Raw genomic sequence first — 60,948 nt, forward strand, 5'->3', positions numbered from 1 at the left:
GCTCTGAAGCAAAGTCCTTGGACAGTGAAGTGTGTGGTGCTCCAACGCAGCCTGGTCTGGACCTGGAGTCATCGCTATCGCTGGAGCCAACTCGGGCCCCTCCTCAACCTGGCCCCACCATGGAGAGGGTTGACATGATCAACCCACTCCCGTCACGCAGAGAAGAATGCAGGCAGTCGGCTGCCTCAGCGTCGGGTGGAGCCGCGATGGAAGGGCAAGCTTTTGGAGCAGTTAGCCGGACAGCAAATGGAGAAAGTGCTGTATTTGAAATTGGACTCAATATCGTCTCTACAACCTGAAACGGATGTAATAAATGTTAATCTTGTAAAACCTTCACAAATAACTCTAGAAAATATATGGGAAGCAATTACTAATCTTACAAGTCAGCTTGCACGTTTTGTTTCCCCAACAACAAGAGTTAACTGGTCAAGTTAATGTCATAAAATCTCAAGTTCTGGAAATAAAAGTTCAAAACGAGGCCCACAAGATTAAGGAAATAAAAATGCAAAAACCTGTGGATACAATTGTAACGGGTCATTCATATTTACAGAACAAATTGGAAAATTTGGAAAACAGCATATGTTGCTGTAATCTTAGGATTTTGAACTTTCCTAAGAAAAAGTTTGTATCACCAACAGAGATGCTTCGCAAATATTTCCTTGAAATACTTTTAATAAAAGAAGAAATGATACCACCTATCTCCAAAGCCTATTATCTATCGATTAAGTCTTTCGTACAATTGAATATAAGGCCGGTAGTATCTCCTATAACAGATACCTCACATTTATCTTCATTTCTGGACACTTCAATGGAAGAAGTAGAGAAAACTTCAACTTTGATTGTATCACTAGCTCTGGACTCTGATAGAAAGTTCGTTCTTAAAATGTTTTTCAGGAAAAGAGACGAACTATTTCTAGGGAAAAAAATCCGTATATTTCCAGATGTTGCTAAATCAACACAAGCCAAAAGAAAGCGTTTCCTAATGATGCGTCCAGCTGTTCTAGGACTGGGTGCTTCTTTTTGGTTGTATTTCCCGTGCAAGTGTGGGGTTAAATATGTTTTCTTTGACCCCTTACAGTTAAATCCCTTCTTGAATAGCAAAGTCAATCCAGATTCTTCTGTTGCTAGAACAAGCTCTGAGAAATGTGTTCCAACTATAGAAAAGAAATAGAACACTAGCTATTTGTGGTTTATTTACTTTGTATTGATAGACATTTGCAATTGGATATCCCCCAATAATGTGGTCTGTCAGGATAATACAGAGAATTAATGTTAGAGATATTCATTTTGATTAGTATTTACTAGATTAATATGTAAGAGGTTTCCATCTCTGTTTATCATTTCTTCTCACGTTTATGCTTGTTAACTGAATATAAAAGCTTATAAATAAAGATGGAAAAAAAAAAAGAAAGGTGGAAGGAAGGCAAATCGATTATTGGCATGGTTAAAAGGTGATGTGAAAGAGATCCTTTTAGTCAAAAGATCTTCATTCAAAAATTGGAAGAAGGATCCATCATAAGAAAATAGGATAAAGCATCAGAGTTGGCAAGTTAAATGTAAGAGACTGATAAGACAGGCTAAAAGAGAATTTGAAAAGAAGTTGGCCGTAGAGGCAAAAATTCACAGTAAAAACATTTTAAAATATATCCGAAGCAGAAAGCCTGCGAGGGAGTCAGTTGGACCGTTAGATGATCGATGTGTTAAAGGGGCACCTAGAGAAGATAAGGCCATCGCGGAAAGATTAAATGATTTCTTTGCTTTGGTGTTTACTGAAGAGGATGTTGGGGAGATACCCGTTCTGGAGAAGGTTTTCATGGGTAATGATTCAGATGGACTGAGCAAATCAGGGTGAACCTAGAAGATGTGGTAGGCCTGATTGATAAACTGAAGAGTAGTAAATCACATGGACCAGATGGTATACACCCCAGGGTTCTGAAGGAATTCTAAAATGAAATTTCAGATCTATTAGTTAAAATTTGTAACATATCATTAAAATTATCCATTGTACTTGACGACTGGAGGATAGCTAATTTAACCCCAATATTTAAAAAGGGCTCCAGGGGCGATCCCGGAAACTACAGACCAGTTAGCCTGACTTCAGTGCCAGGAAAAATAGTGGAAAGTGTTCTAAATATCAAAATCACAGAACATATAGAAAGACATGGTTTAATGGAAGAAAGTCAGCATGGCTTTACCCAAGGCAAGTCTTGCCTCACAAATCTGCTTCACTTTTTTGAAGGGGTTAATACATTTGAAGATAAAGATGAACTGGTAGATGTAGTGTATTTGGATTTTCAGAAGGCATTTGACAAAGTTCCTCATGAGAGGCTTCTATCATGGATTACAAACTGGTTAAAAGACAGAATAGGATTAAATGGAGAATTTTCTCAGGGCAGGGGGGTGGGCAGTGGAGTGCCTCAGGGATCTGTACTGGGACCTGTGCTTTTCAATATATTTATAAATGATCTGGAAAGAAATACGAGGAGTGAGGTTAACAAATTTGCAGATGATACAAAATTATTCAGAGTAGTTAAATCACAAGCAGATTGTGATAAATTGCAGGAGGACCTTGTGAGACTGGAAAATTGGGCATCCAAATGGCAGATGAAATTTAATGTAGATAAGTGCAAGGTGATGCTATGGTTACATAATGTTAGGTTCCATATTAGGAGCTACCACACAGGAAAGAGATCTAGAAGTCATAGTGGATAACATTAAAATCATTGGTTCAGTGTTCTGTGGCAGTCAAAAAAGGAAACAGAATGTTAGCAAGTAGCACATTTAAGACTAATTGGAGAAAATTCTTTTTCACTCAACGCACAATAAAACTCTGGAAACAGGATTCTGGGCTTGATGGTCTGACCCAGCATGGCAATTTCTTATGTTCTTATTAGGAAGGGAATGGTAAATAAAAACAGAATATGTCATAATGCCTCTATATCGCTCCATGGTGAGACTGCACCTTTGAATACTGTGTACAATTCTGGTCGCCGCATCTCAAAAAAAGATATAGTCACGATGGAGAAGGTACAGAGAAGGGCGACCAAAATAATAAAAGGGATGGAACAGCTCCCCTATGAGGAGAAATTAAAGAGGTTAGGACTGTTCAGCTTGGAGAAGAGACGGTTGAGGTGGGAAATGATAGAGGTGTTTAAAATGATGAGAGGTCTAGAACGGATAAATGTGAATCGATTATTTACCCTCTCGGAAAACAGGACTAGGGGGCACTCCATAAAGTTAGCATGTAGCACATTTAAAACTAATCAAAGAAAATTATTTTTCACTCAATGCACAGGGGATGTGGTTAATGCAGTTAGTAAAGTGGGTTTAAAAAAGGTTTGGATAAGTTCTTGGAGGAGAAGTCCATTAGATTAGATATAGATTTATTAAGTTTTATATACCGCCACTAGGGACCCATCATAACGGTTCACAACAAAAATAAAACATGCAGCTAAATATTAAAATACATTATTAAACCTAAAAACATTATTAAACCTAAAATACCTGCTATTAATCAAGCTGACTTAGAAAATAGCCAGCATCAGTAGCATATGATATACTTAGTTTTTGGGTACTTGCCAGGTACTTGTATTTTGGATTGGCCACTGTTGGAAACAGGATGCTGGGCTTGATGGACCCTCGATCTGACCCAGTATGGAATTTCTTATGCTCAATTCTGTGTCCTCTAGTACATCCTCATGCTTTCTTCCTTCTGCCCTCTCATAATCGCTCATTTCTCTCCTTCCTGCTCTCTCCTTGCCCCTTCACTTTCTACCCTACTTTCCTGAATTTCTCCCATTTTCCTCCTATGCATTCTGTCATCTCCTCTACCATAGTTCTATCCTTCTTACCCTTTTCTCTCCCTCCTCTTTCAACCTCATATACTCACCCTTCTACACATCTCCTATACCTGCATGATCTTTTCATATTCCTCTCTATCTTTTAGCCCTTTCTTCTTTTCTCTGTAACTTTATCATTCCCAGTTTGATGTCTTCTCTCTTTCAATCCCACCCTCTTGTTTTCTCTCTTTCTGGTCATGTTGTCATTCATTCCTCTCTCTCTCAAGCTTTTGCACTGGAAAATATCACAGAAAAAACCTTGTTTGTAGCAAACTGCAATAACAAAGGCTTTCACTCAGATTACAACCAAATAATATTCTGTTCTTCCTACTCCTCAATATACTTTTCTGGAAAAAAAAAAGTCTTACCTAGTGAGCTCAGCATCTGATAATTTTCCTTCATCACATCCATGTAAAGCTCCTTTTGCCATTTTTCTAAATACTCCCATTCCTCCTGGGAAAAATAGATGGTGATGTCCTCAAAGGTTACTGGGACCTGAAGCACAAAGCATATAATTCCCAGTCACATAATGCACAGTCCCAGAGTAGCATCATATTTTAGACCTCACAGTGCTGGGGTTTAGCAGGGAAGGAGGAGAGTTTGCTGTGTGTATATAATTCACTCATAACACACAGTCCCAAAGCAGGATTATATAAACTGAAAACCAGTTACACACAGAATCTAGGACACAAAGTCTCACTTTGTGCGATTCTTGATCTTTCTCCTTTCACTCAGGAGGATTCCAAAGTGCCTTGCCTGCATCCCAGTTCTGCTAGGGGTCCTATCAAAGTGAGGGCTGACTGCAGTGTCCCAGATTAGAAAGCTGCAGCAGGTTTTGTAGAGTGCGAGCAGGAAGTTGTGGAGGGGCAATCTCCTACCTGAGCAGAAGCTCCTGCAGGCATTTTCCTCTTTTTTTTGCTGCTTTCAGGTTTAGGACTGAATTGGAGGCTCTTTCTCGAGCTGGGGAAGAGCGGAGTGTTTGCCTCTTGCAGTGCAGCTCGGAGGTTGTTGCAGAAGAGCAGAAGCTGAGATTTGGGGTTGAAGGTTTCCGGCTTGCAGCTGTGAATCTGCAAATTTAAGAAAAGACTCTTTGTGAGTCTCTGTCTTCAGTACAAGGTACTTCCGCTTTCTGCTGGGCATTGACTGATGACGTCACAAGAGGAGAAGCTGTATATTGTGGTAACAGAGTGATGACATCAAACAGAGGGCGGAGCTTCACACAGCACTGGCACTGCAGGATCCTTGCTGCAATGACCAGACTTAGAACAGTGGGAGAGTTTATTAAAATAGAGGGAATCGGTCTTGATAGTTAGAAATCAAAAAGCTCCTGAGGCCAGGTTCCCAGCACTGATTACTGACCGAGCTGGAAAAGGTACTAGGTTAAAAAAAATATATATATCTGGGTGGAGCAAGTTCTGATAACTTGTAAATTGGCAAATAGGGTTTGTAGAAGCTTAAGAGATAGGATAAGGATATTTCTTAATTTGGTACTTGGGAAATAGTTTAATACTGCAGTTTTATACCTGGCTATCCATTTAAAATATGTAAAGGAAGAGCCCATGGAATCATGAGGAGTGTCAACAGTCCAGGGATGGCCCGCAGGGGGTAGAGAAAGCCCAAGAGGGGGCTTTAAAAAAATGGTCACATTTTGTTTTGTTTTTTATATGGCAGTGACATCAAATGAAACAAGAATTCATTCATTTTTCTTTCTAAAATTAAATAGGAAATGTCATTTCAAATTAGAGAGAGAGAGTGAGAGACTAACCATAATACTTTTATGCTAGATAGGTATTTATATCTCTATGGGAGGCCATCCTAGTAACTCGAGGTGAGGTTTAGGTATTAGTGTAGGGGGTTAGGGGCCACTTTGACATTCAAAGTGAGATGTACGAACAGAACAGTGCTCTCTTGTGAAGATTTGATGACCTTTGGAGCAAGGAAGCTCACCCACAGATGATATTTATGCAATGTTCTCTCAATCTAGCTTGATGGTACACAGGTAGAGAGTCCATATGCAGGTATCGTAAAGGAACTGGTGGAAATTGTTGTTTTTGGTAGGCTAGGGACATTTTATAACTTTTTGGTGAGTACACTAGGAAATTATTGGTGTTTCTGGTAATTACAGACATTATACAACCATTTTTTTATTATAGAAATGGTTAGGTAAGGGGTCCTTTTGGGAGGTTTGGAGCGCATTAGGTATTTCCATTATTTCCTATGGAAAAAATAGTCTTGATTTACAACCAGCCCTCTGGAACCAATTGAGTTCGTATGTTTAGGGACCACTGTGTATATTAGTAGCTGCTACAGATGCCCTGATATAAGAACATAAACATTTATTTATTTATGCCGTACTGAATCTTGCCAAAGGTCCATCAAGCCCAGTATCCTGTTTCCAACAGTGGCCAATCCAGGTCATAAGTACCTTGCAAGATCCCAAACAGCAAATCGATCCCACAGTGACAAGTAGAGATGATTCCCTAAGTCTTACTTGGTTAATAATAGTTTACGAACTTCTCTTCCAGAAACAAATTACAAAATTATTCAAAGTTGTTAAATCACAAGAGGACTGTGAGAAATTGCCAGAGGACCTTGCGAAATAGGGAGACTGGGCATCCAAATGGCAGATAGTATTTAACGTGGACAAGTGCAAAGTAATTCGCATAGGGAAGAGGAACCCAAATTATAGCTACATAATGTAAGGTTCCAGACTAGCAGTCACCACTTAGGAAAAAGATCTATAATGTCATTGGCTGCCCAGTCTGCAGCAGTGGCCAAGAAAGCAAATAGAATGCTATGAATTATTAGAAAAGGAATGGAGAATAAAACAGAGAATATCATAATGCCCCTGAATCACTCCATGGTACGACTGCACCTTGAAAAATGTGTGCAGTTCTGGTCTGCATCTCAAAAAAAGACCTAGCAGAATTAGAAAAAGTACAGAGAAGAGCAACCAAAATAATAAAGTGGATAGAATGATTCTAAGAAGAAAGGCTAAAAAGGCTACGGCTATTTAGCTTGGAGAAGAATCAACTGATGGGAGATATGATAAAGGTCTATAAAATAATGAGTGGACTGGAATGGGTAAACGTGAAAGTACAAAGACTAGAGGACGTGCAGTGAAGTTACATTCAGGCCGATACAGTACAGTGTGCTCTGACGGAGCGCACTGTTAATCCGCGTTTGGATGCACATTTTCGACGCACTAGCTTTACTCCTTATTCAGTAAGGTGTAAAAGCGTGTCAAAAAACGCGCAGCCAACCCCCCGAAACTAATAGCGCCCGCAACATGCACATGCACGTTGATTGGTCTATTAGTTATTCCCGCATGATTCACTAAGTAAAATGTGCAGCCAAGCCGCACATTTTACATCTGACTTAATATCATGGCGATATTAAGTCAGATGTCCCAAAAGTTAAAAATAATCAAAAATAAAATTTAAAAATTGGCCCGCGGGTTGAAAACCGGACGCTCAATTTTGCCGGCGTCCGGTTTCCAAACCCGTGGCTGTCAACGGGTTTGAGAACAGACGCCGGCAAAATTGAGCGTCGGCTGTCAAACCCGCTGACAGCCCCGCTCCTGTCCAAAAAGAGGCACTAGGGACGCTCTAGTTTCCCTAGCGCCTCTTTTTACCGTGGGCCCTAATTTGAATAATTTTTTTTCTGAATCGCGCGCACAGGAGAGCAGGCACTCGCCCGCTCTCCTGCGATTTTTACTGTATCGGCCTGTAAGTGATACTGTGATAACTTGAGCGATAGCAGTTTGGGAAACAGCCAGGATGAAAAAAGAGGCAGATTCTGGCTGTTTCTTTTATGAGCAATTTATTTACACTGCAAGACAAATCAAAAATACAGCTCACCATAGGTTCAGGTAGTATACACAAACACAGGAGGTTTTAGCGTAGGCTCGCTTCTTCCCTGCTCCCTGGGACCTCTCTAACCCTTCTAGGCCCTGAGTTCTTATATACTGGTGAGGAGCTCCTCCCTTCACCCAGGATTCTTGTGGGTCTGGATCTTAAGGAAGACCGGGCGAGTCAGCTGTGCCCTGTCCCTTAAGGTCATCTGAGTGAGTTTCCTATAGACTCCCTCACATACTCTCTCCCTCAACTCTCACTTATTCAGGTGAGCATCTACCTGTACCAGGGACACCTCTCGGGACAGGAAATCTGCATTGGTTTTTTCCTTTCCTGCCCTATGTTGTATTTTGTAATTGAAGGGCTGTGGGGCCAGGAACCATCTCATCACCCTCGCATTGGATTCCTTATTTCTGTTTATCCAAAGGAGTGATTGGTGGTCCATTATGAGCGTGAACTGCCTTCCCAGCAGGTAGTAGTGCAAGGCCTCTAAGGCCCACTTGACTGCTAAGGCTTCCTTCTCGGCTGTTGAAGAATGCCTTTCACACGGCATCAGTTTTTGGCTAATGTATGCCACAGGATGTTCTTAGCCATCCTTCTCTTGGACTAAGACTGTTCCCAGGTCTACTTCTGAGCCATCGATCTGCACAATGAAGGGTTTAGTAAAGTTCTGACTTATCAGGAACCCGTTCGGAGCATAATGCCTCTTTCAGAGGCGGAAGGCCTCCTCTGCTTCAGCTGACCACTGGACTTTCTCCAGTGCTTTTTTCACTAACAGCCTTGTGAGAGGCTCCGCCTTCTTTGAATAATTGGGGATAAATCTTCTATAGTACCCTGGAATGCCTAGAAATGCGCTCACTTTCACTTCTGTTTGTGGACTGGCACCCAGGTGTGATCACCTTGATCTTCCGGGTTTGCGGATGAACCTTCCCCTTCCCCTTCCCCAGGGTGTAGCCAAGATATTGGACTTTTTGCCCCCTTAGAAAGCACTTCTTAGGGTTGGTTATCAGTTCTGCTTTTCTCAGACTGGTTAGCAAGGCTTGGAGTTAGCTTAGGTGTGTCTTCCAATTTGGGCGCTATACCAAGATGTCATCCAAATAGGTGGCTGCATAACCTTGATGTGAGCACAGTAAGCGGTTGACCAAGTGCTGAAACATTGCAGGGGCACCATGGAGTCCAAAAGGGAGGATAGTGAACTGGAAAAGTCCCCTAGGCATCAAGAATGCAGTCTTCTTCTTCGTGACTGACTTAAGAGGCACCTACCAATACACTTTTGTAAGGTCCAGGTTACAGATGAACTGGGCTGATCCCAGATGCTCAGTCAGCTCATCCACTCAAGGCATCGGATATACGTCAGTGACTTTTTTTTAAAGTAAATGCAGAACTTTATGCTGCCATCTGGCTTTGGCACCAATCCTATGGGCAAGGACCATAAGAACATAAGAAATTGCCATACTGGGTCAGACCAAGGGGCCATCAAGCCCAGCATCCTGTTTCCACCAGTGGCCAAACCAGCCAAACCAGGCCACAAGAACTTGGCAATTACCCAAACAATAAGAAGATCCCATGCTACTGATGCAATTGATAGCAGTGGCTATTCCCTAAGTAAACTTGATTAATAGCCGTTAATGGACTTCTCCTCCAAGAACTTATCCAAACCTTTTTTGAACCCAGCTACATTAACTGCACTAACCACATCCTCTGGCAACAAATTCCAAGCTGTATTGTGCGTTGAGTGAAAAAGAATTTTCTCCGATTAGTCTTAAATGTGCTACTTGCTAACTTCATGGAATGCCCCCTAGACCTTCTATTATTCGAAAGTGTAAATAACAAAGTCACATCTACTCGTTCAAGACCTCTCATGATCTTAAAGACCTCTATCATATCCCCCCTCAGCCGTCTCTTCTCCAAGCTGAACAGCCCTAACCTCTTCAGCCTTTCCTCATAGGGGAGCTGTTCTATCCTCTTTACCATTTTGGTTGCCCTTCTCTGTACCTTCTCCATCGCAACTATATCTTTTTTGAGATGCGGCGACCAGAATTGTACATAGTATTCAAGGTGCGGTCTCACCATGGAGGGATGTAGAGGCATTATGACATTTTCCGTTTTATTAACCATTCCCTCCCTAATAATTCCTAACATTCTGTTTGCTTTTTTGACTGCTGCAGCACACTGAGTCGACGATTTTAAAGTATTATCCACTAGGATGCCTAGATCTTTTTCCTGGGTGGTAGCTCCTAATATGGAACCTAACATCGTGTAACTCCAGCAATGGTTATTTTTCCCTATATGCAACACCTTGCACTTGTCCACATTTAATTTCATCTGCCATTTGGATGCCCAATCTTCCAGTCTTGCAAGGTCTTCCTGTAATGTATCACAATTCGCTTGTGATTTAACTACTCTGAATAATTTTGTATCATCTGCAAATTTGATAACCTCACTCGTCATATTCCTTTCCAGATCATTTATATATATATTGAAAAGCACCGGTCCAAGTACAGATCCCTGAGGCACTCCACTGTTCACCCTTTTCCACTGAGAAAATTGACCATTTAATCCTACTCTCTGTTTCCTGTCTTTTAACCAGTTTGTAATCCACGAAAGGGCATCCCCTCCTATCCCATGACTTTTTAGTTTTCGTAGAAGCCTCTCATGAGGGACTTTGTCAAACGCCTTCTGAAAATCCAAATAACCTTTATCCACATGTTTATTAACCCCTTCAAAAAAATGAAGCAGATTTGTTAGGCAAGACTTCCCTTGGGTAAATCCATGTTGACTGTGTTCCATTAAACCATGTCTTTCTATACGCTCTACGATTTTGATCTTGAGAATAGTTTCCACTATTTTTCCTGGCACTGAAGTCAGGCTCACTGGTCTATAGTTACCCAGATCGCCCCTGGAGGCTTTTTTAAATATTGGGGTTACATTGGCCACCCTCCAGTCTTCAGGTACAATGTATGATTTTAATGTTAGGTTACACATTTTAATTAATAGATCAGAAATTTCATTTTTTAGTTCCTTCAGTACCCTAGGATGCATACCATCCAGTCCAGGTGATTTGCTACTCTTTAGTTTGTCAATCCAGCCTACTACATCTTCCAGGTTCACAGTGATTTCATTCAGTTCGTCTGACTCATCACGCCTGAAAACCATCTCTGGAACTGGTATCTCCCCCAACATCCTCATTAGTAAACACCAAAGCAAAGAATGAATTTAGTCTTTCTGCAATGGCCTTATCTTCCCTAAGAGCCCCTTTAACCCCTCTGTCATCTAATGGTCCAACCAACTCCCTCACAGGTTTCTTGCTTCGGATATATTTTAAAAGTTTTTATTGTGAGTTTTTGCCTCTATGGCCAACTTGATGTTTTACACTTAACTTGACAATGCTTATGTTTTATCCTATTTTCTTCATATGGTTCCTTCTTCCAATTTTTGAAGGATTTTTTTTGGCTAAAATAGCCTCTTTCACCTCACCTTTTAACCATGACGGTAATTGTTTTGCCTTCCTTCCACCTTTCTTAATGTGTGGAATACATATGGACTGCGCCTCTAGGATTGTATTTTTAAACAATGTCCATGCCTGTTGAACACTTTTAACCTTTGCAGCTGCACCTTTAAGTTTTTTTCTATTTTCCTCATTTTATTAAAGTTTCCCTTTTGAAAGTTTAGTTTTAGAGCTGCAGATTTACTTATTGTCCCCCTTCCAGTTATTAGTTTAAATATGATCATGGTATGATCACTGTTGCCAAGTGGCCCCACCACCATTACCTCTCTCACCAAATCCTGCGTTCCACTAAGAATTAAATCTAAAATAGCTCCCTCTCTCATCGGTTCCTGAACCAATTGCTCCATGAAGCAGTCATTTATTACATCCAGGAACTTTATGTCTCTAGCAAGTCCTGATGTTACATTTACCCAGTCAATATTGGGGTAATTGAAATCTAAACTTTGGTGTCAGCAAACCTGACGTTGTGTGACTTCAAATCAAGACACCAACCGGTCTTCTAATCATTCACCTTCATCATTTTTTAATGCTTCAAAAATATTTTTTATGCAATTTTTATAGTTTTTCTAAAAATAGTCCTCCATCCTCAAAGAATATTAGTTCCTTCAGTTCCTCCTTCGTTTCCATGATGAGATGGTCGAGACGTAATGACCTCTTTAAAGAGTAGCCTTACTACTTCAAGATAAATATACTTTCATCTTCTTTTTGATTGAATGTTTCTAAGAATATTATTGTTATTTTTAGGTTAAAGATACTCTTCGCATGCCCCTGAGGCCGTGTTAGGCTGTTTAATGATTACATCTACAGAGTCTACCTTCTAATATAATATTCTTTGAGGATGGAGGACTATTTTTAGAAAAACTATAACAATTGCATAAAAAATATTTTAACAGCAACTCCCAATTTAGGAGTTGATTTTAAAAGAAGCGAGCGTGTCCATGTACGTTCGGTTCCCAGCGTGCGAACATGGATGCGGCAATTTATAACATATGCGCGTCAACGGGCACGTTATAAAATCCGGTTCCCGCGAGCACGGGCTTGCCAGATTTTAATATCCAAGTGCGCATGTGTGGGTGGGTATCCTCTAACACGCGCAACGTGGGGGGGGGGGGAATTTTCGAAAGCAATGTGCGGCAACGCAACAGGGCCTTCCCCAGTTCCCTCCCAATTAAGGAGCAGACTGGGAGCTTTCCTATACCCCTACCTGCCCTTACTCCCTTTTCCCCTCTCCTCCACGACCCCTAAACTAACCCTACCTAATCCACAAATTTTTGTTTTTATACTTACTGTTTCTTTGGAGCAGAAGTAACTTCCACGCGCCGTCCAGCTGCCGGCGCATGCTTCCCTGGGACAGGGCCTAATGGCCGCTGACTCGGTGTGCCCCCCTCCCCCCCACCTTTTCGATGGCCCGGCACTTCGGGGGATACCCGCGTGGCCGGGAAATTTCTAAAATGCGCTGGGTGTGCGCAAGGCCCGGCCACGCCCGTAACCCCCGGATTTTATGTGCGCAGGCCACTGAAAATTCGGGCGGTACTGATCTACAGCAGGTCTGCTTGAGTAAAAGCTCCAACTTATTACTCCTGGGGGAATTCTGTGTAAATTCTGCATTCCGCAGTAGCGCAGAATTCTCCCAGGACTAAACTTATGTAAGGGTTTTTGAGGCACCTGCCAACTAGTTTTACAGGTTTGTACAATATCAATGATAATCCTTCTCCCGAGGACAGTTTTGTAGGTCTCCCAGCTTAGTCACAAATTATCATCACTCCTAGGCATGGGTCACATAGTCTTACCGATTATGTTTCTCTGCTCATCAGACCATGTTTCTATGACCACATCTGCAGATGTTCTCCTATGTGTTCTGACTTATGGCTGTTGTTGCTGTCCTCTGCAGAGTGCATTGCAGCAGATGGAAACGCAATCAGGTAATGTGAAGTTTCAGCCATTTACCTCAGAGGTGACCCCTGATTTTAACAGAATTCACTCAGTTGTTTTTAAGACGGTATAATTTAAATACCTATTTTTGAGTTTCCAATTTAGGATCTTAAATTAGCATCAGGCATGGAGGACTGAGAATGAGAGAAACCAGGATTCAAATCCCACATTTTTCCTAAACACAAAATGGTATAAACCTTTTAGTAAATGACTCCCTCAGATACTAAGACCTTATGGGCGGGGACCTACCTCCTATGCCTGAATTTGTAGCTTGCTTTGAGGTCGGAGTTGGAAAGGTAAGTAATTATATTCATAATTTAAACCACTACTATGTATTCATTACCTGCCTTTCTTAATACAAAATTTACTTATGAAACTTTTCCCCATTAATCTCATCTTCTTTTCTAATTTATAGTGGGCTCTCTTTGTACACCCTCTAGATTGAATTTCAGGGTTGACTGCAGTGCATTATCTCAGTTTTATCTTTAAGGGTCCACATAACTGTATTTAGTCATTTTAATTTGTTCATCCGCTGCTGTGGTCTGTTTACTGTCGTGGTGGATCCATGAACAGCTCATCAGGGCCTATAATTGTATAAGTGGTGGTGGTGGTGGTGTCACCTGAAGATTCTGCACTGTCGCCATCTATTTCGTTAGCCTTTGTGCCAAAAGTATGAGTGAGCACCATTTTATTCCAGGTGATGTGCAGCCAGTATGGACTTATCCTTTCCTTCTTTACATATTTAAATAGTAATGATAACCTTGCTGAGATTTGGTCCATGTTTCACTACTCATCTAGACTTAGCAAGAGAATTTTACTCTGTTCATTTATTCTCTAGCCCTCAGATCACCAGTGCTCTCTTAGGTGATCTAGAATATCTTCCTTCAGACTAAAGCTTTTCCCACACTCCTTGCATAGAAAGGGACACACTCCAGGGTGGATTCTCTGATGCTTTACAAGCCTCTCCTGAATAAATCTTCTCTCACAGTCACTGCATGGAAAGGGTCTTTTCCCAGAATGAATTTACAGGTACTGAATTAGAGAGCTCTTTGATCGGAGGCTTTCGCCACATTCAGTGCATGAAAAAACGAAAAGGGTCTTACTCCAGAATGAATTTTCAGGTTTTCTGTTAAGATTTCCTTTCTGACTAAAGCTTTTCCCCACAGTCACTGCATAGAAATCGTTCTCTTTCCCAAGTGAATTCTCTGTTTTATCAATATCTTTAGCCTCGGTGCTAAAGGTAAGAGTGGGAACACACAGTTTTATTTTTTTTTTTTTAAATGTGTTTTATTAAATCTATAAACAAGATAACAGAGCATTCATATACCATAAGTACGAAAACAAATAGAAGAAAGTATGGAACTTCCAGTGTTTCCTCCCCAACCCTTATGCCCTCTTCCCTCTCTCTCTTGTCCATCAGCAACATTTTAAAAAGATGATCTAGATATTCCAGGTCGGATTCAGAAATTTTAATTAAAAACTAAAAGTCTCTCAAAAATCGTTCAAAATTTGACTTCGAGCTCTTTGAGGAAGTCTAGCAATACAGGGAAGCCATGTGTCCAGCCTCTTTTTCTTTCGTTGATGAGTCATTCAACTAGACATCTGTTCCATAATTAATACATTATGAAGTTTATTTCTCCAAAAAGAAATAGGAGTTTCCGGTGTTCTCCAGAATTGTAAAAGGGTAATCTTGGCCAGCAGAAAAACCTTCCTGATCCATAATTTCTGTGGGGCAGAGCACAGGACATCTGAGTGTATATTGCCAAACAAAGCTGAAGAGGCATCAGACACCAAATACTTTGAAATTACCCATTCTATGTAGGCAAAAGCTCTCATCCAAAAAGCTGTATTTTTGCACAGGAGCATAGAATGGCCAAGAGTCCCCTTCTGCCAAAGAACATTTAATGCAAGATTCTGAGTCCAAAATACCCGCCTAATAAGTTTATCTTTGTGAGATATCTGCTCTATTCAAAACTTTACATTGTGGTTCCTGCAACTGTACATTATTTGAGTTTGTGCAATTGTACATAACAAATAAAAATCTTAATGGGTGCCTGTAACTGTAAGTTATGTGTCCAATTGTCCCACCTTTCCTCACTCGCCCATGCCTCATCTAACGTGCATAAAGATTTATATAAAGAAGATATATGGTTCTCCTATTTGTGTCTTCAATATCAAACCCATCTTGTACTAATGACCATTTAACCCCAGTTAAGTCCATTTTATTCAGAGACGATACATAATGACGCTCCTGTATATAGCTAAAATAGTCCCTCTCCACTATATCGAAGACCTCACATCATTCTGGAAATGTAAAAAACTCCCCCCTCGGGTTTCATCACTTGTCTGATTAATTTCAAAACCTTTTGCTTCCAATCAGAAAAATTCCTAGACGTGGCAAGCGTATCTAAGTTGGAAAGATTCCCAAACTAATGGTCCTTCCTGTTGAAGCATGCGAATTTAGGTACAGGGTGTTTTCCTTTTATTTTGGGGGAGGTTATGGTGGTTGTGCCTGGTCCTCACACAATTAACTCAATCCTCATTATGGTTCTGTATATGGAGAGGGGGGGGGGTGGGGGGGAGGAGGGAGAAAAAATGAAGAGACTATGTTATGTCACACAGTGCTTTAGTATGGTATCCAGCGTTATGTATGGAGATTTCCTCATTCTTGTAAAGCTGTATATAATGCTTTCTTGGTACAGATGGTTACCTGTTCATATGTTTGCTAGTTTGTGAGTTTGTCACTGTGAAAGCTTCAATAAAACTTCAAATGATAAAAAAAAAAAGAAAAATTCCTAGAATCAGTACCAGAGGGAAACATGCTATTACCCATAAGGGCAAGAATGGTGAAATTCTATGATTCAAGTGCAGTATGCGGGTTAACCAATGCCATGTTTTTTGCATTGGAGCCAGCAAACAATGATCTGCCAAATGACTAGACAGTTGGGATTCAGTAGCATGCAGAATAAATGTTTAAGATAAAGAAGAAACCAATGCCGATTTAAAATCAATTGACACTATCCTCACTAACACACATGGATCCTCACTAACACACACAAAAACGATTACATCACCCCTGTTCTAATACACCTACATTGGTTACCTGTCGCTGAAAGAATAACATACAAATCTCTCACTCTCATCCACAAAGCACTCCACAACCAAAGCATGCACTGGTTCACAGAGCACCTTACTTTTCACAACACAAACAGACCTATAAGGCAGCAACACAGAGCAACACTACTCATCCCCTCTCCTAAACAGTCTAAACTTGTTTCCACTAAAGCTCGGGCATTATCTTTAGCGGGACCCATCCTATGGAACAAGCTCCCATCCTTCCTTCATCAGGAACCTTGCCCAAAAAAATTTAAGCAGAACCTGAAAACTTCCCTTTTCAGACAAGCATACTCATAACAACCTACCTCTCCCCTCTGAATACTCCGATACGCTAACTTATATGACATTCTATCTGTATTTAATTATACTTTGATCCCACATAACTTGTAAATTGTTCAGTTTTAGCTGTCCATTACACTCTAGTTGTTTTTTCCCCCTTGTATGTTATTTACATTGCTCACTATTGTTCAATTTTATGCGCATTGTTCCTTGTTCTCTGTAAAGCTCGTTTAGCTGCATTTTTGTTTATTGTGAACCAATGAGATGTTCCCAACGTTCATCGGTATATAAAAGCTTCTAAATAATATAAAAATTTCATTCTTGAAGCCAATCTCCTACATGGCACAGGTTTGCCACCATATTATAAAGTTTCAGATTAGGTAAACTTAGACCACCTTTAACCCAGGGCTTCATAAGTTGGAGCAAAGAGATACGAGATTTCTTACCATTCCAAAGAAATTTTCTCAGTTCCCTAGAAAAAAGAACCAGTGATGACTTGGTCATATAAATCAAAAATAACCCATATACATAAAGCCACTTGGGTAATACCATTATCTTAACTAATTGTATTCTACCGATTAAAGAAATGATTATCAAGCTCTTAAAAGAGGATTTGGTGTTTTCCATTAAGCAATGTCAGAAAGAGTACTTAAACTGTTTGATAATAAAATACCCAGATATTTTATTTAAACCATTGCCTATTTAAGCGGAAAATCTCCATTCCACATGTTGGCCTGCCAGTTTCCAATAGGGAGGGCTTTGGATTTATCCAGATTTAGTTTAAAACCTACCAGTGATCCATATTATTGAAAGTCAAAACGAAGTACCGTTAAAAAAAAGTTGTGGTTCCAGGACATGCAACAATAAGTCATCTGCAAATGCTAACAATAAACAACTGGGGACCCAAGTTTATTCCCTGAATTTGGGGAGTATTGACTGTTGAATGCAATAAAGGATCTAATGCAAAAACAAACATGATGGGGATAGAGGACATCCTTGCCTAGTACCTCGCTGTAAAATAAATTCAGTTGACATTTCCCCTTTCACCAGAACTCTTTCCCTAGGAGTGTTATAAAGAGTGGAAAGATATTTCAAAAACTGACCTTCAAACCCATATCATCATAATAGAAAAGTCCAATCCACCCTGTCAAATGCTTTCTCACCATCAAAACTGATAAGTGAACGTAATCCATTTCTTGAAACAATCTATAGATGCCAATATATTTCTAACATTTACCATTGGAAACTGTTTGCAACTGTCGCTGCCCGACGGCTCCACTCCGCCCACCTTACCTCTTTGGTGACTCCCTCTTTGGTTGATGGAAGTTTGGCTGCCGCGGAGTCATTTTCCCGACCTCCTCCAGCGTCCCCGGACCGGCTAGACGCTGCCTTCCACCTGGTTTGGGAAGGACTATAATAGTGGCTGTATTTGAACCATATGGCATTTCTCCAACTTCCAGAAGAGCATCAAACATTTTCCCCAAGGGGAGACAGATTTCCCCAAGCAAAAGTCTATAGAATTCTGTAGGTAGTCCACCTGGACCAGGAGATTTAGAATGTTAAGAGTTTTTAATAGATCCTTTAACTTCCTATAACTAAAAAGGAGAATTCAAAATCTCCACTTGTTATTGGGTTCATTTTGGTAAAGAGAGAGTCTAAATATTTGGTCAGGGCTTGCATATTGTCCAGTGAAGCTGTATATAAATCTGTTTAGAAATGATAGAAAATATTGCTTATCTCTTTAGTGGTATGTACTACTGTACCAGTTTTAGTCGTTTCTACTGGTTTTCTGTTTTACTAAATTTGCCAACATCCACCCTGCTCAATTACGATGAAGGAAAAGTCTATGTTTATAATATGAGGCCTTTTTTGTTTTTTGATGAATAAGGGTTTTTTAATTTCATTTGGGTAGTCATAAACTGTGTTTTATTCTTTAGCCTTGGGAATCTTTTATGTGTTCTGATCACACCTCAGTTGATGTTCTAATCTCAGGATATCCTGTGCTGTCAGCTTCTTCCCTATGGGTCTTATAAGCTATGATTTCTCCCCTTAACATCGCCTTAGCTGTCTTTCAATATAGTAAAGGGTCAGATTGATGTGATTCATTAAAAGTTACAAATTCCTTCCATTTGTCTACCAAAGTCTCCTGAAAATGAACATCTTCATATAAATATGGGGGAACCACCACTATTGATGAAAGAATAAGGGAGTCATCCTTTCTACATTCATCCACACCAGGGTGTGATCTGATAGTTCCATTGGACCAATCTCTGAACCAACTATTTGAGAAAAACTATATACCAAGAGCAATAAGTAATCCAATCTAGATTAAGAATCAAGTGCCCTGGAAATGTGAGTATAATCCTGATCTGAGGAATGTCGACTTCTCCACACATCAATCAAATTTAAAGTGGAACAAAGAAATGGGATACCCTCATTTTGATAGTTCCCAAAGGTTTCAAAGGAAATCTATCTAAAGCAGAATCAAACACAGTGTTAAAATCTCCTCCCAATATTATAGGTATGTGGGAATATTTATTTATTTATTTATTTATTATTTTTGTTATACCGAGTTTCATGACTAGCATCACATCAACCCGGTTTACAGTTAACAATGTGTGAAGAGCAGAGCGTAACGTAATAAACAATTAAAACTTTAAATACAGTATAACAGTTAAAGGATGTGAGAAAGTTACAATAAAACAGGGAAAATTAACTACGATCTGGAAAAGGGGAGAAATTGAACAAAGCAATATTTATATTTCAGCCAGTTTCATTAAATAATATAGTTGTATAGCACGGTGAAGAAAATATGACTAAGTGAGTAAATATGACGGTATATAAATATGACACGGTAAATAAATATAACCAAGTGAATAGATATGACACAGTTTTGAATGATAATAATATGATAAATTCAGCAGGTATTGATGAGTATAAGTTTGTAGTTGGTGGATTCTTATTTTGATCCAATTTTTGAATACGAGTTTGTGCTGATGGGTGGACGTTTTATTCAAAGCCTGGGAATGCTTTTTTGAAAAGCCAAGTTTTTAGTCTTTTCCTAAATGTTAGAGTGCATGGTTCTTGTCTCAAATCAGGTGGGATAGAGTTCCATAAAGTTGGACCTGCTGAAGAGAAGGCTCTGAGACTCAGGGATTTATGTTGGTAGGTTTTGGCATGTGGGATTTGGAGTGACTCTTTGTAGTATTCCCTGATGGGTCTGGCGGATGTGTATTTTTTAAGTGGTATTTGTAGGTCAAGTTGAGTGTGTTGGTTGATAGCTTTGTATATGATATTGATGGATTTATACATCAATATCATATACAATATTAGGAGGTTAATAAGCTGTACAAAGAAATTATGTGTATAAACATTTGGTGCGTACACATTACCCAAGAGAAAGGTTTCCCAGAAAAGTAAGCCCTCTACTGTAATATATCTACCTTCAGGTTCTTGATGTACCATTTGGACCTGAAAAGGAATTATTTTATGTATCAGTATAGCCACTCCAGCTCGCCAGTGCCCAGAGGATTAAAAAAAAATACAAACAAACAAAAAAAAAACAAAAACCCTACCCCACCCAATTTTGACACAATTTACTGCCCCGATTTAATTTCTTGTAAAAAAAAAAAAAAAAGAAAAAAAAAGTAATAGCTGTCTGAAAACGCTTCATTGCCTTTCAACTTTATAACGTTTAACAACGGATCTTATACCACAGACATTCCAAATTAAGAATCTAGTAGTTTTAGCTATAATGCAGAGAAAAGCAGCCTAGACACATCCCCCTCAGCCATCACTCATTTGTATGAATGAGAGAAAAATTTGAAATCTCCTTGACTCTGTCCCTCAGTTGAAAATATCAAATCGCTATTCAAATTCCCACTCAAGCCTCCACCCTTCCCCCAAATCCCTTGCAAATCATATCCTCACACTTGAAAAGAGATAACGGGTCACTTTCTAGGTTCCATTTCCGAGAGAACCCTCTCCATCCAGAATTATTCTACAAAAACTTTGGTAATACCCACATATCAACATTAAAGAAAATTGTCAAATTAATGTGGTTGCCTTCACACAGAAAACATTATAATGGTCACGTGACTATGAGGTGCTGAACGGATGCTGCTCTCCCTCGCTCCCGATCTCTTTCATCGGCTCAAAACCTTGGTAATTTTGGCCCTACCTAGCACAGCTATAGTGGATAAGGTGGCGAAAAAGTCTCTGCCCATGCTTTGGGGAGACCAGATGGTTCACGCTAAGCGAATCTGCTGAAAAACAGTGGCGGATCGGGCAGCCTGCAATGAGGAACCAGCCTCTGACGAAGACATTATGGCGGACAGCCCGCTCCCCACTGACATTGCCGAGGCAGTCAAGGCCGCCATTAGTAAATTCAGCGACAAAATCCATCCTAGCTTGGATGCCAAGCTAGAATCAGAGGTGGACAAGGTCTTCCAAGTTGTGACCATGGTGGGCGAAACCACTACCCAACTGGATGCCCTCACCAAGAGTATGGAGAAGCTGGAAATGTTGCTCACCACCAAGCGACAGCGGCTGGAGGTGCTAGAGAGAGGGCATGAGCAGGTGATCGAGAAGCAAGATGACTTAGAAAATCGGAGCAGGCACAACCTGCATATCATCGGGGTGCCAGAGCAGTCTGAAGATACAGATCCTGTGGGTTTTTTCTCCACATAGCTTTCTACTGTGCTAAATACTGGCTTTGCAGGAGGCAAACTGAAGCTAGATCGAGCCCACAGAGCACTGGTGCCTGCTCCAAAAGAGCAGTGATTGTGTGTGTGCACAATTTTCAAGACAAATATTGTCTCCTTGATGCCAGCAGGAAAATGAAGGAAACTAAGTTCCAGGGCCATCACATCTTTCTCTTTCAAGACTACTCTATGGAGGTGCAGCGCAGTCACCCCACGTTCCTAGATGTCAAGCGGGACCTGCTCAATCTGGGCCTGACCTACGCCATGCTGTACCCGGCAAGGCTGCGGGTGCTTCACAATGGCAAATCTGAGGTGTTCAATTATATGCAAGATGTGCGTGCTACTCCAGAAACTCCAGCGTGCTGCAGCGGAGGTACTGGATGGTGCTTCCTGAACTGACGTGCTGCACAATATCCTTTTTTCACTTATAATGTGTGCCTATGATAGCTGAGAGTTCAGACCTGTTCTTTGGTCTTAGCTAGGAAGCATTCTCTGTTCTATTTTTCAAAGATGTTGAGCCATTTTACTTGAGCGCTGTTTGCTATGCATTTTTACTCTGAGAGGGGGTGGGAGGGGGAGTGTATTCAACAGAAGGGTGTTCGTTGTGGAGCTTTCATCCTTTCTCAAGCCTGGTCCAGATATGCCTTCCATCTTGGTCTTGCACTACCCAAGGGTGTTTCCTCTCTGGCAGCCCGCTCCAACTTGGTTACCTATCCCATTCTTGCATCCACTCGTCACTGGACCCCTGTGGATTATGTTGGCCTGTACCTGACAATGTTCTCTTGCAGGCCTCTCAACGATCACATTCAAGCGGATGACTGAGATAGACAAATATTGGCTCTTGGGGTCAGGGGGTTACGTTGGTTGGGGGATTCTATTCCTGGTGGTTAAGGGGTGGGGTTACAATTAGGAAAGGAGGGCAGATCCCGGGTGTTCCCCTATTTGCTCTCACTTTTCCTGGTTGGGTTCAGAGGTGAGGTGGGAACCGTTTTGGGTCATCATGTTTTATAGGCTCTAGGTTGGGTTTTTCTGTGGTTATGGGAGGGTTGAGGAGGGAGGGGTGGGGATTGGTTGAGGGAGAGATTTGGTTTTTGGGGGGTAACTTATTATAAAAAGTCGTCAGTTCTGCACTATGGGCATTTTCATCTCCTCACACTACATTGGGTGGCATTTGGTTTTTCTAAACATGGCTATGGTCCCGGTTGACATTCTTTTTCTTAATGTGTGGGGTATCGGATCCCCAGTCAAACGCAGACGAATCCTAACATACCTTAAAAAAAAGGGGCACAAGTGGTTTTTCTTCAAGAGACTCACTGGATGCAAAGCATGCCAAATTGGTTCAGGACTGGGTGGGGAGAGCAGAGGAGTATGTATTCTGATCCATAAGTCACTCCCTCTTCAAGTAAATAATGTATAGAGGATAATGAAGGGCGTTACGTCCTCCTGGATTGTGTATTAAATGGCATGTCCTTTGTTTTGGCCAATGTGTACGGCCCAAGTGTAAGCTAGAAGGACTTCTACACTTGGATGGGTGGTGTAATAGAGGTCTTCTCATCCTCTCTCTTATTATGGGAGGCGATTGGAACGTGGGGCTGGAACCTAAACTAGACAGATCCTCTGGCGACCAGCCCAGGGGGGAGGTAGGCACCTTAAAGGCATTGATGGTGCGTTTGGGATTGGTGAATGTCTGGAGGGAGTAAAACCCAACTGGCTAGGATTACATGTTTTTCTCCTCGTTTTCATTGTTATAGCCGATTGATTTCTTTTTATGCTCTATCTCATTTGTGCTGCAGGTAGGCTTGGCTGATATATTGCCCATAGTTATCTCTGACCATAATCCCATCGTGCTGCTATTGTTAGTCTGTGCAGGTTCGGCGGCCAGGAAAAGATGGCGGGTTAACGTTTCTCTACTGCATAACTACTCCTTTTGTGATATGCTTCGGGAGACCTTAAAGGAATTTTTTTTTTGAGATTCATGATCCTAGAGAATACTCCCCAGTCGTATTGTGGGAAACATTGAAAACGGTGCTGCGTGGGAGGATAATTAGTTTTGCTTCCCATTGGAAAAGGGAAAGGACTCGACAAGAACACTTCCTGAAGACTAAGATCGAATACTTAGAGCGCATAAGCACACTGGGTTCTACTGTATTTACAGAGTCTTGGAGAAATGCAGGGAGTTTCTCCAGGAATTTCAGTTGGAGGATGCGGAACAGGTTTTTCAGTACTCAAAACAGCGTGTTTACGAGTTCGAGAAAAAAACAGGACCTATGCTAGTTTAGTTGTTGCGCTGCAGGTCCCAAAGGACGCTGATCTCGGGCATGAGGAAGGCTGACGGTTCTTTGGTGCATACTAATACGGAGATTAATGACAGATTTAAAGAATTTTTCCAGCAGCTTTATGCTATGGAGGGCTGTCCCCTGCTGCAGGGATTGATGCATACTTGGCTGGGCTCCAGATGCTGACTTTATCTGATTTACAGAAAGAGAGACTGATGGCGCCCCTTTCGGCATGTTCTATAAGCAGTTTTTACTAGAACTGGGAGGTCCGCTTATTAATTTATTTCACAACTTGCAGGCTCACCCGAAGCATATGGGCAATTTATTTGATGCCTCTGTAGTATTGCTACATAAACCAGGGTGCAATAAATACGAGTCAGAAGCCTACTGCTCAATTTCATTATTGAACGTAGACATGAAAAATCTTAATGAAGGCCTTGCAGATTCAGCTCGCTAGAATTCTCATAAGAACATAAGAAATTGCCATGCTGGGTCAGACCAAGGGTCCATCAAGCCCAGCATCCAGTTTCCAACAGAGGCCAAACCAGGCCACAAGAACCTGGCAATTACAATCAGTAGCATGGGATCTTCTTAGTGTTTGAGTAATTGCCAGGATTCTATCCTTCAGGATAGAATCCACATAAGAAATCCTGAAGGATAGATAGATTCTATCCTTCAGGATAAAGCCCGAATTCACCCCTGGAACTGGGCAGGAAGACTGAGTTTCTCCAGCACCATAAAAAGAAAAGGACAATGAAGCCAGTCAAAGGCTTTCTCCACATTGAGACTTACAACCAGTCCAGGAATCTTATCCTTCTTAGCCAATGCTAAAACATCAAAAAGCTGGTGGGTATTATTCACCAACATGCGATCCGTAATAAAACTGGATTGTTCAGCCCCTACTAGGGAATCCATGCAACTAGCGAGCCGAATCTGCAAGGCCTTCACTAAGATTTCATGTCTACATTCTCTGTTTTCCTATTGGGAAAGGCACCCAACAGGGCCCACTCTCACCACTGCTGTTTGACTTGGCATTTGAACCCCTTGTGACATGTTTGAGGGCACACCCTGATTTATTGGGGATTCATCCAATCCAGACAAAGAGGGTCCAGTAGTGTTGGCTGAGCTGGCGGCTTTTGGGAAGGTGGCGGGATACAAGGTCAACTACCATAAATCTGTGGGTTTTCTGATTGGCCCATATGGGTCTAGAGTTATTCCGACTTGTTTTGCTCCTTTCTGGTGTGCGGCAACATCCATTAAATATTTAGGTATTCATGTTCCTGGCAATCCGGGTGACCTCTATAGACTGAATTATGCTCTGGTGGTTACCAAGATAAAGCAGGACTTGCAGAGCTGAAAGGGTCACTATCTTTCCTGGAGTGGGAGGATCAATACGATTAAAATGAATATACTGCCCCGATTATCCTATCTATTCCAGCATATTCCTTGTTTTCTCCTGAATGTTTTTTCACCTCTCTTAATTTTGCACTGCTGGAGTTTTTATGAAGGGGGAAGGTTGCACGGGTCAGTTTCTACACCTTGTGCAGACCCAAGGAGCTGGGAGGGATGGCTCTCCCAGATCTATGGGCCTATTTCTGGGCTGCCCATCTGTCAGGCATATTCACATGGATATACAGGGTTTTCATCATACCGTGGTTTGCCCTTGAGAGACATTTGGCGGAGGGCACGGACCTTGTAGCTCTACTCTACTCCCGGCCAAACTCCGACTAGAACCATCCCTGAGCCACTTCAAAAAAGGAATAAAAACATGGCTGTTTAAACAGGCCTACCCCAACTCCTCTCAACCCTAGGCCTCCCGCGCATATAGGAACCTGCATTCTCCATACAGCCCTTCCCACCTTTCCCACCCTGGTAACCCTTCCAGCACACCCTATGCTCCCCCTCACTCCCCCCTCCATCCCCCCTCCCACTCCCCCCCCTCCCCTCCTTTAGCCTCTACAGCCTCCCCCTCCCCGCCTTCTTTACCTTATCAATCCCTCTCTTATCTTTACCTCCTCTTTCTCATCTATTCTCCCCCCCGTTCCCTCTCCCCTCACCCCAACTTTGTAAATAAGTTTACATATGTAATTTTAAATCCATATCGTTCCAATTAAGTTATCCATGCTTGCTTACTCTATCTCTTGTACTTCGCTATTTACCTTGTTCTTTATTATCCAATTATTATCCAATTATTATCCAATTTCTCCCAGTTAAACCCCCTTGTTCAATGTAATTTCCTTTCTCAGTTAATTGTGAACCGACATGATGTGTCCTACGAATGCCGGTATATAAAAATGTTAAATAAAATAATAAAAAATACTCTCTCGGGCTCCCCTGTCGGCAGGGGGTAGGAGAGCTTGTCACAACTGCCCCCTTAAAGCTTGTACTGTTAAGACATGGAGGGCTGCATGTAAAGGGTTATATATTAATAGGCGTGGGCCCTATGCTTTCTGTCCCCTCTGGAAAAACCCTGCTCTCACAATTCATTCCTCCAGTAGGGCAGTGAAGCAGTGATGGGAGGCTGATTTATGTTGCTTAGGTAATCTTTATGATGGGGAACGCTTGTTATCTTTCTCTGCCCTCCAAGACGAATTTGACATTCCTGACTCCACCCAGTCCTGCTATGACCAGTTAAAGCAAGAGTTAGCGGGGAGAGAGCGGGGGAACTGGCATTGGTCTCCTCCTACACCTCTGGAGTTGGCTTTTGCAGAGGGTCCTGCCAGAAGGAACACTTGCTCGATTTTATACCGGGCAATTTGTCAGACTGGACTGGACCTCCGCCCCATCTTGAAGGTTGAGAGGCATTGGGAAGCAGATTTACAGATTCCGATTGCCTCAAAGGAGTAGATGGGAATATGGCGCAGAGCACATAAATCATCTGTCTGTGCTAAGCGGGCTAAGCTTTTGATCCACCTGATTATGCATACATACCAATGCCCTTTTTTTCCAAATCTTCTTCTACATCCTCGCCTCTGTGTTGGCAAGGCTATGGCCTACCTGGGTCTTATTTTCATGTATGGTGGGGATGCCCCTTGATTTCTGCTTTCTGGCAGAAGGTTGGCCGTCTTATCGGGCAAATTGCTAATTGCTCTCTCTCTCCCTGGCACTTTGTCTCTTGGGCTTGTGGAGGGATCATAGAGTGAGTAGGTATTCAAAGGCTACTCATACAGCAAATGTTACAAGTTGCCCATTTTATCATTGCATGGAAATGGAAATCTGTTCCGACTCTGAACCACTGGAAGTCACAGCTGCACGCTGTGGTCTTGCTTGAAAAGTTAACCTTTATGTTACACAATAATGTTAAACTATACGATAGGATTTGGAACCCACACTGGAAGTTTTACAGTTCTCAGCAGGAGCTCTCGACCTGTTATTTTTATTCTTTATTCCATCATGTGTTGTGCTGATACCCTTCTTTTCTTTATTTTAATGCCTGGTGTATGTTCTGACCATTTAAAAATAAAAAGTTACAAACAAAAAAAAAAGAACATTATAATAATTATCAGTTACCTGCTAAGTCAAAGAACTAAGAAAAAGGAGAGCGGAAAGAAGGAAATGCTTCCAGAACTTCAACGTCATTAAGCATGCGAAGACTCGCTTCATTATGAGCTCTTAGTGAGAGAATGCAGAATCAGAAAAAATCATGAGTCACCAAGTGTTTGCAGAAAAAGGTGAGCATCATCCATCTTATCGAAAAAAGATTTTCCTTGATATGACCTTCAATTTCACTAGGAAATGTAGAGTCCCTCGAATCTTCAAATTAGCTAATTGTACACAAACTGGCACAGAGGCCTTGCATTGTTTTTGCTACTGACGCAGAGTAATCTTGGAACATTAAAAGTTTTTCCCTTCATATATTAATTCATTTTTTTTCCAATATGCACAATATAATTCTATCTTATGAACAAATTTCAATATCTTGAAAATCACCACTCTAGGCACCTAGTTGGCTTGCCGCATTTGCCCCAACAGATGTCTGCGTTCAATTCTCAGCAGGCCATGCAAAAGTATTAGGCCCAATTTTCGAGGTAGCCATGTTTCTAAAAACGGTATCAGCTCCTGGTCTAAAATCAACTCTGGAACCCCCACTAGTCTGAAATTGTTTCTTCTCGATCAATTTTCCAAGTCTTCGATCTTATCCAGCAAAACTTGGTTGGAAGCCTTCCCCACTACAAACTCCATTGCCTGATCTAGAATTGTACAAAGCCTTCCCCACTACAAACTCCATTGCCTGATCTAGAATTGTACACCACACATCTCTGTAAACAAAACTCTCCAAATTTTTCATGCATAATATCCATTAAAGAGAGGTTGGCCCCTTGCCCCCTCTTCTGTATATAGTATTTATTCTATTTTATTTCATTTTATTTATATATTTATTGCTCCATTCACCCCTTCTTTATTTTCCTACTCCAAGTTAAGGCTTCCTTGTTATAATGTAACTGTATGCTCCGTATCTCTTGTTGATTGGTTAATTGTATATTCTGCTTAGTTCATTGTAAACCGAATTGATTTGATTTGTATCAAGAAAGTCGGTATATAAAAGCCTTAATAAATAAATAAAAAATAAAAATTTGTGGTGAGAGTGGATTCAAGAGTTTGAACACAATTTTTAAAATCAGATATATGATTCTGTGCTTCACCAAATTGCTGTTTAAAATATTAATATCTTCTATTTGAGTGAAATGTTTGTTAAATTTCTCTTCCAAAACTTGTGTAACTACCATGGCTACCACCAATGAAGAGAAAGGAGAACAGCTGTTTCATTGTGGGATCTGCCATCTTGGCCTCGGTTTGCTTTGACTGCTCCCTCTCCTCCCACGGAGTTTTCGTGTGCTTAGACTGCTGCAATAATATTCTCCACTCGATCAACGAGATGGCACAGAGAAGCAAGGCTCAGAGTGCAATTTTTAAGAAGGTAAAAAAAAAAGCATGGAGGAAGTGTACATTCTGAGAAGAGCTAGAACACATACTGTATAGATGCATCCTGTATAGAGTATCACATGACCAAATAGGCACTGTTTTATTCTGGGTGATGTGCAGCCAGTATAGATTTATCTTTTTCTTCTTTACATATTTAAATAGTAGTGGTCACCTTGCTGAGACTTGGTCTAGATGTTTTACAATGAGGTCATCAAGTAACACTACTCACACTTAGTGAGAAAATTTTACACTGTTCAAATATTCTCCATCCCTCAGACCACCAACGCTCTCTTAGGTGATCTAGAATATCTTTCTTCAAACTAAAGCTTTTTCCATATTCCTTGCATAGAAAGGGACACATTCCAGTTTGGATTCCCTAGTGCTTTACAAGGCTTTCCTTCCAAATAAAGCTTTTCACACATTCATTTCATAGAAATGGTCTCTCTTTAGAATAAGGTCTCTCTCCAGAGTGGATTCTCACGTGCTTTACAAGATTTCTCTTCCTAATAAAGCTTTTCCCACATTCAGCACATGGAAAGGGTCTTTCACCAGAATGGATTTTCAGGTGCGCTACCAGATTTCCCTTTAAACTAAAGCTTTTCCCACATTCACTGCATGGAAAGGGTCTATTTCCAGAGTGGATATTCAGGTGCGCTACAAGATTTCCCTTTAGACTAAAGCTTTTCCCACATTCACTGCATGGAAAGGGTCTTTTCCCAGAATGAATTTGTAGGTGCCGTATAAGAGCTCCCTTCTGACTGAAGCTTTTCCCACATTCAGTACATGGAAATGGTCTCTCTCCAGAGTGAATTCTCAGGTGCTCTACAAGAGTTCTCTTCTGACGAAAGCTTTTCCCACATTCAGCACATGGAAAGGGTCTCTCTTCAGTATGAGTTCTTGGGTGTTCTGTAAGATTTCCTTTCTCATTGAAGCTTTTCCCACATTTCCTGTTTGGGAAGGAACTTTCTCCTATATGAATTCTCTGGTGTATCTGAAGATCTTCATTCCTAATAAAGTTTGTTCCACATTTAGTGCATGAATAAGGTCCCTCTCCAGTGTGAATTCTCAGGTGTTTTGAAAGAGATTCCGTCTCCTTGGAGCTTTTCCCAAATTCAGTGCATGAAAAGGATCCCTCTCTAATGTGCATTCTTGGACGTTGTGTAAGATGTCCTTTCAGAATTAAACTGCATGAAAAATCTCCCTTTCCTGGGTGATTTCTCTTAGAGATTACCTGGTCTGGTTTGTGAAAGAAGTATTTCCCATTGTCACCATAGAGAAATGGTCTATCATGATTAGTATGGATTGTGTGGTGTACTGGAAGAGACTCCTTCTGACTGAGGTTCTTGTCACAGTCTGTACGTGTATGTGGTCTTTCTCCTCCATGAACTCCATCTTGTGACTTTAGAGTTCTCTGATCCATGTAGCAGTTTCCACATTCATTACACACACACTGTTCTCCTGGTCTCTGGTTTCTCTGCTGTCCCATCATGTGAGGGATATCACTGGCACTTTGCTCACAGGGGGTCACATTCTGAGTGGAGTCTCTTGTTGGGTTTCTTAGTCCTTCCTCTGGTTTACATTGGGTCCAGCAGTTTTTCTCCCAGTCACAACATGGACAGGTGTTCCCGGCATCTTTCTCTGACACAGGTTTACTCAATTCCAGATGTTTACTGTGCTCCTCAGGATGTCTCTCCTCATTCCTTCTCTTGGACTCAGTGATTTCTGGATAAGAAAATAAAGAACAGATATTACTTTATGTGAGGGAGACTCACAGTGACAATGGTCAGGGTTTTCCCAGCATGGACAGATCTTAGAGCAGCTGTTCTCAAGGGCCGCCGATAGGTCTGCTGTTTAGGGCATCCCCAATGAACATTCATCAGAGCTACTTGCATTACACATGATCTAAGATCAAAATATATGCATAGCTTGCTTACCCTAAATACCAGGCAGGTCTGCGGGTTTTGAGGGATCCCTGCTTAAAGGGAACAGAAAAGTTATAACAGCTAACATCCCCTCTTCTCTGCACCACTTCAAGTAATGATTCAGTGCTTCAGCACAATGTTAAAGAACACTTCCCCCTTTCATTCTTTACTGATCCAATGTCCCAGCATGGTGTTAGGGACACTCTTCCCTCTGAACCAGTACTGATTCAGTATCCCAACATGGTGTTCGGGTACTCTTCTCTTTGCACTGGTAGCACAGAACCAGCATGGACATTCCTGTCTCCACATCGGAACGTTTTACATGAATGCTTTGACCATAAACTAAATATAACTATTCATTTGTATCAAGTTGGCAATAAAATGGTGGCCCTCCCTGGAGAACATCCTCATATGGTGGGGACCACTCACCTAACTGCCCCACCTATCCTCCATGTTTTAACTGGACTCTGCCTCACTGTGATTATGGTGGGAGGCAACAGTTCAGTACAATCCATTTGTCAGTTGTGTCCTGCGGAGGCTGGAAATCCCATCCAAGAGACAGGTTCCACGGGTTATGGGCACATTCTCAAATGTACTGGTAATTATACCTCTAACCCACAAGATGAATATACCCCTTTCCCCATGTTACTGCTTGACAAGGCTTACATCAAAGCACAAGGTGTTGGGCCTCCCTGTTGCCCACAGAGGAAACTTTCAAAGCTACTGTATCTTTCCCAGAGAAGATTAGGAATGTGCATTACTTCATAAATTAATTGCTTGCTATTGTCAAGAAACTGTATTTAAAAACCTTCACACACACCATGTCATTTTGAAGTCAGTACTTAACTGGCTTCTGGTGCTGTAGTGGGTAGGAAAATTGGTGATTATTTTGTCATAGATTATATAACACACTTATTTGTAAGTATAGAAGTTTTACTTATAAATCTGAGAATAAGCAATAAAAGCATACAATATTAGAGTTTGCAATAAGGAATATATACACAAAAATACTTCTCCTCACAGTTCACAATGTGATATAATTTTGGAGATCGGAGAACACAGGGTGCCAGGAAACCAGCAACAGCTCATCAGGCACTTCATTAACCACTGGTGATGTTCACAAGCTATTCTTCTGAGCTGTTCTTTTTCTGATTTCAAGCAGTTAACTTGAAGCTGGTCATTTTAGTTTGATTCTGCTGACTTTGTCCTAGTTTGTCTTTCCTTGGGCTTCTACCTATGTGTTCTTGAGGCCCCAACAGCAAGCAGTTAGGTGTGGCCAGGTGGCTACTGTCCTGTTTTTCTCAGATATATGCACAGTCAGTCTTCTGAGTAACTGCTCTCCAGTATATCTGATCTAAGGACTTGTTTTTTGTTGCAAGCAGGCTAAGAAAAACAGCATATTTTCCCAGAACTTATAGGTCTTATATCAGTGATTTATCTGCTTCATTACTCTCTATTGAGGCGTACTATTCTTCTGCAAGCTAACTACTGCTTAAAATAAGTTCACACTTGCACATAAAAATAAAGAGGTAACTAAAAAGAATTGCATGTCTACGTGTTTGCTGTTGTGCTTTTGATCATTTTTTCTCATAACAACATAGAGGGTACAATGCTGTATGAATTCTGCACCAATTCCTAGAGTATGGAGATAAGAGACAGTCTTCTCTCATAATCTGCATACAATTAATGCCCCAGATTGTTATGGAAGTGACTTTTCCTTCTAATTTGCTACTGCCCAGCACCCCAGCATATAGCGTTTTGAGATCGTTCTCTCTAATACTGAACAAATTCTCCAGCATAGGGATGGATATATCCCGGGTGCCAGTTTTCCTAGAAATGGTGCCTGGCAGTAGCCCGGGCCCAAGAAGATGCACCTTAGCTGGCCAGCGGCCGGCCTTCTGCCACCAGCTCACATATTAATGAAGAGGCTGGGGGGGGGGGAGGGAGGAAGAACAGAATAAACAGAAGAGGTTGGAGGGAGGAAAGAAAAAGAAAAGAGGCTGGAAGAAGGGGACAGCAAAGAAAGGAAAAAAGGAAATCTCCCCCCCCCCCCCAAAAAAAACCAAATATACAAAATGCTAAAATGTAAGGAAAAAAAGTGCCTGGCTCTTGAAAAGATTCCTAAATATGCTTTCCTAAATATGCTTTCACCCTGCCCCAGGATTATGTTGTGACCGGTCTTCTTAAGTAGTAAATCATAAGGAATCAGGGCCAGTCCAGTGGCTCAGTGTTAGTGCTGCGCTCTGCCATGGCATAGCTGGAAACTCTCTGGATTTCACCTGGAAAGCCCAGGAAATTGCATCAACTGCCAGGTCTCGCTGGAAACACTAGGAAGCTCCAAGCCAGCCGCTCCCCTTCATAAAGCTCGCAATGAACAGGAGGGGAGGGGACGGAGATGGGATAAGAGCAACTGTTTTCTGCTTGGCAGTTTCTGCTTCTGCATCAGCCTGCTCCTTGTTTCTCAGAAAGCCTGCAAGTTACAGGAGAAGAGGAATGAGCCTGAAGCACACCCTGCAGGTGGCATGTGGGGAGAAACTGGAACAGATACAGCTCAGTCTGCAGATATGAGGTTCCAGAACTTGGGATTCAGCTAATGGTAGAGTGAGGAAGCACAAGGCAGGGAGCTGAGCTTTATAAGAGATAGGCAGGGAAGGAGAGTGTTGGGATCATTCCTGGAAGGGAGGGACAGAGACCGTCAATTAATAGGGGGTGGGAGTGGGGAAGAGAGAAAACTGATATCTCCCTTCCCTTACAAATCAACAGCAATGTCACTGTGACATGTGGAGAAAGATTGGAACCATTTTGCAAGCTCCTCTTAAAATTTCTCACAATCCTCTTGTGATTTAACAACTTTGAATAATTTTGTGTCATTGGAAAATTTGATCACCTCACTCATTATTCCCATTTTCAGGTTATTCAATTGAAGGAAAGGACAGTGAACTATCTACATTCAGGAGGGTTGCTGGACCCAAGGCAGCATAGATTCACCAAGGGAAAGTCCTGTCAGACAAATCTAATAGATTTTTTTGATTGGGTGACTAGAGAATTGGATTGAGGAGAAGCGCTCAATGTGATCTACTTGGTTTTCAGCAAAGCTTTTGATATGGTCACGCATAGGAGGCTTGTGAATAAAATGAGAAGCTTGGGAGTGAGCGCCACGGTGGTGGTGTGGAATACAAACTGGTTGACTGATAGGAGACAATGTTTAATGGTAAATGGAACCTACTCTGAAGAGAGATTAATGTTAAGTGGAGTGCCAGAGGAATTGGTGTTGGGACCAGCTCTGTGCAATATCATTGCGGAAAGAATAGAAGGTAAAGTTTGTCTATTTGCAGATGATACTAAGATCTGCAACAGAGTGGACACGTCGGAAGGCATAGAGAGTATGAAAAGTGATTTAAGAAAGCTTGAAGAGTGGTTGAAGATTTGACAGCTGACACTGAATGCCAAGAAGTGCCAAAAAGTGTATATGATGGGAAGGTGAAAGACTGATGTGCACAGTCCAAGAGAGAGATCTTGGGGTAATAGTGTCTGGCGATCTGAAAATAGTGACAAGGCGAAAGCTAAAGCCAGAAGAATGCAGGGCTGCATAGAAAGAGGAATACCCAGTAAGAAAAAGGAGGTGGATAATAGAGATGTGAATCGTGTCCTCGATCGTCTTAACAATCGATTTCGGCTGGGAGGGGGAGGGAATCGTATTGTTATCGTTTGGGTGGTTAAAATATCGTGAAAATCGTGAAAATCGTGAGCCGGCACACTAAAACCCCCTAAAACCCACCCCCGACCCTTTAAATTAAATCCCCCACCCTCCCGAACCCCCCCCCCCAATGCCTTAAATTACCTGGGGGTCCAGCGGCGGTCCGGAACGGCAGCGGTCCGGAACGGCCTCCTGCAATAGAATCGTGTTGTCCTCAGCCGGCGCCATTTTTCAAAATGGCGGCGCAAAATGGCGGCGGCCATAGACCAACACGATTCGACTGCAGGAGGTCGTTCCGGACCCCCGCTGGACTTTTGGCAAGTCTTGTGGGGGTCAGGAGGCCCCCCCAAGCTGGCCAAAAGTCCCTGGGGGTCCAGCGGGGGTCCGGAAAACGATCTCCTGCCGCGAATCGTTTTCCGTACGGAAAATGGCGCCGGCAGGAGATCGACTGCAGGAGGTCGTTCAGCGGGGGTTCCGGTCCCCCGCTGAACGACCTCCTGCAGTCGATCTCCTGCCGGCGCCATTTTCCGTACGGAAAACAATTCGCGGCAGGAGATCATTTTCCGGACCCCCGCTGGACCCCCAGGGACTTTTGGCCAGCTTGGGGGGGCCTCCTGACCCCCACAAGACTTGCCAAAAGTCCAGCGGGGGTCCGGAACGACCTCCTGCAGTCGAATCGTGTTGGTCTATGGCCGCCGCCATTTTGCGCCGCCATTTTGAAAAATGGCGCCGGCTGAGGACAACACGATTCTATTGCAGGAGGCCGTTCCGGACCGCTGCCGTTCCGGACCGCCGCTGGACCCCCAGGTAATTTAAGGCATTGGGGGGGGGGGTTCGGGAGGGTGGGGGATTTAATTTAAAGGGTCGGGGGTGGGTTTTAGGGGGTTTTAGTGTGCCGGTTTTCCTGCCCTCCCCGTTCCCCCGATTTACGATTTTTTTGACGATAAATCGGGGGAATTGGTATTGTATCGTGGCCCTAACGATTTTTGACGATTTAAAATATATCGGACGATATTTTAAATCGTCAAAAAACGATTCACATCCCTAGTGGATAATGCCCTTGAACAGGTCCTTGGTGAGGCCTCATCTGGAGGACTGTGTTCAGTTCTAGAGCCTGTATCTCAAAAAGGATAGAGGTGGTCCAAAGAAGGGCACCTATCCCCTTCATTCCCCATTCTCTTCTCTAGCTGAAGAATTGTTTCACTTTGGCATTCTTAAGTGTCACCATCAGATCCCATTGGTGTTGCCTCTATTTGTCCACTATTAATTGAAGGCCACTTCTGCCAGTTCCATTCCCCTGCATCTAGCCTCTGGTGACTCAGGAAATAGACCTGTACTTTGTCGACTCTTGCTATGAAGGTAGTTGAGATTCCCAAAAGATGATTCTCTGCCCATTTTACTAGAAGGGCCGCTTCTCTCATCACCTGCTGACTCCTTGTCCTTCTTTGACTGTTCACATAAGCCACTGCTGTAGCATTATCCAAAAATAGTTTGATCGCCTTCCCATCTGTCTTTGGTAGGAAGCTCACTCAGGCCAGTCTGATTGCTCTGGTCTCCAACTAATTCATTGAGTATGATCCCACCAGTTGAGACCAGTGTCTCTGAGCCACCAGTGTGCTCCCCATCCTGATCTGCTCACATTTGACATTACCATGATCCTCTGTGGGAGCTCCAGACTGGTTCCTTTACCAAGTTGGTCTTGACTAACCACCATTTTAGGCTCCTCCTGGCCTATCCTTTCATGGGAAGTTCTCTCTCAAATTCCTGACTTTGTAGGGATCACCTGCAAAGGTTTCATATGGGCCCTTGCCAAGGTACTGTTTCCATTGGCACTGCCATTGATCCCAAAACCAGCAAAAATGTCCATTCTTGAAGGGTTGGCAAATTCAACACTCACCTTATTTGCCCCTGTAGTTTGTGTACTCTCTCATCTGTTAGAAACAGTCTTCCTTTCCTTGTGCTGAACCAGGCCCTGAGATACACTAGTGTTTGGGAAGGGCGACGTAACGTTTGGCTGGCTGTGGGAAAACACCACGACTGACCGCTCTCACTGCCAACACCACCGGCCTGCTACAATGCCATTTCTCCTTCACCGTGGCATGGATGCCGCCACTCCCACACGTGCCCATAAGCATGAGCACATGCAAACTCCTCCTGTTTTGAAGTCCAGGACTCATTGGTCTTCTGTAATGTGGGCCAACTCCTCATAGAAGCACTGTAGCTGCCCTTCAACCAGCGAAAGCAAGGAATGGGCCTGCAAACTGTCATTGTGGGCCCTTACTGTGCTGTGCTTGGCTTTCCAAAAGGGTCAGACTCCTGTGTGTTCTGGAGTCTAATTAGTTTGTACTACCTGCTATCCTTCAGCCATTGCCTTGACACTCCTTCCCAGATGGACATCCTGAATCTATCTTCTGGCAGTCTCTGGATTTTGGACTCTCCCATATCCTTTACCGGCTTCTCTAATTCCTCTCCAAACAATAACCTACCTTTGAATGCGTGTTTACTTAATCTGGCTTGGCGACTGAATCTATTGCCCAGTTCCTTAGCAAGTGCCTGGCGGAGACTATGAGGTATCTGTGAAAGGCCTTTCAGGAACTCAAAGAGGCATTTCTTCAAGAGCCGTGCTTACGCCACCAGATTCTCGACGACCCTTCATCATAGAGGTGGATGCTTCTGTCGTCGGGGTTGGTGCTGTCCTTAGCCAACATACTGACAACCACATCTTACATCCCTGCTCGTTTTTTTCGACGCTTTTTCCCTGCTGAGCAAAACTACGGGATTGGAGACAAGGAGTTATTGGCGATTAAATTGGCATTCGAGGAATGGCGTCCATGGTTCGATGGTGCACAACATCAAATCACGGTTTACACCGACCACGAAAACCTCGAATTCTTACGTCATGCACAATGCCTGAATCACAGGCAGGCCCACTGGTCTCTATTTTTTAATCGCTTCGACTTCCTCTTGCGATACCGTCCCGCGGACAAGAACACCCGCGCTAACGCACTCTCCCGTTCTTTTTCCATGGAAGATGTACCTGATACTCCGCGTCACATCATTGACCCTACAAGATTACTCCTCTCTGCTACCCACACGGTTCCGGCTGGGAAGACGTTTTTTCCCCAAGCACTCAGGAAAAAGATCCTCAGAAGGGGGCATGACTCTCTGCTCGGTCATCCTGGACAAGCCAGAATGCTTTCCACCCTGCAAAGGTTCTACTGGTGGCCCACCATGAAGAAAGATGTCCAGACCTAGGTAGAGTCGTGTCCTACATGTGCTCAACAAAAATTACTGATCGGTCATCCCTGGGGACTTCTTCAGCCACTCCCCGCACCTAGCGAACCGTGGATGCATATAGCCATGGATTTCATTGTTGACTTACCCATGGCCAACGGCAACAATACCATCTGGGGCACTGTGGACCGCTGTTCAAAGATGGCTCATTTCGTGGCACTACCCGGGTTACCTTCAGCTCCTGAATTAGCGAAGCTTTTCACCCACCATGTCTTTCGCCTTCATGGCCTGCCAAGACACATCCTCTCCATCTGAGGGGTCCAATTTACAGCAAAATTCTGGAGATCCCTCTGCAAACAATTTGACATCTCCCTGAATCTCACATCAGCTTACCATCCGCAGGCCAATGGACCTACCGAGAGGATGAACTGTACACTAAAACAGTTTCTCTGGGCATACGTTAACTCCAGACAGAGTGACTGGTCTAAGTTGCTTCCCTGGGCCAAATCTGCATTAAATTCATACCAGTCTGCTTCAACCGGATCTTCACCTTTCCATCTTGTTTCAGGAATTACCTAGTCGCACGCATGGGCCAACTTTCTACACGAAATGGCGGGAACCTCGGGAGTGTTCCTTCCGGATGACGTCATCCATTTGTTATATTTAAGCTGGTTGGCCCTTTGGTTTGACGAGTTAGCAAGGAGTTTCCTCGTTGCTGAATTCCGCTCCATCCTTGGACTTCTGGTTCCAGACTCTACACTTGGCGTGAGACACTCTGGGTACCTGCTCCTTGGGGGCCCTTCCTCGTCTCTGGCTATCCTGCTCCTCGGAGGACCTTCCTGCCTTGGACCTCTATCTGTCCCGCTCCCCAGGACCTCTCCTGGAACTACCTCCTGTGAGTACCTTACCACTATGGACTTCAACTATACCAAGCCTCATTGTGGGATCATCTTCGGTGTACCCCGTGCCACTACCGCATCATCCCAGGAGGAACCATTCTGGTATACCCTGCGCTGCAAGTCATTACCAAACCACCGCTCCAGGACCCTCATAGGGGATCCTGCACCTCGGACTACCATCTCATTACCACTACTGAGACACCTCTCCGGCGTACCCCGCTCTGCGGGCCACTACCGGATTTGCACGTCTGAGGTATCACCCTTGGGTATACCCCTCTGCTCAGAACTATACTTTTACTGCACCTCCCGCTCCGCGGGCTGTGCCTTTCTCTTCTCTTAATAAAGACTCTATTCCACAGCTGTGTCTGACACCACTGAGACCGCGCCTACTGACAGTGAGGCTCACAGGGCTCCTCCCTGTGGGCAGACACACCTCTCACCTCAGCCCAGCGTTCACACTCTTAAAAGTCATAACAATAAGAAGTTGCCATACTGGGTCAGACTGAGTGTCCATCAAGCCCAGCATCCTGTTTCCAACAGTGGCCAATCCAGGTTACAAGTACCTGGCAAGTGCCCAAACATTAAATAGATCCCATGCTACTGATGCCAGGAATAGCAGTGGCTATTCCCCAAACGTTTTTTTAAACCCAGCTACACTAACTGCCTTAACCATATCCTCCATGAACGAATTTCAGAGCTTAATTGCGCACGGAATGAAAAATAATTTTCTCTGATTTGTTTTAAATAACCGATTCACATTTACCTGTTCTAGTCCTCTCATGATTTTTGTTTTTAATAATTGAAAATGTTTATTGGATGACATGATATAAACACATATAAAAGAGCATAAGATGCATGTAAATGCAACCATTTTCCTCTCAGGTATACATAAAAATCAACCCCCCCCCCACCCCCCACAGAGCATGACAAGATCATCACTTACATAGAAGAAAACTAGAACAACTGCACAATACAGCATATGATATGATAAGCAGCATTACCTAAAACGCAGTAACTTAGAAAACAAAACAAGATCATACAGTAAGTACAAACAGAAGAGAAAACCTAAAAAATGAAGGAAGGAAGGAATAAAGGAATAACATCAGCCAGGAGCATTGAGCCCCATAATACTGCTCAATCATAGGTTCTAAGCCATGTTATAGAAGGATCCCAAGTTGCCTTGAACGTCTGACAATTGGATGTGCCATAAAGCAGTTAAGCGAGCTAACCGAATAATATCCATATAGGCGGTGAGTCCCCCTCAAGACTGAAGGAACCTCCACCTGTTTCCGAAAAGTGGCTAACTCACAACGGGCCGTGAGGATCACTTGTTGGAAAAAACGCTTATTCATATTAGATAGAAGATTAAGTAAGGCATGACAATGTTTATTCATATTGGATAGAAGATTAAGTAAGGCATGACAAGGATCACCAGTGACCTTCACCCCTTCTAATTGCGAAAACCATTCCGTAATTTGCTTCCAAAAGAAAACTATCTTCTCATATTGCCACCATATATAGAAAAAGTGCCAATGCCACCAGTTTCTCCAGCAAATATCTGAAACATTGGGGAATAAACGGTGCACTCGGGCTGGTGTCAAGTGCCATCGATATATTAATTTATAGCAATTCTCTTGTAGGTTGACTGATATAGAGCACTTGCCAGCATACAAGAAGACGGAATCCCGGTCCTCAATACTCAAAGGATGCCTCAAATCTGTGCCCCAATCACGTAAATGTTTAAAGGGTTCATTTAGTCGGCCATTAAGAAGATTATTTCAAAAAAGCACTAAAACACTACCTTTTCAAACTAGCTTTCTCAGATCTGTGTGAATAACCTTCTTCAAAAGCTCGGTTTACTCATTTTTTCCGTTTAAACAATTTTTATTGGTAACCAAACAGAGATTTCATCTCTTTATCATCTTACATTATTTTAAAATTAGATGTTGTTGTGCCTAGGTCGTTCTTTTATATTATTTATTTTATGTTCATTTACCAATTATGTATGCTTTAATTTGTAACCCGCCCCGAACGTTGGAGGGCGCAGGAAATAAATACTTTTAAATAAATAAATACATAAATTTATAATTTGGGAAATCAGGCCACATAAGGTATCTGCTTATTGGAAATAGGTCTCAAACAGAGATCTGGTCCGGCGAAGGCTATCTGCTCTCAGCTAAGAATTTATAAAATGTTTAAGCTGTGCATAAGCTAATAAGTCCACATGCCGCAAGCCGTATTTATCTCTATCAGCATCAGCAGTCAAAAAAATTACCCTAACAAAAAAGATGTTCACTGTGAAAAATACCTGGCCACGAAGCAAATACCTTGGAACACAATCCTTCTGGAAAGGTGGTATTGTGAAAAGGATGAGTGAGATAGAAATAAGAGCTATTACCAACCAATAGGGACCTCCATCGAGACCATACCCCCATGCTAACTTGTAAGGTAAATGGGAAACATGATAGCGGTCTCCAAAAGGATTTAGGTTGCTACGGCAAGGCAGATAAAGGCATCATGCCTTTATTCAGCTTGGAGAAGAGACGGCTGAGGGGGGATATGATAGAGGTGTTTAAAATCATGAGAGGTCTAGAACGGGTAGATGTAAACTGGTTATTTACTCTTTCAGATGGTAGAAGGACTAGGGGGCACTCCATGAAGTTAGCATGGGGCACATTTAAAACTAATCGGAGAAAGTTCTTTTTCACTCGACGAACAATTAAACTCTGGAATTTTCTGCCAGAGGATGTGGTTAGTGCAGTTAGTATAGCTGTGTTTAGAAAAGGATTGGATAAGTTCTTGGAGGAGAAATCCATTACCTGCTATTAATTGAGTTGACTTAGAAAATAACCACTGCTATTACTAGCAACGGTAACAAGGAATAGACTTAGTTTTGGGGTATTTGCCAGGTTCTTATGGCCTGGATTGGCCACTGTTGGAAACAGGATGCTGGGCTTGATGGACCCTTGGTCTGACCCAGCATGGCATGTTATGTCTACTAAAGCTTGTTCTAACAGAACCCATTGCTTCACAGAGTTCTTCCTATGCATATCAATCGGTGCCCTCAACTGGGAGGTACCAAAATACCAAGATAAATTGGGGACTCCAAGACCTCCCTGCAATTTCGGTTGAAAAAGAATTAGCCGAGCCACCAAATGAAATCATACATCTTTTTTTTTCTTTTTGTCAAGAATGTAATATTGCAGTAGAAAGAAAAATGGGAAGAGTAGAAAACAAATAGAGAAATCGGGGTAGGGTATTCATTTTAACTACAGCTAGGCGACCCACATCTCTATCAGTAATGGAATACCGGAATCCACACAAGCCACTGTAATTACCTCTTTAAACCAGGACACCACTGTAGCTCTAGTGGCTGCCTCACCTTTCCACACTTCACTATGTAGGATAAAAAGATAGCAAGACTTCCTGAAAGTGCTAGTCACCTGGAGATATCTTAAAAGAGGTCTCTTCACATCCAAGGGGTGAAAAAGTGCATAGTCTTCTGAATCTACCTGCCTGAAATGAAGGCAAAGAAACTGATTCAAATGGAAATCTGAAACTGGGTGTATTTGGACCCTATCCTTTCTAATCAATAAGAAAGGCTCCCTACACGAAAGCACTTGCAACTCCAATATCCTCCTAGCTGAACAAAGACAGCCTTCAAGGTAAGCAGTTTCAAGAAAATAGTCTTAACAGCAAACTGCGATCCCACCAAAACTAAGTTCAGATCCCAAAGCAGAACCAGAATCTGGAGCCGAGGTCTAAATATGCTTAACACCTCTCCGAAACCAAGAGTCATCCGGATGAGAAGACAGAGGCTTTCTTTGTATTCGTCCTCCATAACAAGCGAGAGCCGCCACCTGTACCTTTAGGGGTAGATTTTCAGACGAGCGCGAATAGTCTACTTTTGTTTGCGCTCCAGGCGCAAACAAAAGTACGCTGGATTTTAGTAGATACGCGCGTAGTCGCGCGTATCGGCTAAAATCCTGGATCGGCGCGCGCAAGGCTATCGATTTCGTATAGCCTGCGCGCGCAGAGCCGCGCAGCCTACCCCCGTTCCCTCCTAGGCCGCTCCGAAATCGGAGCAGCCTAGAAGGGAACTTTCCTTTGCCCTCCCCTCACCTTCCCCTCCCTTCCCCTACCTAACCCACCCGCCCGGCCCTGTCTAAACCCCCATCCTACCTTTGTCGGGGGATTTACGCCTCCCGGAGGGAGGCGTAAATCCCCGCGCGCGAGCGGGACTCCTGCGCGCCGGGCCGCGACCTGGGGGCGGGTATGGAGGGCGCGGCCACGCCCCCGGACCGCCCCGGGCTGTAGCCACGCCCCCGTACCCGCCCCAAAACGCTGCCGACACGCCCCCGCAACGCCGCGTGCTCCGGCCCCGCCCCCCGACACGCCTCCCGACACGCCCACTCCGAAAACCCCGGGACTTACGCGAGTCCCGGGGTTCTGCGCACGCCGGTGAGCCTATGTAAAATAGGCTCACCGGCGCGCAGGGCCCTGCTCGCGTAAATCCGCCCGGTTTTGGGCGGATTTACGCGAGCAGGGCTCTGAAAATCCGCCCCTTAGGGTATTAAGAGCAAAGCCCTTAGAAAGGCCTTCATGCAGAAAAATCCAGAATTAATGGGAGTGATGCATTCCCAGGAATACACTGACATCCAGAGTGCCAATCCTCAGAAATTCTTCAAATACGCACATAAGTCAAGGAAGTGGAGAACTTTCTGCCCTTTAGGAGCGAAGCCACCGCCGCCTGAGAATAACCTTTCTTCATTATTCGTGTCCTCTCAAGGACCAACCCATGAGATGAAAGCGGTCCATATCCTCATGAAAACATGGAACCTGGCAAAGTAACTCCTTGTGAGAAGCAGGCCTTAGAGAGCTGCTGCTGCCCAGCAGATGCCTGAGATCCATATACCACGGTTGACGAGACCAACTTGGAGCAACCAATATCAACAGCCCTGGATGACTTACAATCTTCTGAAGTTCTCTGCCTATCAAGTTCCCAGGGTTGATGCTTGTAGGTTCATAGTATCCATATACCCTACAGCAAAACCAGGGGGATGTAGGTAGCCATTAGCTTCAGCAGCTGTTTAGATTATTATAGTAATGTTTGGAGATAAGATATGGGGGATGGGAGAGCCTATTAATTGAATTAAGTTTGGAGTGCTTTCATGCTCATCTACCTAACAGGCCAATACAGTACAGTGCACTCCGACGGAGCGCACTGTTAGCCGGCATTTGGATGCGCGTTTCGGACGCGCTAGCTTTACCCCTTATTCAGTAAGGGGTAATAGCGCGTCTGAAACGCGCGTCCAACCCCCCCCCCCCCCCCCCCGAACCTAATAGCGCCCGCAACATGCAAATGCTTGTTGATGGCTCTATTAGGTATTCCTGCGCGATTCAGAAAACAAAATGTGCAGCCAAGCCGTACATTTTGCTTTCAGAAATTAGTGCCTACCCAAAGTTAGGCGCTAATTTCTCCGGGCAGCGGGAAAGTGCACAGAAAAGCAGTAAAAACTGCTTTTCTGTGCACCCTCCGACTTAATATCATGGCAATATTAAGTTGGAGGCCTCGAAAGTTTAAAAAAGTAAAAATTTAAAAAAAAATTTTTAAATGGTCCAGTGGCTGTCGGGTCGAAAACCGGACGCTCAATTTTGCAAGTGTCCGGTTTCCGAGCCCATAGCTGTCAGCCGGCAAAATTGAGCATCGGCTATCAAACCCGCTGACAGCTGCCGCTCCTGTCAAAAAAGAGGCGTTAGGGATGTGCTAGTGTCCCTAGCGCTTCTTTTTACCGCCGGGCCTAATTTAAATAAATTAACTTACTGTATCGCATGCACAGGAGAGTGTCCTGTGTGCGCGCTGGAAGAGTGGGCGTTCGCCAGCTCTCCCACGTTTTTACTGTATCGGCCCTTAAGACAGGATGAGAACAAGAACTGACTTGGATAAAGTGTGATATCCTACAACTAGTCAAGCTTTCATGACTGACAGCTTCGTTTTCAAAGTCTTGTGAGAATGCCAAAGAAATTTGGGCTTTGTGTGGCTAACACTCTTCAAGGGCCAAGAAGTGCCGGAAGTGATCATCTGTTCTGGGGACAGCGGAAACAAAGGGAGGGAAGATGGGAAGAGCAAGAGCTGACAGTAGTGCAATCAGTGGGCCAGATTGTGAGATAGAGACCGTATGTTGGACAAGCCTGCTCTCTCCATTTATCTCTAGCGCTACCTCTCCCTCATCTATTTTCTTACTTAATTTCCTTCTTTATCTACCTCCAATTTTCCCTCTTGCTTATATATTTCCTCATCTTTTTCTTTTTCTCTCTCTTCTGTAGCTGCTGTTTATTCACATATTGCTCCTGTTGGCTTTATCCAATTTTTCTGTCTTCCCCTATTCTTATGATCTGCTCCTCCCATTACCTCCTCTGACCTACTCCTATTTTTTCCTAAGATTTCTCAATCTGTCTTTTCTCCACTTGTCTCGCTCGCTCTCCATCACCACTAAAATATTTCCTTTTCTCATTTTCTTTCCATGACCCCTTCAGTTGTGTAGTTTAATACACCTTCCAATCTTCCTCCTGCCCTCTCACATTCCCTTCACTTTCTCCCATTTCCCTATGCATTCAATCTTCTCCTCTAGCCTACTTCTGACCTGCTCACCCTTTTCTCTCCCTCCTTTTAGCCTCAGTCACCCACCCTCTTGTTTTCTCTCTTTCTGGTCATGTTTTCATTCATTCCTCTCTCTCTCAAGCTTTTACATTGGAAAATATCACAGAAAAAGCCTTGTTTGTAGCAAACTGCAATAACAAAGGCTTTCACTAAGATTACAACCAAATGATATTCTGTTCTTCCTACTGCCTGGTATTCTTTTCTGAAAAAAAAAATATATATATACAATAGTCTTACCTAGTGAGCTCAGCATCTGATAATTCTCCTTCATCACATCCTTGTAAAGCTCCTTTTGCCATTTTTCTAAATACTTCCACTCCTCCTGGGAGAAATAAATGGTGATGTCCTCAAAGGTTACTGGGACCTGAAACACAAAGCATATAATGCAGAGTCATATCACAAAGTCCTAGAGAAGAATTATATTTTAGGAGATCTTTCAGTGCTCTGGATCAGCAGGGCAAAGGGAAAGGTTCCTCTCAGGCTAATTTTAAAATGACAGCTCGTGTACCCATACATGCGCATATCGGCACGAGTGGAGATATACTGCAATTTTAAATCATGCGCGCACTTGCATGCGCATGTTTTAAAATACTCCTGTGTGTAAGCATGTGCCTAATCTTAAGAGATTGTTCAAGAAAACATACTTTGCACATCTTTCCTAGACACTTTCGGGCTTTATGTGCATATTTAGGTGGATTTTAAAACATGCTTGTGCGAGGGCCAACCCAGTTTTTCCAATTAGTCCCCCAGTTTGCCTAGTTAATATTGAGGTCATCAAGACCCATCTGGTTCTTCATCCTGCATGCCCCCAGTTGACCCATAACCTTCACCCTATCCTGTAAGCCCTAAAACTCAGACTTGCTCCTCATCAGGAGCAGCAATAAAGTTATGTGGCTAACATCGCAGTCTCTGGTTTTAAAAAGAAAATTATTACTTACCTGCTAATTTTCGTTCCTGTAGTACCATGGATCAGTCCAGACAGTGGGTTATGTCCCCAATCCAGCAGATGGAGTCAGCCCAAAGCTTCGAGGGGGCGTCACCATAAATACTACTACCCCCTCTGCAGGAGTTCAGTATCGAGTATATCAAAGCCCGAGTAAACCGAAACCCCCTGCTTGGATCAAGTTGAAACAGGACGGCAACAATAAGCCGCTGAGTGATAACTGAGTAAACTGAAAAACCGACCCACCAACGGGTGGTCGGACACGAACATAGCGTGTCAACCTCCAAGGGAGTAAACAGTGACAGGGAAAACTGGAAACACGTAACAACAACAACAACAGCAGTAAGTGCACTACTGTAAAAAAGGAGACACAGCTGAACAGACTCAGCATCCACATACAGTCGAGCAGGAGTAGGCCCTAGGACCCAAAACGCGGTGGGCGTCTGGACTGATCCATGGTACTACAGGAACGAAAATTAGCAGGTAAGTAATAATTTTCTTTTCCCTGTATGTACCTGGATCAGTCCAGACAGTGGGATGTACCCAAGCTTCCCTAACCCGGGTGGGATCCTGCGAGACCTGCTCGTAGGACCTGTTCGCCAAAATGTCCCTGGACGGACGAGGCGAGATGTAGTCTATAGTGTCTCGAGAACGTGTGCAACGATTTCCAGGTGGCCGCTCTACAGATTTCTTGCGAAGACACCGAGCGACTCTCTGCCCAGGAGGCCGCCTGAGCGCGTGTCGAGTGTGCTACGATGCCGGGTGGGGGGATCCGCCCCACCCCAATATAGGAGGCGGCAATGCCGGCCTTCAGCCATCTGGCAATAGTCGTCTTCGAAGCCTGAGATCCCTTGCGGGGACCGGACCAAAGGACGAAGAGATGGTCAGAAGTCCGGAAATCATTCGTAGCCTCCAGGTAGAGCCTCAGGGTGCGCTTGACGTCAAGGAGACGAAGAGACCGCGGCTCCGACGAAGAGAACGATGGAAGTTCCACCGTCTGATTCACGTGGAACGCAGACACCACCTTCGGAAGGAAGGAGGGGACAGTGCGAAGTGAAACACCCGAATCAGAGAACCTGAGATAAGGTTCCCTACACGACAGGGCCTGTAGCTCCGAAATACGCCGAGCGGAGCAGATGGCCACTAGGAACACCGCCTTGAGGGTGAGATCCTTGATCGTCGCATTCCGCAGCGGTTCAAACGGAGGTCCTGACATAGCGCGTAGTACCAGATTGAGACTCCACGAGGGACAAGGATCGCGCAGTGGAGGCCGCAAATGCTTGACCCCCTTGAGGAAACGGGCGATGTCCGGATGCCGCCACAGAGCTCCTCCGTCACGCAGGAGAGAGCCAAGAGCGGCCACTTGAACCCGAAGCGAGTTGTAGGCGAGCCCCTTGTCCACCCCTGCTTGCAGGAACTGGAGGATCTGAGGAACAGACGCTTCCGAGGGTCTTGTGTTCAGGCCGGTACACCACAGCTCGAACACCTTCCAGACCCGCACATAGGCCACCGACGTTGAGGTCTTCCGAGACCGCAGCAGCGTGGATACTACCGCCTCCGGGTATCCCCGTCGTCGGAGGCGACGCCTCTCAAAAGCCAGGCCGCAAGACAGAAGAGTTCTGCCTGGTCGAAAAATACTGGTCCCTGGTGGAGAAGTCGGGGAAGATGGCCCAACCGTATGGGCCCGTCGATTACTAGGTGGAGAAGGTCCGCGAACCAAGGACGTCTCGGCCACTCTGGCGCGACGAAGATGACAGTCCCCCGATGAACCTCTATCCGTCGTAGTAGCCTTCCCACCAGTGGCCACGGGGGGAACGCGTATAGAAGTAGCTCGGCCGGCCACGGGAGCGCTAGGGCATCGACGCCCTCCGCCCCCCGTTCTCTCCGGCGACTGAAGAAACGAGGCGCCTTGGTGTTTTGAGCGGATGCCATAAGATCCAGGTGGGGAGGACCCCACCGCCGAACGATCAGCTGCATGGCCTCGTCGGAGAGGGCCCACTCTCCGGGATCCAGGAGCTGGCGACTGAGGAAATCCGCCTGGACGTTGTCCACTCCCGCTATGTGCGAGGCCGCCAGTCGGGCCAGGTGTCGTTCCGCCCACTGCATCAACATCTCTGCCTCGAGCGCGACCTGCGGGCTGCGGGTTCCGCCCTGTCGGTTGATATAGGCCACCGTGGTCGCGTTGTCCGACAAGACTCTGACTTCCCGATTCCGAAGGAGTGGCAGGAAGTGAATAAGAGCCAGCCTGACCGCTCGGGTCTCCAGACGATTGATGGACCACGTCGACTCCTCCGCGGACCACGTCCCCTGCGTGGCGCTGCGGTCGCAGACTGCCCCCCAGCCTGCGAGACTGGCGTCGGTGGTTACCACTACCCAATTCGGAAGGTCGAGGGACATGCCTCGAGCCAGATTCTCCGGGACCATCCACCAGTCCAGGCTGGTCCGTGCAACCTGGGGCAGCGGGAGTATCACCTGGTAGTCCTGCGAAAGTGGCTTCCAGCGGGATAGAAGTGCCCTTTGTAGAGGCCGGAGGCGCGCAAAGGCCCATGGAACCATGTCGATGGTGGAACCCATCACCCCCAGGAGCTGTAGATAGTCCCAGGAAGTGGGCGCTGGTAATGCAGAGAACCGCTGTATGTGCTCCCGCAGGGCGTGCGCCTTGTCCTGCCGCAGAAAAACCGCCCCCAGACGGGTGTCGAAGGTCGCCCCCAAGAAATCCAAGCGCTGCGAAGGCACGAGGGAGCTCTTGGAGAAGTTCACCACCCATCCTAGGGACTGCAGAAACTCTATGACCCTGGCCACTGCCGCCTGGCCATGCCGGAAGGACTTCGCCCGTATGAGCCAGTCGTCCAAGTAAGGATGAACTAGAATACCCTCCTTCCGAAGGGCAGCCGCCACAACTACCATGATCTTGGTGAAGGTACGTGGGGCCGTTGCTAGGCCGAACGGAAGCGCCACGAATTGGAAATGCTGGTCCAGGATCTTGAACCGGAGAAGGCAATGGTGTTCTTGGCGAATGGGGATATGAAGGTAGGCCTCCGTCAGATCCAAGGAGGCCAAAAACTCCCCTCGGTGTACCGCCGCGATCACCGAACGCAGCGTTTCCATGCGGAACCGGATCACTCTGAGGGATTTGTTGACTTCCTTCAAGTCCAGTATGGGGCGGAAGGAGCCGTCTTTCTTTGGTACCACGAAGTAGATGGAATAGTGGCCCGAGCCCACCTCTCCGGAGGGTACGGGCACAATGGCGCCTATCTCCCACAGTCTGTCCAGCGTCGCCTGCACCGCCTCTCGCTTGATGGCCGAGCCGCAGGGCGAGAAGATGAATCGACCCTTCGGAGCGCGGACAAGTTCCAAAGCGTAGCCGCGTCCTATGGTGTCCAAGACCCACTGGTCCGAGGTGATCCGTGCCCACTCCTCGTAAAAGAACGCCAGCCGCCCCCCAATCTTGGGGACGGCGGAGTGGGCGAGCTGAACATCATTGAGAGGACTTTGGCGAAGGTTGTCCCGCCGTGGAAGCGGGGCGCGCGGGGCGGCGCCCGCGAAAGGAGCGAGACCAGGGCTGAGACCTGGGGGCAGAGGGCCGAGCCGCCGCCGGCCTATAACTCCTATAGCGCCGTTGCGCTCTGGCTCTGGTCCGAGAGGACGAAAACGCCCTGCTGGAGCGATATCTGTCTTCCGGCAGGCGATGGACCGCGTTTTCCCCCAGAGACTTGATAAGCTGGTCCAGATCCTCGCCGAACAGGAATTTACCCCTGAATGGCAGGGAACCCAGACTTGACTTGGAGGACGTGTCCGCCGCCCAGTTGCGGAGCCATAGAAGTCGACGTGCCGCCACCACCGAGGCCATGGAGCGGGCAAGGACCCGAAACAGATCATAGGAAGCGTCTGCCCCGTATGCCACCGCAGCTTCCAGTCTATCCGCCTGGGCGGCTTCTTCGGGTGGCAACACCTGAGACGTGAGCAGTAGCTGCACCCAGAGAAGACTGGCTCGCTGGGCAAGCGAGCTGCACATCGCAGCCCGCAGCCCCACTGCGGAGACCTCGAAGACCCGCTTGAGGAAGACTTCCAACTTGCGATCCTGCGTATCCCTTAACGCTGCTCCACCTGTCACCGGAATGGTCGTCCTCTTCGTGACCGCTGACACCGCGGAGTCCACTCTGGGTACCTTGATGAGATCCAGAAAATCTTCCGGCAGCGGATATAGCCGTTCCATGGCGCGGCTACCCTTCAGAGCGGCTTCCGGGGTGTCCCATTCCCTGGTGAGCAACTGCAGGAACGACTCATGAATGGGAAAAGCCCGAGCCCTCGGGCGAAGGGCTGCCAGCACCGGGTCTCCCTTCTTCGAGGAGGTGACTACAGCGGGCGCGACGGGAGCTGGCGGGTCCGGCGGGGGATCAAGGTCCAATCCCTGAATGATCTGTGGGATCAGGTCATCCAGCTCGTCCCGCTGGAAGAGGCGCAGGGTGCGTGGGTCCTCACCCTCAGACGTGGAGTCCCCTTGGCCCGCCGCCGCGGGGTCCGACCCAGGGGAGGCTGGTGGTGACCCAGGCCCCCCCGAGCCCACGGGAGCCGTGGTTGGCTGGGGAGCTGTGGGGCCCCCACACCCGCCGGGGCGGGGGGGGCCGGATAGGCGGACGAAGGTCGCGGGAGCTTGGGTGGAGGCGGATCTGCGGGCGCAGCCAGGTCCTGCAGGTAGGCTGTATGCATCAGCCGTATGAACTCCGGCGAAAATCCCGGCCTAGTCGGGGGGGCCTCCGCGGGTGGGGGCCCCGAGGGACCCTGCCCCCGCGGGCCTTCCTCCGGGTCTGTCTCCGGCACTAACCTCGGGGGAGAGCCCTCTGAAGCCACCTCGTCCCCCTGCGCTGCCTGGGCTCCTTCAAGGCGCAGCGTATGTAAGATGGTCGCCGTTCCCGCCATGAATGGGGGAGGGGCCAGCCCGCGCCGCCCGGGTAAGGCTGTCATGGAGGCCCGCTGTGTGAGGGGCCGAGAGGTGCCTTCCCCACCGGGAAGGCAGCGAGCACAAATTCCCTCCCTTGAAACGCGCGATCCAGGTTCCCCACAGGCCGAGCAACGCGCCGGCCGCGGCATCTGGAGCGCAAGGGGAACAGCCCCCGACAGCCCCGAACGCCTTGAAAAACCCGGGGGGGGCCGCGAAACGGATCGCCGCTGCGGGGGGGCCCGGGTGGCCTGCGCTACCCGCCAAAAATAGAAACGGCGCCGTGGGGGGGCCCTCCTGGCCGCACGACCCGCCGGTGATGAGCAGCCCTCTCCCCGGTGCAGCCCACGTGGAGCCGCAAAATGGCCGCGGGAGAGGGTGAAGACGCGAGGAGGCCGGAGCACCGGCAGCCGCGTGTAACCTAGCTGCAAAGGAAGGGGGAGAAGAAAATCACACTTACCCCGCAGCAGCCCCGGACAGCGCCGGTAGATAGAGAAAGGAGAGACAGAGCACAAAACAGAAGCCACGCCTCCCCAATCAATCAATTAACCTAATTAATTTTTTTTTTTTTTTTTTTTTTTTTTTTTTGTAACACAACTTGATCCAACCAAACAAACAAACTCAATAAAGCCTCCAACCAAGGGAAGCAAAAGAACAAAGGAACAAGAGAATCGGGAGCAAGCCCAGATTCCACTACTCGCATCTGCTGGAGTCAGAAGATACTGAACTCCTGCAGAGGGGGTAGTAGTATTTATGGTGACGCCCCCTCGAAGCTTTGGGCTGACTCCATCTGCTGGATTGGGGACATAACCCACTGTCTGGACTGATCCAGGTACGTACAGGGAAATACGGAGTTAAGCGCGTAACTGTTGGCCCTGCCCTGAAACACCCATGCCCCACCCCTTTTCCACCTTATTTTTGAGGCACGCACATGTATATACGTGTATACTTCAAGGCTTTTAAAAATTTGCATTACTTCTGCGTATGTGGGCATTTTTCCCATGAATAATGCTTTTAAAATCAACCTCTAAATGTATATAATTCACAATTACATAACACACAGTCCCAAAGTAGAATTATATGAACTTAAAACTAGTTACATATAGAATCAGGCACAAAATCTCACTTTTGGGACTCCCTGATCTCTCGCCTTTCACTCAGGAGGGTTCTAAAGTATCTTTTCTGCATTCCACGACTGCTCCAGGTCCTATTAAATTCAGGGCTGACTCTGTAGTGTTATACAGAGAAGAGAAAGTTGGGGGGAGGGGGGCAATCTCCTACCTGAGCAGAAGCTCCTGCAAGCATTTTCCTCTTTGCTTTTGCTGCTTTCAAGATTAGAAATTAATTGGGGGGCTCTTTCTCAGGCTGGGGAAAAGCTGAGTGTTTACATCTTGCAGTGCAAATCGGGGGCTGTTACAGGGGCAGGAGGAGGACAGAAGCTGAGAATTCGGGCTGCAGGTTTCTGATTTCCAGCTGTGAGTCTGCAAATGAAAAGACGAAGGAAGAAAATACTCTTTTGTGAGTCTGTCTCCAATACAGGACACTTCCTCTTCCTGCTCGGCACTGACTGATGACATCCATAGTGGAGAAGCCCTACATTGTGGTAACAGAGTGATGACATCACACAGAGGGCGGAGCTTCACCCACTGCTGGCACTGCAGGATCCTTGCTGCAATGAACGGTGGAAGAGTTTATTAAAATAGAGGGAATCGGTCTTGATAGTTAGAAATCAAAATGCTCATGGGGTCAGGATGACCAATTTGGAAGAAAAAGGAGGAAAGAATAGGAAAATAGCATGTAAATTGGTGACTAGGAGTGATAGAAGCATAACAGACAGGATAAGGATATTTCTTAAGATGCTACTTTGGAAATAGTTTAGTGCTGTTATTTTACATCTGATTATACATTTAAGATATGTAAAGGGAGAGTCCAGGAAACCGCGAAGAGTGTCAACAGTTCGGGGATGGCCCTTAAGGGGAGAAAGCCCAAGAGGGGACTTTTCCAAAAAATTGGTGGTCAAATTTTTTTTTTTTTTTTATATACAAGTGGCACCAAATTAAACAATATTTCATTCATTTTTCTTTTTTGTTTCAAAAACGATATAGGCAACATCATAGACATTTCTTATCTAATTTCAAATAACAGCACATCTTTAAAAGTATGCAAGTAGTGTTTCCAGATTAAAAATACCAGATTGCAATCCCAAACATTACTGTGAGTCAAAACCAGTGCACTGAACTGCATTAGTTGGTACAGTACCCTGACATAAAAACAAGAATTTGCCATATGGGTCAGACTGAGGGTCCTTCAAACCCGGCATCCTATTTCCAACAGTGGCCAATCTAGGTTACAAGTTCTCAAAACAAATAATCCCATGCCGCTATCGTGCACTGATAAGTACGCTGCCCGTTCCCTCCGAGGCCGCTCCTTCCCCTCCCCTCCCCCCCCCCCCCCCCCCCCCCCCGCACCTTCCCCTCCCTAACCCAACCCCCGGCCCTATCTAACCCCCCCCCCCCCACCTTTATTCGAAAGTTACGCCTGCCTCCGGGCAGTAGTAACTTACGCGCGCCGGCTGTCTGCTGGCGCGGCAGGCCCCGACACAGGCCGCTGTGTTGGGGCACTTGGTCATGCCCCCAGACCATCCACATGCTCCCGAACACGCCCCTGAGCCAACACCTCGCCCCTAGCTATGCCCCTGACCGCCCCTTTTTGCAAGCCCTGGGACTTGTGCGCATCCCGGGGCTTGCGCCCGCCGCCGAGCCTATGCAAAATAGGCTCGGCGCACGCAGGGGCGTTTTAAAAGGGTTACGCGCGTACCTTATTCGCGTAACCCTTTTAAAATCCGGCCCTAAGTCTATTTGGTTAATGACAGTTCATAGACTTATCTTCCAGGAATGTATGCAAGTCTTTTTTAAATCCAGTTATACAAAGTGCCTTAACCATATGCTCAGGTAATGAATTCCAGAGCTTATTTGTTTGTTGAGTGAAAAAGAATTGTCTCCAATGTGTTTTAAATGTGCTACTTATTAACTCATAGAGTGTTTCCTTGTCTTCTTATTTTTTTAAAGCGTAAATAATTAAGTTACGTTTACCCTTTCTATTCCACTTATGATTTTATAGACCTTTATCATATCCCCCCTCAGCCGTCTCTTCTCTAAGATGAACAGCCCTAACCTCTTTAGCCTTTCCTCATAAAGGAGCCATTCCATCCTATTTATCATTTTGGTCACCCTTCTCTGTACCTTTACTAGTGCAACTATATCTATTTTGAGTTTTGGTGACCATGACTGTGCCCAGTACTCCAGGTGCGGCCTCACTATAGAGCAATCCAGAGGTATTATGATATTCCCCACTTTATTCTCCATTCCTTTCCTAATAATTCCTAACAGTCTCTTTGCTTTTTTGACTGCTGCTGCACACTGAACCAAGGGTTTCAAAGTATTGTCCATAATGTCGTCCAGATCCTTTTCCGGGTGGTAAATCCTAATGTAGCAGATGCCCTCCCCCAGTCCGCCCATCAGCTGTCACTGTCCCTGTACAGAACACACTTTAGAAGCAGTGATCCATACCCCTCAGTCCCTCCTACTTGGAGGATCTGGATTGCTTCTCTGCACCTTATTTATCCCAACCATTTTATTATACATTGAAGCAGAGCATGTTTTGGACGCACGTTCACAACCCCTTATTCTATAAGGGGATTAGTGCATCCAAAACGCGCATCCATCCCAATGCAAAACAGCGCTCATCACGTGCAAATGCATGTTGATGAGGCTATTAGCTAGCACCCCCGATCTAAAAAAACACGTGCGCCTGACGTGCACGTTAGCGCTCAAAATTTAACGCCAGCCCAGAGCTGTTAAGTTTTGAGGCACCCCGAGCCATGCTCAGAAGATTAGAAAATAGTTTTTTTTTGTGGTTCCTCCTACTTAATATTGTTGTGATACTAAGCAGGAGGAACCACAGAAAGCTGCAACCAAAAAATAACTTGACAGCAGTCAGGTTAGGAAAACGGATGCTCAGAAAATTGTGTCCGTTTTCTTTACCTGTGCACAGCCACTTCTCCTGGGCGCTCGATGGCATGGACGTGCTAGGGATGCGCAAATTACCCATTGGGATCAGTTTGAGGAAGCAAGTGAAGAGTAAGGATCACCCAGATGGAGTTTCTGTTAGAAGTGACACCTCGTCGTGCACTCCCTGCCAGAGATCCTTCTCCCACTAATTTACAGAGAGAGAGATTTTTAAGCCCGATACCTTTTTGGGGTCAAAGGGCTCTCTACAGGGGACCAAAGACCTGTGAGCCTCTTCTAAACCCTAGGTGGGCAAGCATCCTGCTGCGAGAGATAGTGAGGGCAGAAGATGGATCCAGTTTAACTTTTGAAGTTTTTTTTTTTTGGATGACAATAGTTGGGAGGGTTTTGGATCCCCCTTCCCCACTGGGATTGCAGTGCTGAGAACTAGCCTGAACCCACTGACTTTTCACCAAGAGAACTCCCCCAGGAAAAAATGCATTGGGACTAAAGAGGGCTCATACAGTGCTGGCATGCAGCGCTGGCACCCATCCCCCTGATGAGTGCATCAATGCTTTCCTCCCCGACCTTGTACATTGCACCCTGTGCGGTTGCCCAGGGCCTACCCCTTCTGACAGTTCTGGCTTAAGTCTCTTTCCCCCTTCCCTGCCCAGCATCCCTCTGACCCTCTGAGAGCGTGTGTGGGAGTATGTGCGAGAGAGAGTGTGTGTGAGGAAGGGAGAATGTGTGTGAGTGAGTGTGTGTAATGAAGGAAGCATGCATGTTTATGAGTGACAGAGAGGGAGTGTAAAAGAGAGTGAATGGGTGTATATATAAGAGAGAGGAGACCCCCCACACATACACACCTCCTCCAATAATCCACAACAATCTCAGGGTGACTGGAAATCAAATATTCCCAGGTATGGAGAGCAGGGGATTTTTAAATATCCTTTTTAGTTTTAATTACTGTGTCTAGTTGATGTGTCAGCTGTTTTAAAATACTTTTTAGGTGTCTGGGGAAATTTAAAAACATTTTATATAAAGTTTAGATTATTTGATCTTTATTTATCAGCTGTTTTGAAATATTTTTTCTGTTTTTATGGTTTTTATGGTTTTACGGTTATGATTGATGTTTTCTATTTCTTGCTTTTATTGTTGGTGATATTTCTGGTTTTCAATTACATTGCATATAGTCCAGTTAGTTGCAGTTTCCAGTTTAGATTTTGTCTGCATGTTTTTATTTATACTTGATGGTCTATTTTTTCTGTATTTGGCGAGGGTCTGTCTATGTTTTGCATGTCTGACCGAAGTGAGGTATTCTGCTATTTTGCAATTTCTGTGTAGGGATCTATAGCAGCCTGCCCCATGGAGCTGAGCTCAGAAATGGGGAAGGTGGAAGGTAGCTCACAGGCAGGATTTAACATTTATGGAAATTTATTAAAATTTATAGAAATGAGCATATAAACGACCACCTCTTCCCTCCTATTCCTTGACTGTCCAGTCCTGGTCTGTGGAAAAGTTGGCAACCCTACCCTGTAATAGAAGCACAGAATGGCCGATGCAATAATCTGAGCTTTCCTAGCATGTGGATAGATGGATTCTGGACCAGTGGGTTATGCACCTCTACCACCAGAATGGAGACAGAGCAAACTGATGGCACAGTATATATAGTCCTGCAGTGACATCAGCCTGTCAAGTATTCTCTGTCTCATGCAGATGGTGGACATGCATCTCCCTCCTGGGGATTGTTTCAGATTTTAGAAGGAGAATTAAAAAAAAAAAAAAAAGGAGAATTCATTGCCTAGCTCTCCTGTGTTAATACCAAATGGTCCCTCCCCCAGTTGAGAATTCCTGAAGTGATTTCCATGGTCCCTCAGATGTGTGCCTTGGTCCGGAAGCTGTTTTTTTCAGCCAGTGTGGACTTAGCTGATTGTATAGCTTAAAGGCAGCGAGTGTAGGAAGCTGAGCATGGCGCTGACAGCATTTGCCCTCTCCCCTCTCCCCTCTCCGCCGGAGACCGTCTCTGTATTCAGCCAGGAAGAGCTGAGCTTAGGTAAATAAAAAAAAAAAAGGATACCTCACAGAGATAGTGAAGGACGGTTGTTTAGGGATTCCCTTTCCCCAGTCTCCAAGCTCGGTGTGCCGTTCTGATGTTCATCCTGCCCCATGTGAGGCTCAGGGATGGGGCAGCCTGGCAGGTTGAGCAGCCTCTTTTGGCTAGGCCCCGCTCCAAGGCTTTTCCACTGCACTCCTCATGGTAGGCCACGATCGTGTTTTTGCGCATTTGCCTATGCATTTGTCTGCCCTCTAAAGGATGTCGGTTCAGGGGCGCGTCTCGGTGTTGGTCCAGATTGTGGTCCAGGTTTTGGACGCTTAGTTGAGCGTTGGCTTGGGCATCCAAGTTACGTGGCATCCGGTTTGGACTCGCGCTGATCCTGTGTGCAGAAATTGAACGTATGTTTGCGTGCACTTGAGATGTGGCGTCTAGTCTTGGGACATCTAGTTCTTGGATGCCGAGCCTTGGATGCCTACATTTTTAGATGCATATAAAAATAATAATAATATATGATGGTACCTCTAGCTAAGAAACCTAAGTGCCTTGCCTTGTTTGCGGCCTGTCATATTCGGCTTCTCAGCCTGGCGTGCCCTCTAACTTGTGCCAGCGCTGTTTAGAGGCTCAAGGAGAATTATCTTCCTCTGATTTTATTAAGCCTGATTCTTCCCAGCCTGTTGAGGGTATGGGTAAAGATGGGTCAGGAGAAACGCCTGGTATTGGAAATCCCTTGACTGGTTCCACAGCAGGGGATGGCAGTTCACTGGGCACAGCACAGCTCCTCCTGGTTTTGGCATGGATCCTTCTGCCTTTTCTTGGATAGAATTTTTTCAGGGATTGCAATCCTTTCCTTAGCCCTGTTCAATCCTGTCAGGTCAGCCCCTCAGGTGGTGGCCTCTCCCTCTTCTGGTGCTGTGTTTAAACGCCGAAGTACTCCTCGAGCTGCACGTGTTCCTGGGAGGAATCTGGAGGGCACTGATGATGAGTCAGATCCTGACTCTCTGGAGGATGGGGAAATTCCTCCGGGATTAGAACCATATACGACTATGTTGCATTTCTTTCATAGAGATGAATGGCTGGCCCCTGATTTCCCAAACACTGAAAATGCTGGGAGTTCCTGGAGCAGATTCCATGTCCGAGCCAAAGAAAAGGCCCATTTTGGTGTCTTTGCGTAAAGCCTTTTGTTTTTTTCCCAGTAATGGAGGCCATTCAAGAATTGATTGATCTTGAACGGGACGCCCCGGAGGCAAATTTTAAAGGGGGTCAGAACTTGGAAGCCCTGTACCCACCTGGATCCAGTGGCAAGAGAGCATCTGCATTTTCTGAAAGTGGATGTGCTTGTCTGTGCCGTCTCTAAACGGACGACTATCCGCATGGAAGGAGGAGCAGCCTTGAAGAATGTGCATGGTGGGAGAATTGAGGCCATCCTTAAACAAGCATTTGAAGCAGTGGCAATGACTTTGCAAATAGCTTCCTGTTGTTTCCTGGCAGCTCGCTCCTGTTTGCTTCTCTCTCAGGAGGTCGATGAGTCTGGAGTGAATTCCAGGGCAGTTATGAAACCCACCGCCTTATTAGTAGATCCGAGCTGCGATTTGGTCCGCATCTCGGCCAGAAGAGTGGCTTCGGTTATAGCGGCCAGGCATCAGTTATGGCTGAGTAATTGGTCAGCCGATGCAACCTCCAAAGCTAATCTTAAGAAATTGCCTTTTAAAAGCTCGCTCTTGTTTGGGAGCGAGTTGGAGAAGCTGACCAGTAAGTGGAGCGAATCTCTGGAGGATAAGAAGCAGTTACAGCACTCCTTTGCCATGAAGGGTCATCTCAGAGGTTCCAAGTGTTTTCATCCCTATAGAGGAACGACTTTTTAGAAGCCTGGCCTTTTGGCAGGTCTCAGTCCTTTTGTCCCAGACAGCCCAGGCGGGGCGGAGGCTTGGTTAGTACAACTTCCAACCCTCCCAATGAAAGTTTGCCGACCCACCCCCAGGAACAGTACATAGGGGGATGACTCTCTTTCTTTTATCAGAGGTGGGGAAAGATCACATCGGAACAGTGGGTTCTGGAAGTGATACGAGAATATGCGCTGGAATTTCACAGTGTTCCTTGGGATGTGTTCATGGTGTCTCCCTGTCACTCCCCACATAAGAAGCAGGCGGTGGAGTGTATACTGTCAAGGGTCCTCAGTCTGAGGGCTGTGGTTCCAGTACCCACATCTCAAGAAAATATAGGACGATATTCCATTTATTTAATTGTTCCCAAGGAGGAAGGCTCCTTTTGTCCCATCCCAATTCTCAAAAGGGGTCAACCATCATTTGCGGGTGATTTATTTTCATAGGGAAAAATGCGTTCTGTGATAATGGCCATGCAGTCGGGGGAATTCCTAACTTCCTTGGATCTGTCCGAGGCATACCTCCCTGGAAGTGGTGGCCTGGGTGAGGGTGCATATGGGTCCAACTTCAGCGCTCCCTGCTGTCTTGTTGGAACCCACAGTCTCAGGACTATTCAATTCGGCTTCACCTGCCGATGGAAGTCTGGTCTCACCTCCAGCGGTGGCTGCAAGCGGATCATCTGAGAAGGGCAGTTTCCCTGACACTGCCAGACTAGTTGGAACTCACAACTGATATGAGCCTCCAAGGTTTGGAATATCGACCTATATTTTCTTGAGATGTGGGTACTGGAACCACAGCCCTCAGACTGAGGACCCTTGACAGTATACACTCCACCGCCTGCTTCTTATGTCAGGAACTAATGGCACAAGGGTGCTGGAATACAGAGGAGTCTCTCTGGAACATCAATCGGCTGGAAGCCTGGGCAGTCCAGCTGGCATGCTTGCAGTTCAGCAGCAGGCTGCAAGGTCAAGCGGTCCGAATAATTTCAGACAACGCAACGATGGTGGCTTACATCAATTGGCAGGGAGGAACCAAGAGTCAGCAGGTATCGCAGGAGATAGATCACCTGCATCTTCAGGTGATTTCGGCATCATACACTACAGAAAAGACAATGTAAGAGCAGGGAGAGTCTGGACCAAGGAGAATGGGTATCATCGGATGTGTTCCAGCTCTTAGTGGATTGCTGGGGCCTTCTTTTATAGACCTGCTGGCAACTTCTCGCAATGGGAAAGTTCCTCGATTCTTCAGTCACAGGAGAGGTCCGAAGTCCTTTGGATACAATAGCTTGCTGGATTAAAGAGGTAGTCACGGTTGCTTATGTGGATGCTGAAAAGTTGATGCCTACTCAGGTTAGGGCTCATTCCACTAGGGCTCAGGCAGTGTCACGGGCGAAGGTTAGATTGTTGTCTCCTGTCAATATTTGCCAAGCGTGTGGCTACTAAAGGCGCCATTTAACTTGGACTGAGGTCCAACTAAGCATCGAAAAACTGGACGCACAATCTGGACACGCAGCTGGACGCAGAAGCCGAAGCGACAATCTTGAAGAGGGCAAACTAATTCATAGACAAAGTGCACAAAATGCCGTTGAGACATACCACATGGTGGGCAGCGAAAAGCCTCAGAATGGAGCCTAACTTCTGGAGGCTGCTCAATGTGCCAGGCTGCTCTCGTTCCTTTACCTGCCACAGAATAGGACGAACATCAGAATGGCATGCAGAGTACGGAGACCGGAGGAAGCCCTAGACAAGAACTCCACCTTCTCCTTCCTGGCTGAGTACAGAGACAGTCTCCGGCTATGGGGGGAAAGGGCATATACAGTCACCACCATGTTCAGCTTCCTGCACTCGCTTTCAGCAGTTGTAACAGCAAAGTCCATGCCGGCTGAAAAACCAACTACCGGACCAAGGCTCTCATCTGAAATCACCTCAGGAATTCTCAACTGGGGGAGGGACCATTTGTTATCACGGCAGGAGAGTGGGGCAAATTTAATTTTCCTTTATTTCTCCTTTTCAAAGTAAAGCAATCCCCAGTAGGGAGATGCACGTCCACCATCTGCTGGAGACGGAGAATACTGGCAGGCTGTCACTGCAGCAGTGTATATACTGTGATGTCAGTTTGCTCCATCTCCATCTGCTGGTAGAGGTGCATAACCCACTGGTTCTGGATTCATCTGACCAGATGCTAAGAAAATGCACATTTTCTGTGCACATAATTCCTTCCTGCATTGGGAACAAATTTTGGCCACAGAAAAGGTGGGCACAAATGCAGGCTAAAAGGTG

At 45.1% G+C, this 60,948-nt stretch overlaps 1 protein-coding gene and 1 pseudogene across 1 annotated transcript; both read right to left on the bottom strand.

Annotated features, from left to right (window-relative positions):
- LOC115083819 overlaps nucleotides 1–4,965 on the bottom strand; it is a 23,386-nt pseudogene extending 18,421 nt beyond the window's left edge.
- A 23,001-nt stretch (nucleotides 4,966–27,966) lies between these two features.
- On the bottom strand, nucleotides 27,967–52,302 carry LOC115083834 (zinc finger protein OZF-like). Its single transcript, XM_029587859.1, has 3 exons — nucleotides 52,008–52,302; nucleotides 45,082–45,208; nucleotides 27,967–30,153 (listed from the first exon to the last, which is right to left on the bottom strand). The coding sequence occupies exons 1-3, from the start codon at nucleotides 52,029–52,031 to the stop codon at nucleotides 28,859–28,861; spliced, it is 1,446 nt and encodes a 481-aa protein (XP_029443719.1). The 5' UTR covers nucleotides 52,032–52,302; the 3' UTR covers nucleotides 27,967–28,858.
- Between the last annotated feature and the right edge of the window lie 8,646 nt (nucleotides 52,303–60,948).

This window comes from Rhinatrema bivittatum, chromosome 2 (assembly GCF_901001135.1).
Source record: "Rhinatrema bivittatum chromosome 2, aRhiBiv1.1, whole genome shotgun sequence".
NCBI lineage: Eukaryota > Metazoa > Chordata > Amphibia > Gymnophiona > Rhinatrematidae > Rhinatrema > Rhinatrema bivittatum.

What these genes read in the sequence shown, in the direction of transcription:
- LOC115083834 (XM_029587859.1), bottom strand. Translation starts at nt 52,031, where the DNA reads ATGCTTGCAGGAGCTTCTGCTCAG. An exon ending in TTGCAGGAGCTTCTGCTCAG is followed by an intron (nt 45,209 to 52,007) that starts GTAGGAGATTGC and finishes TTTGTGTTTCAG; the next exon opens with GTCCCAGTAACCTTTGAGGA. An exon ending in TCAGATGCTGAGCTCACTAG is followed by an intron (nt 30,154 to 45,081) that starts GTAAGACTATTG and finishes TTTCTTATCCAG; the next exon opens with AAATCACTGAGTCCAAGAGA.